The sequence below is a fragment of the Oxyura jamaicensis genome, chromosome 15, assembly GCF_011077185.1.
Source record: "Oxyura jamaicensis isolate SHBP4307 breed ruddy duck chromosome 15, BPBGC_Ojam_1.0, whole genome shotgun sequence".
In the NCBI taxonomy this organism is placed as follows: domain Eukaryota; kingdom Metazoa; phylum Chordata; class Aves; order Anseriformes; family Anatidae; genus Oxyura; species Oxyura jamaicensis.
This window is the reverse complement of record NC_048907.1, coordinates 610,013-681,403: the sequence shown is the minus strand read 5'-3', so window position 1 is coordinate 681,403 and position 71,391 is coordinate 610,013. Positions and strand designations below refer to the sequence as shown.

The window sequence follows — 71,391 nt, the reverse complement described above, 5'->3', positions numbered from 1 at the left end:
TGGGTAAGAGGAAAGAAGAGATGTTCCTCTTCCACCCTGTGTGACATTCAACCACACTCTGGGCTTAGTCTTCATTCATGGTGTAATTCCATTTCCCCTCTGAATTATGTACTCTCAGTAGCCTGCCTTGTGCATAAAAGATCCATGACGGGGAGCCGCATCATTCATTTTTTTTTCCATGAGCAGGTGCAAAATATAATGTCCCTGATTTTCAAGATCTGATTAAACTGTCATAGATATGGAGCAACCTCAATAACTCCTAGCATCTGAGAAGGACTGCTTATTACAACACTGCACCCTCTGATGCTATCGATAAGAATCTCTCAGCATTTCAATTACAATTCCCTGTTTTCAGGGTTTGTTTATTTAAATTGGACAAAGTTGGTGTTCCAGAAAGTCAGTGCCTATAATCAACGGGGTAGAGCCCAGCAGGCACAGCCACATCCCCTTGCCCCGGTCTCCACGCAGATCACAGCTCCAGGACTGGGGTGCCCCAGCCACGCAGGCGTCCAGCTGTGGGGCTCCAGCTGCCCCACTCCGGCAGCAGGTCCCAGCCCCAGCTTGGTCCCGGCTCTCCCGCAGGGCTGCTCCATGCCCAGCCACCCCCTCCCAGCCTCTCCCCACATTCCCCCCTCTTCTGACCCAGGTCTTTCTGGTTTTCACCGTCGCTGAGTCTGCTCAGGGTTTCACCTGTTTCAAAACCCTCTTTTTTTTCCTCTCCCCTGCAGGTTCTTGGGGCACCAGGATAAGAAGGGGAGGACAGGAAACACCTTCAGTTTTTCAGGAACTTGAATCATGAAGAGACCGGTTTGGAAAGCTGCCTTCCAGGGGTGGAAGTGGTGGGAGGCAAGGAGGTGGTTTCCCTGTGGCAGAAATGGCGACAGGAACCACCGCTGGGTCTGGGGGGAAGAAACCCCAGGCAGAGGGCCGTGACAGCAGGGCCCCCGCTAAGCAGCACACAGCAGGGAAGGATGGAAGGGAAGAGACTCCAGAGCGCTGCAGAACCGTGCAAGGCGGCTCTGGTTTTCCGATGCTTTTCTTTCGCAAAGCTGTTTCCAATATTGTAATTGAATGCTTAACTGTTACACTGATGGAATAAATTAGACTGAACCTTTTATCCCAAAATCTTCACTATAAGAAAGAGACATCTGAGGGGTCTGGCACGCTGACAGGTATTCCCTTCCTTCGGGGCTAGCGGGGGGGTCGCAGATGTCCCCAGGCTGACGCCAGCCGGCGCAGGGTGCTGCTGCCCCCGCACACGAGCACGTCCCTCACCCGCTGGAGGAGCGATCTGGCACGGCACGGCACGGCTCCGATGTGGGGAGGGGTCATCCTTGGCCAGGGATCACTTGCTTTCTCTGGCAAGGTTAGGAGCAACACAGGGCAGCCTGCATGGTCTTATGCTGGCCGGCAGCATGATGGCAATCGGCCTGGTCACTTCTGGCCACCATGAGCTCCATCGCGGCCGCACGGGCAGGGCTGTGGCAGGGCAGGACTGCTGGCTGCCACCAGCACCAGGCGGGACAGGGCCCTGACCAGCCACACTGCCCTGCCAGCCCAAGCACAGTGCAGCATGGGCATCCGTATACACAGGCAAGCCAGCGTGCCGTGTCCTCGTTTAATATTCAAAGGTAGATCCTCTGGTGCTGAAGCTAAAAAATAAGCTTATTCAAATTAGCAATCAGCACAAATGATTGCTCTTCCATTCCCTTCCCTGCTCCAAAATAGTAGCTCCAGTCTCCCTGAACATAAACAGCAAATACACACTCGGCATCTGATACCAAAGAAGGCTCCCGACACCGTGAAAAGAACAGGGAGAAGGTACTGCAGAGTGGGAGCTGCCATCTGGGCTTGCATCTGCGAGTGTTTGGCAAGGCACATATGGAGGATCCTTTTCTCTGCCTCGTATTTGGCCCTGGAAATTTAGAAATGGTGGAAAGAAGAAGCATCTCTGCCTGGGGCCTGGCCGCTGCTTGGAACACCCCATTAGCTGCAAGCACGCGGCCACCCCTGCTGCACCAGCACGGCAGGAGCCAGGCAGCTCCACCGCCGTTGTGTCCCGGGGCGCCCGGTGCTGGTGTGCCCCCAGCCCCCTCACCTGCTCGTGCCCCCAGCCAACACGGTGCTGCCGTGCATAATCCCACCGCGCCAGATGAAGCACGCTTTGCTGAGACATCTTGGCATTAGGTAGTTCACCCTTGCTTGGATTTCCCATGTTCACTTGCCCATGAACTGACTTTAAAACGACAAAGAAAACGGGAACACGTCTGACTGGCAAGAAGAGGAATGCTGTAGGAGTATGGAAACTTGATGCCAGTGGCAGGAGGAGCTTCAGCTCTGCAGAAGAAGAAATGAGGGGAGTTCATCCAAGCGGGTCTGGTCCCTGCAAGCAGCAAGGTCTTTTCTCCAGGACAAGAGCTACAGCCAAGCTCCAGGATGAATGCACGTGCTGGGTAACAGGGGGTATGTGCAGGAGCCAAATGTGTCTAAAAACTATGTAGGCAATAACAATGGCACAAAAACTATTGAGAGTCTCCTTTCCTTCCCCAAGGATGACAGTTTTAGCTCTGTTTGCTTAGGACTCAAGTATGCTAAGTTCTTCCTTCTTCTCTTTTCCCGTTCAGCCTTAATGATGTTAGCATTTGGGGTGCTTTTTCACATTTACTCCCTGGCACTGAGGAGAAAAAGTTTTGCAAGTGGCAAAGAAAGAACGACAGGCCGGGGCAGAGTCCAGGCAGTGTGCACAGGAACTCCTGCAGACACCAGCTGTTCCCAGGTCTTCACATCTACCTTTCCACCAAAAGGCCATGGGGGGTGATTCAATGACAGCAGGCTATTAACTAAAGTCTCCACTATCTCCTTCTGCCCTTCTACCACGAGGGAGAGCAGGAACAGCTCTGGAGAGACAGCAGGACAATATTTTCTTTTTTAATCTACAGTACATAGAGGCTACCAGGTGCTCAGGGCTTCCACAGACACACAGCTATTTCCTTGCATTAGGAGGCATGGCTCTGACTCTCTGCCTGAATTTCTCTCTTCTGTTTCAGTGCCTGGGCTCTGGTGGGTGTGCTACCCTCCCCGAGTGAGGAGCTGTTTGCTCCGGCTTTCTGCTGCTGAATTCCCAGGACTTCTGATATCTGCCCAGTTTAAGTGCAGAGGAATGAGGGGAAAAAGCACTAATTCAACTTCTTGCATTTGACCCATTGCATTCAACCTGCAGCATCCTCAGCATCAGAAACTAATTCAAAATGTAAAGCCCTGGGGAGGCAGAAGTCTGAGCAGGTGGAACAGCAGAAGACCAAGAGATAATGGTGACACAGAGAAGGAGTTTGAGCCTTTGTGTGCTGTGGTAGTGTGGGGTTAATTCAGAGAGGAACCAGCCCCTGGACCTTAAACCAGCCTGCTTGCTGGGCCATGCGCAGAGGAGAACCCCTCACTCAGCCAAAGAAACTTGCAGCACCACGATACTTCAGTGTTTTTGCAGAATTTCTGAGTCTAATTGAGTGCTGAAGCAGAAATGGCAGGATGTGGCTGAGGACTTGGAGGCTGCCTGTCCACAAATGCTTCACCAGAGCTGGATTGTTCAGCCCCAGAAATGATCCACGAGCAGATGGGGAGAGTCTTTGCTTGTTCCACGAAATCTGGGCTAGAGCAGGCAGGAGAAAGTGCAGCAGAGAACATGGTCGTGCTGGCGTGTGAGGGGAGGCCACCAACCGACCCAGTGAAGGTGCTGGCAGGGCTCTGCTCCCCACCCACAGAAGCCACTGGCACCAGCAGGCCCCGGCCCAAGGCCATCAGCCCGGCTGCGCACCGTGCGCTCCCATGCAGGGGCGATGCCCTGGTGGTGTCCCCTCAGTGCCGAGCACCAGCAAAGGAGAGCACCACAGGTGCCACCTGCTGAGCCACAGGACATGCTCACAGGGGCTGAGGGACACTGCCTGCACCCAGCAGACAGGGAAGAGGAGGTTTGTATACAGCAAAAGGTTTTTTTTCCTCCTTTTAAATAAGGTTAATTATTTATTCATGCACAAAACACAGGTTATTGTTTGCTAAACAAATCTGTGCACCAGTCTGTGTGCATCTCTCCGTATGTGCCAAGCACCCTGTTTCAAAACAAGTTGTGTCTCTGTCACTTCATAACTCCCTTTCTGCTCCCAGCTCAGCTTGGCCCTCGGAGAGCCCCATCCTACCCCACAGGGTGAGGAGAACCCAACAGGGAAGGGGACAAAACCCACATCCCACGCCAGGGGACATGCAACAGCCTGCCACTGTCATGTCACAGCCACAACCATCCTGCGGTGCCCGGCGGGGCAGGAAACATCCTGCAGGGAGAGCTCTGCCTTCTCTGCTCTCACTGCTTTAATTCATGAAATAATTTCAGAAACGAATTCAGGACTACCGGCATTAGGAGACTCTGCATCTCTGCAGCAGCCCAGGCATAAAACTAAAGCCTCACAGGGTTTTGTTATCACAACACCACACTGTTAAATGTCCTAAGCAATCTTTTTTTAAGGAAAACAAGTCTTTAGAAACAGAGGTGACCCTAGAAGTGATAAGTGAAGAGGTGCACCTGAAAGTCTGTTATCAGCTATTTGTGCCTGGCTCTGCTTCAGATTTCTCATTTCGATGTGACGGCAGCTGAAAATTGGATAGATACTGACTTCACCTCAGACAAGACTTTCTCTTTTTGTCTTCAAGGGCAACTTAAGTGCTTTACCCTCTGAGGTCACAGAGAATCACAGGATGCTAGAGAAGGAGCATTCAGGAGAGGGAACCAGTGCAGAATATTTTGATAATTAATCTACAAAATATAGGAAGTGTGAGGGAAGCTGGAAAAGCCTAAGTTTCAGGAGGCTTTTTCTTAAAATCAGGTATTGATGAGGGTTTTCCCTGCTGACAAAAAGCAGGCTTACTTTCCAGCACTGTATCTCAAAACCACGAGCTGTCCTCACGGCCGCCCCCAGCCCTGGCCACGGGTCTGCCAAAGGATGTGGGCCCAGGGAGACGCTCACATGTGGGAAGCTTGGGAGGTTCCCTCTGGCACTGCGAGGGCTTGTCCCTGGGAGACCCTGCCCAAAACAGGGCGAGAGGAGGAGGCAATGGCCCAGAGATGCAGGGAGCAAGCCCCAGCCTGCGGGGCGAGGAAGGGGCTGGTGGCTGGGAGAGGGCTGCCTCGGAAGGGGAGAGGCTCCAAGGGAGACGCTGGGGAAGAGGCGAGGAGAGAAGCGGGGAGGCATCTGGTGAGACAGGCAGGAGCTGGAGATGAGGTTGACACAACAGCTCAGATGCTGCTGGATTAGCTGCCTCCTGGAGTGGCATTTCAATTCCCCAGAGAAAGCCTTGAAGACGGTGTGCTCAGGGACACGTACTTCTATCAGCTTCATCTCATTTTAGAAGCAGTTCCCAAGAAAAATGGACAAAGGTATGAATGTCCTTCTGACTCCTACAACAGAGCCTTGCAGCATGCCCTGTTAAAATGTGAAAATACCATGTAGGACATATTTGCTGTACCTACTCGTGTGTCTGGTGTATGCCTGCTGGTTCTAGTGGGTCTAGCATGTGTCAGAGCGAGTTGCGTGTGAGCAAACGGATCTGCTCACATGCAGTGCATCTGCCTGCAGAAACACAAAACTCTGGCAAACCCAACTGTCTTGCCAAGTCAGCCAGACAACAGTAAATCCAGCTGAGCTCTCTGAATTAGCAGTTTAATTCTGTAGGAAATAGTACAATAAATACTTCAAAGAGTTCCTAAACATAAGCATCTTTTACTTTGACTCACGTAAGCAATATGATAATTCAGATGAAATCATACAAACACCTACACACATTTATCTGTCTTATTTTTGCTTTACAAATGCTTTCCAAGTGAGCTGTTTCTCTAGCGGACCAGCATCATGAGCCTGCTCGTATTTTCTTCTCTGAAGCACTGAGCTCCTACTTTCCTAGGACAACCTATTCTTTTCCGACTGCTCTGGAGTGTAACAGGGTCTTTTATCAGGGAGCTCCCTGCCCGCCCACGGCCGTGTCTGCAGGTTCTCAGCACCTGGTTTCTCTGCTCAGCACTCTCAGTCCCTGCAGGGATATGTACCTTGCCCTGGACACCAGGCAAAGCAACACCCACACGTGCCAAAGGGGCATTCAGTCTGACAGGAGGAGATGGAGAGAAAGAGTCCCTGACCACAGGCAGAGCTGGCAAGCTGCTTGTCCTCACGCTGCTGCTTCCTCTGGAAAGGAGTCCAGGCAAAAGCCTGAGCCTTCGGAGACTCCTTTAGCTGAGACCTGGAGTGTTCTGCCTCCATGAACGTGGCTTACTTTATTTCTGAGCAGGTTACAAAGCAGGCTGTGCCACACATATCCCAGCACCCAATGACAAAAAAATATGCCCCGAATTCTTCATTCGTGGTATTTTTACTAGCACTGTTTCACCCTTTCATGAACGGTGAGGAGGGGTTAGGCTGTCACAGAGCTTCATCAGTGAGCGCCTGGGAGTGCTGCTGTTAAAAAGGACGACAAATGAGCAAAGGGGCTGTGAGCAGAGAGCTCTCCCAGCCGCCCTGACGGTCCCTCCGCACAGCCAGCGCCGGCCGGAGCCAGCAGAGCGGCCGCAGCTCCTGGTGGGCGCGGGGAGCCAGGAGCGTGCTGCCGGGGAGCCGAGGCCCTCAGTGGCTGTACCAGCCCCAGCCGAGCTGCTCTCAGCCTGCTAGCTTCCCTTGGTTTTCAATATTTCATCAGGGGCCACTGCAGCTCCGTGCCACCCCGCCTCCTCTCCGCAGCCTCGGGGCAAGGAAGCGGCATCGCTGCAGCTGGACTCTCACCCTCCTCTGTTTCCTGGAGTTATTCCTAGCAGACAACTTCCCAGGAGAGGAGCAGCCCTTCCCCAAACCTGTTTACTTTTCAAACTCCGGCTGCCATAGCAACTCGGTACAAGCAGTCAGCTGGAATCTCTCTGCCCCTTCCTCGGTTAAGCTCCGTAGCAGGAGCACAGCTTCTGAATCAACACACATCTCCAGTCTCTGTTTTTGTCTGTTGTTGTTGTGTTTTTTTCCTGTAAACACACATCAAATACAATGTGTGAAACTCAGCTCTGCTAAGTGGGGAAGCTGAGTTTTGTAGACTCATCCTCCGCTGGCAGAAACGGCGCAAGCTTCCCGCGGGACCTGCCGCCGGGACGCCGTGCAGCTACCAGAGCCCTCCAGGAATGGTCCCTGAGCACACACGGAGCTCAGAAGAGCATCAGCTCGGCTCCCCAGCTTCCTGCGAGACTGGTTTCACACCTGACCAGAGCCTCCCTGATCTCACTTCGTTTCATAAGGAGCTGATGCTTTTTTCTGATACTTTGATGGATTTTTTTTCCTTTAATACCCAAAACTGACATGTTACTAATATAAGGAAGGGTTCGCAGAATAAACTTCAGTGCATTAATTATTGAGGGATATAATCCAAATTTATTTAATGAATTAATAATAAGTCATAAGGGTATTTTAATAATGAAATACTTCTAGTTGTGTTTCAATAATTATAGCTGGCTTTCATAATTACACTGCTGCAGTGAAAATAAAATCAAAATCAATTAGGTGGTAGCAATTCTGTCCCAAGAGTGCCCTGTGAAACTGTATCTGTATCAGGTTTAAAGGGACATTATGAAAATCAATGTTGGTTTAAACTAGCACACAGCTGGTACTCTGCTCCACTCCTGGAAAGAAATTAGGGTTCCCCATGGTTAGGGTTGCTTCTGGAGGTGAGACGTTGCTGTCCTTGGAAGAATTTGGAAGCAGACTCACCATCTTACACAATCTCTCAAAGAGCAGCACCCTGCCTCCACCTCAGCACAGCACATAAACAGTTGGGGTCACGTCCCAGGCACACGGGCTCCGTCGTCACCCTGGTCTCCTCCACCTGCCCACCCACGCCTGCAGTGCCACCCCGCTCCTGAGCACACCAAAATAGCACACTGGGGGTTTGGTTAACAATAAGCCTCAGAGATCATGACTTCCAGGATTCTTTTCTGCAAGCAGGGGATTAGAAAGTTCTATTTCGAGGAAGCCTACAGTTTTGCATAGCCACAGGACTCCAGGAGCTACAGCTGGTAGCTTAGGGCAGAGATCCGCAGGGCCGCTGCCCTCCAGCTGCGGTGAGTGCAGACACCCTGGGGGCAGGACCAAGGGAGGGCAGGCAGCACCACGCAGCTCACCCCACGTTGTACTGGTTTAAAGGTAACGCTCCTGCAGTATTTACCCAAAGGGTAGATGAAGGGTTTGCATCTCCCTCCCTTCCTGGGGAACCTCTATCCCACCCCACAGCTCAGCTGCTGAACTCTGAAAGCAGCTGGGTTTCCTTAACCTTTTTCATCTCAAAAAAGAGTGTTTGGAACTGGAAAGAGCTCCCAATTCAGCCTGCTGAGTAAAGTTGTCATTTCTAGCAGCTGGGATCCTTCCCAAAGGCTGCTGAGCACCACAGCTGGGTTGGAGGGAAAACGCAGTCTTTCAGCTGCTCCAACAGCCCCAGCAGCTGAGATCCACAAAGAAGCGCCCGTTTCCTCCCTGCATCTGGCTACCAGGCTCCGCAGGCAGCTGGGACGGTTGGGTCCCCAGTCTGCTTGGTGGCATTGGTGTCCCTACACCGCCCCAATGCCAACCACACTGCAGAGCACCAAACGCAGAAGATTCAGGTCCAGTGCAAAATGCTCCGGGATGCACTTTTCTGTTTAATGCAGTTTATTTTGTCTGCTGCTGCAACAAGTTGATCTGCCTGGCTCCCTCGCCCTGCTCATAGCTGCCTCAGCTCCCTTCACGTAAGGCTGAGGATGCAACCATTTGATCTCCCCATTCTTCGTGACAAGAAAGCTCCCTCAGCAGCTGCCAGTCGTGCTTAGCGTTCCCCCACGTTGGAACACATACCTGCCAGACACCTGGCTGCTCCTCGTTGTGGGGGCTTGGGGAATATTCCCTTCTCCAGACTACATTACACAACACGGCGTTTCCATGCAGTGGGCTCCATAGCATGGAGGCCTGGCACAGAAATAGCTCAGAAGCAGAAAAGTGATAGAGGGATGCCCAAAAGAGGAAAGAACAGAGATGTTCAGCATCAAAGATCAAGAGCCTTAAAATAGGAAGGGGAAAACTCAAGTAAAATATTAGGGCAAAGTATTCATAACCAAGAGGTCAATCGGGCAACAGAATAATTTATCCAGAGGGGTGTCATCACCAGAGCTGGAGCACAAATGAGATTTGACACTTGGAGAAGTAGGGGAGAGGGGCTCTGACACTGGTGTGAAAAATGTCTTGTGCCTCAAGGAACTCTGCAAGCCTGGGACGGGGAGACGTTGGGGAGATGTTGGTGTTGCTGTTCTGGGCTCCCTTCTGTCTGCAACCTCTTCAGCGCTGCCTCAGCATCGCTGCAAACCGTGCTTAGCACAGAAGAGTTGCAGGTGTGTTGTCAGTGAATACAAGTGACTGATATTTGTGCCCTCTGCAGTTTAAGGATAGACCAGTACTACCTGTGACTTAATCATTGCCATGTAATTACACATTTGGCATGCAAATTCCCTTCTCACACAAAAACACAGCCACACTGTGCCGTGATGCCACAGTAATGCTGCTCATGAGTGCTCATATTTTGGATCATAAATGGAATATAATGCACTGTGCTTTATGGCAGAGATCATTACTGAACAAATACCCATAATTCTGTCCTCTAAACTGCAGTGCAGGTCACCGTTGTGCTTTAATTACGGCAGCAGCCAAGAAGTCCTGTCAGTAGGGAGGCTCAATTGTAATCCTGTGAGAAAATGCATAAGAAATCAACCTAAACCAGATTAAATGTGGGGTTTGCTTTACCATAGCTCTTGCAATTATGCTCAGCATATCCTAAATATTCACACTGAATAACTCACATACTTTTGCATCAAAAATAGTGGCTAGTTAAGCACAAATGGGCTTCAACTTCTGAGTCTGTTATTTTAAAACAGTCCCTAGAATTACATTCCAGAGCATTAGTTACTACTTCACCACGTACTGCTTTGAGCATCTGCTAATCAAACCATGTAGCCTCTTCCCTAAATTACCTCGTGCTTCTTCTGACTCCTGACTTCGGACAAAGTCCATAAGAAGATCTGATGCAAGAATACATCATACGCACTGCTGCACAGCCACAGATGTTAACTGAGCCCTTGAACACAGCTGCAACAAGAGATGTTCAGGTGTGAAGGTTCCTATTCTGAGCCAAATTCAGAGATATTCAGCATCCAGAGTCAGCCCAGAAAATGAGCAATTTTGCAACATTTGCACAGTACTTTGGCTGCCCAGTCACACACAAAAAGCTGTAAATATGCATAAGGTACAAGGTAATGTTCATCAATAAAGCCTGCCAACAGGGAGAAACCCACAGAAGGAACAAAGAACAACAGTGACATTGCAAAGGTCCCCTTGCTGCGGAAGGGGGGTGGCAGACCTGCTGCTTCCAGACAGCCCCCAGCCCTCCCTCCAGAAGAGCCCAGGCCATGCCATTTCAGCGGTGGGCAGGAGGCATGGAGGAACTCTGCAAAATCTTTCTGTGCTGAAACGTCGTGAGCCAGTTTGGTGCATGCTCTCTGCCACAGAGTCAAACCAAGCCAGCCCTGCTGTGAATGCCGCTCCCCAAGCTAGCCTTGGAAAAATAAGATGCCAGAACATGGGGACTATGTACCTGTGCCCTCCAGTTATGGTCCCATTCCCGCAGCCCCCAGCTCTGTTTGGGCAGCAGGCACACACTGAACTCACGGCATGCAGCACTGGAGGTCACACTCAGCATTCTCAGTTTTATGCTGCCCTGCAGGTGCACAAGAGAACAAGCATCTCTACTGATAGCAGAGGAATAATACGTAAGATTACAGCTGCTTTCCTCGCAGATTTCTGTGGATGGTGGCAGCACAGGGCAAAGCCTGTAAGGGCCGAGCACAACCCTAGTAGGGCACAAGGAGGAAACCCAGGCTGCCAGATGACAACCACTAACACATGGCTTGGTACACGCTGGCTCTGTTTGCAACTGCACCCCATGCTGGATAATCCAGGTGTAGGAAATGGTACTTTTTAATGCCCATTTTCCCCTCCTTCATCTAGCTCAGCTTTTCTGTTCTTTCTTGCCGCAATTGGTTGTCCTTAAATAGACTGAAGTGCTGTTCAGTAGGTCAATCCATTTCATCAAGTCATTCAGCTTGACCTTTCGCAATGCACAGCAGTGCAATTTATACTGCAAGTTAGAGTGCCACTAAGCATTGCACTCATCCAATTTCTAGCCAGGAGAAAATGAGGGAGGGTAAGAGCAGCGGCAGATTGCTCTAACCGCTGATTAGCGCTTGGGCCCTCGTTACAGGCACAGCGGTGAAGTGCCTTCCGTACCCAGCAACACTACAGGGAGGAAAGAGCGACGGCGAGAGCGTTGTGCGATCCGCAGCTCCCCAAGCCCTCGCACAAGAGGCCCTCACCCAGCGGTGCTGAGAGCACTCGAGGCTCTGGCACACGGCGCAGCGTGCTGCCCCATCCGTGCAGTGCAAGCACTGCGGCACGAGAGCTGCTGCTGGCGCCTTGCCTCGTGCACCCGCAGCCAACTCACACGCGCAATCCGAATGCAGCTGGCAAAGGGTGGGCAGGGGAAAATCCCTCTCATCCTCTTTCCTAAGTGACGCATCAGATAGAATTGCTGCTCAGACAGCGATTGCTTCTCTGTGTGCAGCCTTTGCTAGGGAAGCCAAATTCCAGCTAGATGGAAGGAACGGTCTGTCACTGTGGAGCTGTACACCCCTGATGTTCCAGTTCCTAGATTAGAGCCTGTACGTGGTGCACCTAGATGGCCTCACTCCATTTTTTCCCCCCTTCAAAAAAACGCTTTCCTTCCCCTCATAATCCTACAGAACCTTTTAGGAGCCCAAGGAGAGCAGCAGATGCAGAGAACATGGCACACATTGCCCTGGCTGCAGGTGATGGAGCCTCCTGAGGCCCACGCCACTTCTCTGCGCATCTGTTCCAGTCCCACCAAGACTTTCTGCGGTGTTTGGTCCTGCTGCAGTTCCCAGCTTGCTCCTTTCCACCTCCAGAGCTGGTGCAGCTCAGCCCAGGCTAAAGGATGCCAGCCCGTCACCTGCAAGCCAGCGGAGTCTGCTGGCAGTGCAGCTCCCGAAGCCACCAGCTCTACTCCTCCTTCACCATCACACTGGAAGGGCTCCATGTACAGATAATTGATGCATTTTTAACTTGCAAATGTGACACAAACTTCCCTCAGGAACGTCTAATTCACATTTTAAGTAACAAAAGGGCTCAAATCCCTTTCTTGCCTACTTAGTCATGCTGCATTTAGTATAAGCGAGATGAAATGCTAAGCTCAGGGAAGATCAGAGAGAAATTGTATGATTTCCACATTATAGGATAATTCCATGGCTGACTTACCCAAATGTGTGAGATGAGACACCACACTCAGACAACGCTCACAGAGCAGAGCTGAACTCTGCACCTCGGAGTCAAAGGAGGACAGAGCAGGGAGCAGCAGGAAGAGCAGGAGACAACAGAGGGGGCACGGAGCCCTGGCACAAGTGCCCTCACCTGCCCCAGCACTGCTTGCCACAGTGCAGGCAGCTGCCAGCTGCAGTCCCCTGGGGCTGCCTCTTTGCATGCTGAGCTGCTTGGTGTTAACGCGTGCCCAGCCCTCTGCACTGGGGCAGGTGCTGCCAGTGCCCTGACCACAGCCTCCTCGCTACCCCCGAGGGAGTTCCTGCTCCACAAGGCTTGGATGCAGCTTTTCCTTCTCACCCCTTCCACTTTCTTTTGTTAACCAAACTGAGTTTTATCTCAAATCAGAGCATCTTTCCAAAACAGAAGGCTTAAATACTTCATTTTCACCATGTTAAAATGGAGCCTTTATTTTGCCAAAAATATCCTTTTCAAAATACTTTCAGTATTTTGTTCCACTAGACACCAGATTAAATCCAAATTAACAAATATTGTCACTCATCATGGAGGTATATTTTTTGGAAAGCAAACTATTTGTTAAAAAATCACGCCCCTGCTCTCACCAGTCAGGCACGCACACCAGGGAGGCAGCAGGAGCCTTTCCGAGCCCTCCCAGACTCACCAGCACCCAGAGGGAGCTCTGCCCACCCCCTGTGGCTAGGGAAGCCCCCCAGGTCCTGTAGCTCCTCCTGCACCTCAGTCATTACTGAGCCAGCAGTCGCTGCTATTTGTTACCTCATCACTCCATTACCGGTGAATATAAATGCTTTACAGGTGGGTACCCAGCTATGGCCATCTCTTCAGGAGGGTTTCTGCAGCATTCTCTTCTGGAGCAAGGCTGGTTGCCCTGAGCCTGGTCTCCAGCCTAGCCCCTGCAGGCAGCCCCTTCCACCCCAGGAGGGCCTGGCTGTGCAGGGCAGACCCCTGATGGCAGCTGCTCATGGCCTCATCCAGCACAGAGGGGCTGGCAGGGACCCCAGGAGGGCTGGTGGCCGCCAGGCCATTGGCCTCCAAAGTCTGCATGAGAGACACTCATAGCCACTTATCTTGCAGCCCAGTGCAATTTAATTATCAACTTGGAAGCTATCCAGCAAAGCATAAAAAGTCAACCCATTCCAGTTGTTTAGGTATATCATTGCCCTGCTAATTGAGTTTGATGGGAATTTGAAGTGGATCTTACAATATTTTCCTTAAGTGCTGTTATGTTTAACTCCTTCCTGATTTGGGTGCCCCTGATGACAGAGGGGCAGACGGGATGTGCCTTCAAACTCAGATTGTCATAGCAGGTGGCATCCAAGGAGACAGGCAGAAGGCTGGGCTGCAGCCGCAGGGGTGCCCGCTCAGAACCCTGAGAGCTGGCTCCTGCTGAAGATTCACCAGGCACCAACTCACGCCAAAGCACAGCCACAGCCCCTGGCTTGCGTCTGCTGCAGGGAGGGCTGTGCACGAGGATTTTCCATTACATCAGATACTGACACCAGCTTTGGTAATGTGACACAGCAAGGGGATGCAAGGCATTCATAATCAAACAATTCACAGACAATGCTCTTCTAACTCACCCCAAATCATTCCACCTCCAGAAATTCACCCTGCTATGGTGCTCAGATAACTGAGAGCCCAGGAGCCCCAGCTGTAACCAGAGAGCCCAGATCCTTATCTCCGCAAAGCAGAAGCTGTGGGAAGCAACAGTATAAAGGGTGCTTTGTGGGGGTGGCACCGTTCCCATGCAGCTTCTGCACAGCCACAGATGTGACTCACAGCATCGGCACCCCCAGGAGTTCTGAGGCCCAGCTCTCAGCACAGGAGCAAACAACACAACCTCCTAGCGGGACACGCAGCGGGAGTCTTCCAGGGTTGTGTGTCTTCTGTGAGTAGCGAGAGTCGTGTATTGTCTGCACTGTCGCTGTTATTTAAATTCTTATGATGTGACAAGCCTTAAAAAATAAGAAGAAACAGTGAGTTTGTATTAAAAAAAAAAAAAAAATCTTTGAGGGCTCTGCCCATCCCACATTATACATTATCTGGGAGTCATTTTGCATCAGGTGAAGATGCTTTCATTACCAGTGAAAGTGCATGAAGGAGAGGGTGGAGAAGGCATCTAATGAGATCTCCACAGGCAGCAAGCGTGGCTGAGAAACTACTTTATCTCCTGGGATGCTGGTCAGAGACAGCCGGTACTTGCCCCAGGGAAGCCCCCTTCTCTGCCCACGGGAGCCTGGTCCCATGTTCACCGTTTACCCCATTGCTTCCCCACTTGAAGGCTCACCTATAAATGATACAGCCTCCTGCCAATTCATGCAGTAGCAGAGCAAAAAGCAAGTTTTAAAAGGCACCAAGACATTTCTGGCTGTGGGGCTTCCTCTGAGCTGCGCAGCGGGCCCAGCTGGTCCCTGCGCACACGCCTGGGGACCGGGCCAGGCAGCTGCAGCAGCTGGCCGGGGTCTGTCCTTTCCTGTCCAGTCCCTTACTTGTACTCTTCTTTTTTTTTTTTTTTTTTTATTTTTTATTTTTTATTTTTTATTTTTTTTTTGGCTAAGTACAATGCAGATTCGATTCTCCCAGCGACCAGCCGTGACCTTCGATTCACACTGACTGTTCGCCTCCCCACACAGGGTGCTGGTGGGGGAGCCGGGAGCATCCCCGCCGGGGCAGCAGCACTGGGCCACCTTTTGCCGTGACGTCTGCTCTCCATCCACACAGCTCCCGAGCACAGGAGCAGGAGACTCCTCTCACATCAGGAGTGACTGCAGAGGCACACGTAATCCTTGCTGGCACCATACTCTCCATTTCTTGTTTGAATGATGCTGCCACAAACATTTATCGTCACAAAAGAGGTTATTCAAACACAAGCAATTAGGCAACCATATTAGCATATTTTTCATTGTAATATTACAACAAAGGGTATATTCCTCCCAGTGAATGTATTTATAGGCTTTTGGAGCTAATATTTGTTTAAATGATTAATATGTTTTTCAAATACATGTGACAAGTGTGGCAGAAATATTTTTATCTCTGCAAACAATGTTCTGAAAGGCAAGAGCTCATGAGTCTCCAGGAGGGCTGGTTTCCAGGTTCAACAGCGTTTTTCAAGACACACAAATTAAATTTTTATCATAACGAATTCCAAGAGAAGGGTTTTCTACAAGGAATGTTGAGAATAGATTGAGGCTGCAAGACCTCCACACCAACCCCGACACCTTCCTGGACAGCACATCTCCAACGAGCCTCTGGCTTATCTGCGTGGCTAGATGGCTGTCTTCACATGCGTACAACGCTCTTACACTGATAACAGAATCCCGATATATTGATAGCTAAAAAGCAAGGGTCATGACGGACCTGTGTGCCACGATTTCTTAACCAACACTTTGCTTGTACTGAACACCCTTTGTGCTACGGGACACGGGTCTTTAATCAAAACTCTGCTGCTCGCAGCGGTTGTCTTCGCACACCCACATTACACGCTGCTTTTGCTGTTCATTGCCTTAAACAAGCACACTCCCCAAAACAGGGTGAGCTGCAGACTCCCTCCCTCTGTCCTTGCTTTTAAAACAAAAACAAAAGCACAGAGAGAAGCAAATTCAAGAAGCTTGATTTGGATGTGTCTGAAATTGAGAAGCCTCTGCTAGAGTAAGCAGAGCTGCGGGGTTATGGCACCGAGCACTGAGCCCCAATAAAGCCGGGACCGGGACCCAGTGCCGGGCCAGAGGCCCCTGGCTGCCCTCCTGGCCAGCTTACTGCTGGCCCAACTGCCTGGCACGGCTAGTGCTTTCCCCCTGACCCTCCCTAACCACCCAGTGCTAAAACTGGTCAGACTGGGGCAGGAGAGATGGGGTGGGACCTGAGCGGGGGCATTGTGAAATGCTGCTGTTTGTTTCATATCCTCTACAAAAGTTCGGAAAAGTTATGAATAAGCCTCTTAATTCCAGCTGCTCCCCCGGGCCAGCTCTCTGACAGTGCTGTTTATTGACTCGCATGTCTGCCCCATTACCTAGCGTCCCACTTCTCAGAAGCACACTGTTTTCTGGGACTGCCTGGCTGCAGCATACCCGGGCAGCAGCCTCTTGTCCCTGCAGTGTCTTTCCAGACATTCTGAGCCTCATTTTTTTTTTTCCACTGACAAGCCCCATGTCCTCAGCAACTTGCTAGAGCTGGAGGAATAAGGCTGATATTAACAGAAGAGTATAATATGTCTATGATCAATACTGCAAGTGAAATCGCAGCCTGTGATTTTTCTGCCAATTCTAGTCATCTCACTCCTTTCCTCTTAAATGACAACTGAGATGTTATTTACATTGTACTCAGCTGTACAAGGAAGTGGAGTCTAAAGAGGAATATATTAACACCACCTGTGGAACCAAAATAGCAATCATCTGTAGAGGAAGCTGGGGTGTTGGACTGCAGTCTGAAGTCTCTGTTTAGGAACTGTGAACGTAAACTCTGCCGAGGTTTCAGGACTGGGTCCCACGTTAATGGGATAAATCCTCCTTCACAGGGAGAAGTATCCAGGGAGGTTTTCCATTGGCAAGGGGAAATCCAGGCTGCCAGCCCTGCACGGCCGGACACTGGAGGTGACACGGTCTGTGACCCGCTCTCAGCACGCCGTGGCATGGGCATTTTCCCTGCTTTGAAGCACAGTTCTAACCCACAGGGCTTCAGCTCAGACCCCTGAACCAGGAGCTCTGTAGAGCTGCTGCTTTCCAGGACTGAACGGAGTGGACAGGCTCATTAGTGCCATTTCCAGAGATTCCCCGTGCTTTTCCAGTAACTTCCCTCCCAGTAACTGCCCAGGTGGCACCTGAAGCAGGCTGGGGCAGGCAGCGCATCCCGCACACCGCCAGGCACTGGTGTCACCCACCTTGCTGGGGGAATCAGAAGGCTGCCCACGCTCCGGGAGCAGAGGGAAATAAGGCAGGCTCCCGCACCCCACAGACCTCGGGGCCTGGCGGTGGGGACACAGCGCCCAAACCTCAGCAGCATCGGGGGCACGGCCAGCCCCCGCACCGGGCTGCGCTCCCGCCGCAGGCAGGCATTGCCTGCAGGCAGGAGGACACCGGCAAATCAGGCGGCACCAGGGCTGGGAGAGCACACGGGCAGCGCCCACAGGATGTGGGGAGGAGGCGTGAAGCGAGGCGGTGCAACCGTCCGCATCGGACCCCGACACCCATTGGCCTCTTTCTGCATTCTTCCTTGCAAAGACTAACTGTAAACTCTGATAAAACCCTTACAACAACCGCCACCTTGCAGCCACGCTGGAAATGTGGTTTTCCACCATTTCTGCTGTCTGCAGCAAGAATAAACTCACAGATAAATTCATGACCCTGGATTCTTTTGAAAATTCTCTAAATAAAGACTTAAAAATGCATGGCTTTGCTCAAGATCACCCTGTTTGTGTTGGTATGAGGCCAAAATCCATGAAAAATAGCATGTATGCCAAAAAAATCAATTTTATATAATAAATACAGATCATTTGGATGTTTCTTGCCAAAAACAATGCAAACATATACATCCTTCATGATTCTTATCACAGCACTGCTGAATCTTTAATACACTCTACTGAGAAGCTACTAAAAGGCAAGAACATGCTGTTTAACTACCACAGATCAATGCTTAAAGTTTCTTCATTTTCATCAACTACAATGACTTTTAACAGACAAAACTGTGAAATTCGGGTTATTGCAAAAATTAATAAACCAAAAACCAAAGACTCAATCTAAGAGAAAACCAACTTCTAATGAGTATAGAATCTGTTAGTAAAAACGTATGTTTCTGGCAGCACTCAAATTGCTTGATGTCACTGAAAAAAATGCTTGCCACGGAGTAGCTTGTCTGAGCTCTACATTCCCAGCAATCTTGTGTATTTAAAGCACACAAATACTTCAGGACACGTTGTAACATCCTGCACCATTTTTTGGAACACAAACATGTTGCTGCAAATAGTTTAAATTCTCTATTACAGCCTAGGTGGAATAAATAAAATATTCCATCTGCCTAATGTGACATGCAGATCAGACCCCTGTGGGTAATACTGGAGTTTGCAAAGGTGCATATGGGATGCCACAGCAAATTTAATAAATGTAAAGAAGGTTGGCTTATTTTTTAAAATAACCTTTATGTTATCCATGCTATAAATTATGTAAGAAGGCACTATTGAGAATGTGACATACATGCTCACACACATACACTGGGGAAAGCCAGCATGCTCAACCCTACAGCGTTGTGCCAGGCACTGCCGAGGATCCTTCTGTTTGCAGGCAGCCCAGATTTGGCTGCAGCAGAAACAAGACGAGTGATTCAGAGACCCGTCTCTGCGAGGACCTCGTGTTCCCACGTCTGCCCACGCTCTGCTAGGCTGTGCAAGGAGCCCGCTTTATTTAAGGTATGAAACGCGCTGTTTCATTTCATGACTGGCATTTGTAGACTGTGACAGGGACACGGTCTCGGAGGGCCACATCGCTGCTCGCGGAGCCTCATGTAGGAGCAATTCCTATTTATAGCTCACGCAGTGCAACATCCCCTGGGCTGCGGCTCACGGTGAGCCTGCTGCATGCCTCCTGCACGCACCCGCTGCTCACATCCACCAGGGCCGGCCCCGGCCCAGGCTGCTGGCACCCCACGGCACCTCAGCCCCCAGGAGACCCAGGCTGCTGCTGGGCACGGGTGGGCACCAGGAGGGCTCCTCTTGGTGTCAATCCGTGGGCACAATGGGGCTCCCTATGTGGCGCCTTGTGAGCCTCAGAAACATGCACACCCAGCTTAAGGGCTGTGTAGAAGCTGAGGATGCTCCGCTCCTTTTAAAATGCCCAAATGATGACCTCTAATACTGATACTAATAATTTCTGCTTGGCTTGCCTGAAAAAGCATGTTTAAAAATATATTTATGCCTCTCTTTTTATTATTTCTCCATGTATCTTTGCAGGGCTTTTTGCTGATAGAATTCACACACGCATATTTACACATGCAAATAGTAAAAGGTGAAGGTAAATGAGCTGAAGTCTTTAATTTGAGGCATAGGCCAGAAGCAGAGGCTGGTTTCTCACACCTTCCACAGCCACCCCTTAAGCCAGAAAATCCCCCGATGCCCAGAGCTCCCCACTCCTGGCAGTGGAGGCTCCCTGCCTGTCCCTCACCTGGGCAGTGCTGCTGACCCCTGGGCAGGACAGGCCTTGCCCTTGGTGGTCTGAGGCTTTTTTTTTTTTTTTTCCCTTCTTTTTTAAAGCTCCACTAATAGTTGGAGAGGTTGCATTTCATAGCAAAGTTTGCAAAGAACTATAAGACAGCATGTAACTGCTGGCGGTGGTGCCTAATGAAGTGTGTTTGAAATATTGAAGTATATGATAAACCATTATGTAAATTAAATTCATTGATAGCTCTGCTATGAAATCGCTCTGGTAGCAGAATAGTAGATAAACATGGAGCTTAGAAAGTGTCATTTATTCATCCTTAAAATGGTTCCAAGTTTCTAGTGATTCATTATCATTCAGCAGAAAACAAAGAGAACATTAGTTTCACAACTAAACTTGAAAGAACAGATCTCTGATTCTGAAAACATCCGTGCCACACTGAGGTTTTCAGATGCTTTGAGTCTTGCCAAGCCAGGTCTTTCTCTTGTCCTTTGCAGGTGCCACACTTTCCAGCTGCAACTGAAAATTCTTCCTAGTGCTAGCAGAGCCCAGGAGCCACCAGAGTCTGTGTGGGAAGAGGATGAAAGCACGAGTCCAGAGGTTCCTGTTGCTGCCTGTTGCTGACATTTGCTTCTTGGCAGCCAGCACAGTAAGCACTTAGCCATGGAAATGGCACTTGCTATGATCTCCGCACCTCCCTGTGCTTCCAGGGCAGCTTCTCCCAGCACAGGCCGTGCAGCAGGCTCGCTGGCCAGCATTCTGCTCCTCATGCACAGACATGAAGGAACCTCAGGGAGGTTAGCAGATATGTGCATGGAAAACAAAAATCAATGCCTTATTGGATCTGTTTTCTAACAGGCATTGCGAATGCTCACTTTGTTCAGCCCCTCAGGTGTCCCAAGCAAGAGGCCAGGTGCCGCTGCCCGGAGAGCCCCTCACGCCTCAGGCCAGCAGGTGAGAGCCGTGTGCTGGGCTGGGGCTGCCTCTTCTGCTCCGACAGCGCTAGCTCATTCAGGGAGCACTTCTAACATCACCTGGATCCTTTGAGTTAATTGTGGGTGCAGATGTTCCCACTGTGCTCTGCTGCAGAGCAACAGGGGAGCAGCTCCGGAGATGTGCTGCTGAGAGCAGACTAGAGAACGCAGGGCTCCAGAGGTCACAAACATTGTCCACACTGTTGCTGCAGCCCAGTTCCTAGTCCACTCTGCCTCGGTGAATCTACACTGCTAGAGACTGTATTTTGGAAATTTCCAGCTCTCTGATTAAAACAACATTGCCTGGTAAAGCAGTTGCCCACCATGAAACACAAACAATCAGCCATGGTCACCTTCACGAAGCATCGTCAGAGCCTCCCTGAAGCCCTCACCTGTGTGCCACCGGGTTTGGCAGCCGCGTGCCCTGCCCCAGTCCCCAGGCACCACAATGCCATCGGGTGGCCGCGGGTGCAAGCCGCGACGGTGTGTGAGGGCAGAGCAGCAGGGAGAGGCTGCCAGCAGAGCGGGTCTGCAGAAGGGGGGCTGGCAGGGCACGGAGTGTCCCTGTGGAGGGGAGCTGGGGACGAGCTGCAGGGGACAGGCAGGAGGATGGCAGCAGCTCCCTGCAGCCCTGAGCCCCACAGGGCAGCGCAGCCAGGCAGAGCGGGGCCCCAAGGGTGCGAGCAGGGCGGGCGTGAGGGGTTAACGCTGCCGCCGCCACCACCAGCCAAGCGTGCTGGGAAGGAGACAACCCGCTGCTCTGAAACTAATTTTACAGCTTACCTCCTATCAAATGTCCTGGGCCCCCCTCAAAAACCCTCTTTGAGAGGAGCGCTCCCAACCCGCTGGAAAACCCGTGGCGTGTTTTGGTTGGCACGGCTGCTGCCAGACGTTAGGAGTTATAAATAAACATCTCAGCAGGGCCTGGAAAAGTCCGGCTCATTCTGCCGGCCCCGAGACAGTGCGAGTGCCTCTCCGCGGGGTCGGTCCCTCGCTGGAGCCCCTCCATCGCATTACATAAGCGCCGAACAGGACATTACTGCATGTGTGCGAACAACTCGTGTTACAGGAACAGCAACTCCCATTCAGCGAGCAAATTGCTGTAAGCTCTCAAAAGGCCCCTTTTCTCTCAGCCTCTCCGCCCAAAAAGCTGAGGGCCAGGGAACTGCAATTGGCATCACCAGGTACAAAAGGCAGCATAAACTCTTGCACCCCTTGCTCCTCGCTAGGAATTGTGTGCAGGCACAGGGTGTGGACCAGGGCACCTCACACGGCACCAGGAAGACCGTGGGGAGAGGGGACAAACTGATGTCTCAGTCTCATTTCTTCTTCCAGGACTTGGTGCCCCGGTGCATGGGGATGGCCAGCTGGCCCACAGGGCATTCCCCCATCCCAGGCAGGGACACACCGGGTGCAGCAAGCAGCTCTGGGACAGGGCTGCTCCCAGGGCATTCCCCTGCATCGCAACATGCCTGCAGCGCCTCAGTGCCAGCCCTGCTCCCCAGCCCACGCCGCACAGCACCCAGAGACGGGCAGGCCCAGTCCTGCAGTGCCAGCGCCTGCTGCTGCTCCTGGAGCCTGGCTGATGTATGGCGCGAGCCACGCTGGTCCAGTGATCTATTGCAGCCATACTTCACCAAACGCCGCTGCTCCTGTGATGTGTTATTGCAATACATCACTGGCAGGACGGGCGGCAGGACCACGAATCCGACAGGTGCCCTTCATCAGGACATTTAATTCTCCGGCTCTCAACTTTCCTTCCTTCCCCAGAAAATAAAGGCTGTATGTACTGTGTGGGCTGGGAGATTCCCGAGTCACTCCATCAGTGCCAGGCAATGGGAGCAGCAAGTTTTGCAGGAGCAGTGTGAACTCTTCTGCATGATGAGTGGATCAGATCATTTCTCTGGCTGTGACCTCTCCCCATGTTTTAAAAGTCACCATTGGTTTATTGATCTTACTTTATCTTCCTTGCACAGAAGGGGAAGGTATGCCTTAAAGAGGCCATTTATTTTCATAGACAAGTTTTCCTGAAGTCCCACATGAACAGTCCCCGTGCCACATCATCCCACACCACCTCCTAGCCATGGGTGGGCTGTGCGTGACAGCCACGCCATGCCTACCTGGCCATGGCCCATCTGTACCAGCAGCGTGCTTGCTGCTGTTGCTTCAGCGTCCACACCACTGGACTAAAGCCGCTTTCCCAACCCCTTACAGCAGGGCAGATCATTTCTGAGCACCCTGCAAAGCAGAGCCTAGCACTAACTTTGCTCACTTGCACAGAAATAATCTTGTGATTGTCTGCTGCAGCCACCTTTTCATCGTTCCTGTGATCATTTCAGCCAAACGCTCTGTGCAGGCACTTTCCCGCAAGCACCTCTCCCCTGCGCTCACTGCTGCCTGCCTACCCCTGTTGTGACAGCTGCCAAAACACAAACACCTCCGTGGCAAAACTACCCTGCTGCTCTGGGGCACGCTGGGCTACCTTGCAACAGTTTTAGAGGGAAGCTGAACGTATATTTTTCCACCTAAATTTCAGGTGGAATTCAGGTTTTATGTCTCACTGCTAAGGATGCCTGGCTCCTTGTGACAATGCTGAGTAAAATGTAAGGGACTGGTGCCACATGATAACAATTCAATTACTTTCTGTGGATGCTAGTGAGAGTTGTTCTCATTTTAATGCTGTGGAGTAACTCATTTCATGCTGGAATTGCAAAGCACTCAGTAGCCCCACACACACATAGCCCCTGGAGAGCCTTTTACAATTAATAATCATTAACATTCACTGCTCCAACAAGTAAAATGATTTCTGCATCACCAAAGAGGACTGGCTTTATTTCACAAGTCAGGCAGTGTATTTCAGGCACTGGCATTCCCAGCCACGCAGCTCCGTAAGGCACACTCAGAAAGATGCAGTCTCCCCCAGCAGAAGCTGGAACCTACAGATGTTCATCTACCAGAACTCAACGTGTTCCTGTATGAGTCTGTTGCTTACTCAGTATCATTCCCACAACGAAGAAATTTCGGCCAAGTAGGTTATCTTGCTATGGATAGATGGCTTGGGAAATTAATGCTGTGACGAGAGTGGCAGATTTGGAAACTGCAACTTCTCTGGTAAGAGGATTTGCTACTCTGTAATTTTAACCGCAGTTAGCTTACTTTTGGAATATGCAGCAGAAACTGAAAATTGGCACATAAACAATCTTTGTATGTTTACTTTGTGGGAGAATTTTATCATGGATCTGTTGGCATCCAGTTTCTAGAAGTTCATCCAGTATTAGTCATGTGCCCATTTATTTTTGTGCATGACCTGTTGTTCATCCATTGTCAGCTTTTAGACATAAAATTGCACTTCTAATTTTAAGCCGTGGAGTTTGCCAGGTGTATTTCTGCAGATGAAGTTTAGGCCTATTTTTTGGAGGATGGAAGTGTCAAGTGCTCACACTGCTGCTGCACGAGTCTTCAGGCAACACGGGCGATGTACGTGGTGGTACCACCAGCAAATCCAGCCTGGCTGCTCCCAAGCGCCCAGGCTGTCAAGGGACCTGGAGTGTAGATTCACTGACAGCCAAAGGAAATAGACATCCAAAGGCACTGCCAGATCTGTGTGGTGCTTATTTGAAATGAACTTCTGAGATTTACCTATTGCCATCACATTCCTGCCAAAGCCCATTGTCCCATGGCCTTGTCTGCATGTGGCATCCACATAGTTTGGGATATCCTGGATACAAGAGTGGTAAAAGCATAGCTGGGAGGAACAGAGCACAACCACCAAGAGACTGCTCTGCCAATCTAGGGCCCAGAGCATCAGCTACGAACCTGCCAAACCCAAACTTGCCTCTGTCCCTTCAAGCATTTTTTTTTCCCCACTGAAATCAGTGTTACCTTTGAAGCTGCGAAGAAAATCAGCACAGTCTGAATGCCTCTTCCCGGTCTCTCAGTCCAGGAGGAGCTGACGGCTGCTGCAGCACTCCAGCCTGAATCAGTGGCATCCAGAGTTTCATCAGGTAGAAGACCTCCCCCAGGTCAGATCCCTCCAGGCGGCAGAAAGAAGTGAGTGCGTGCACACCTGGGACATGTGCCCATCTCCTTGGCAAACCTCCCCGAGCTGCCAGGCTGCTGCTCTTCAGTCCCGTCACCAGGGCCCCAGGCACTGCTGTGCTGCAGCAGAGCAGTCCGGCTGCTCCCCTGGGGACGGCCCAGGGTTGTGGTGTTGCACGGCACTCGTGGGACCGGGCACAGGCCAGCAGAGGCATGCACGAAAGCCTCCTCGGAGGCTCACGGGGTCCTGGCCACTGGCCCCAGCAGGGAAGCAAAACAAAGCTCATCTTCACAAACTCTTCCTGGTCCCTGCAGTCAGCAAACCAGTGCCAGCCTGGACACTGGAGGGCAAGCAGGAATCTCATGCTCAGTGCTCATAGCATCAGGAGCACAGGAACAAGAGACACAGCAACAAATAGCTCGCGAGGTCAGGCTCTGTGCCAGCTGGTTGGGCTATAGACACGGAGCAGCAGGGGATGCCTCCCAGCATGCATTGTCCGCGAGCAGCACTCATGCCAAGTGCCATGACTAGCTGGGAATAGGTCATTCACGCTTGAGCTGAAATCCCAGTCACATTATATCACTTACAGCTAATTAGCAGGCTCCAGGCACAATGCAGCGAGACACTGTTTCTTGCAGAAATGGATCACTCAGGACAACCCCGCGCACAATGTTTGTTAAATCCTACAGGAGCAGAGACCACATTCATCTCCCTTCCTCCCATCTCAGCACTTAACCACAACCAGGGCTTGGATGTGAACCACCTAATGCAGACTTAATCCAACAAGTGATAGGTTATGCTAGAAGACTGCAGGAAACCATTCCCAGAAGAAAGGTGGCATTGACGGGCAGGGGCAGGGTACCTTTTTCACCCACATTCACGACGTTGGGTTCCTGAGATGTCCAGGTAGCAACATGGCCTTCCGCTATCTCGTGCAGATGAGCCATGAGTTATCTGACCCTTGCTTACAAGAAAATTAACGAAGGTGCAGTGAGAAAGGACCCAAGCCCTTGGAGAAGAACATACATTTTCACTTCTATTCCAAAATGTTTTCTTTCTGAAAGTGCTAAGGAGGGTGAAGATGAGAATGAAAATGGTGGTGGTGGTGGTAAGGGTGGAGTCCCCTTCTGCTTGGTCGCCCTGCCTCCTTCCAGGCAGCCCACACCAGCAGCAGAACGAGCTGTTTGTGCTGGAGAACAGATAAAAAGGTCAGTCTCCCTACAACTTGTAAACACTTTAACATTTCCACAGGTTTCCTGACTGCGTTTTCCTGCTGAGGAGCCACAGAACAAACACGCCTTGTTAGGCTTCATTTAATGCAGGTAGTATTGATCAAAACCTTTTTTTAAAACTTTTGATTATAACCTGTATATGTAACATATAATGTAAGAATATCAACTCCTATTATTAATATTATTATTAAAGTCAGTCTGAATTATTTGGCAGAACCAAATGATTTAATTATTTTAGTCAAAGGTAGAACTTCTGTAGATAGTTCTGTTCTATCAGAGCTTCATGGAGGATATTTTAACACAGATTTAGCTTGCTTTAACATGCATTAGTGACCAGCCGCATCTCAGTATGTAATAAATTTTTTCTGTATGTTTAAGAGGGTATTTCCTCGGAGAGGTGCTGTGCTGAGCAATTTACCCAATTACTTGCAAAATCATTCTTTTACTTGACAATAAGAGCTACCACCTGTTCCTTGGGCCGGCCGGTGCTTTGGTCACACAGTTCACTCATCTGTTCACTTTGCTGCCTCTGAAAGTAAGAAATGCTCTATTTTTATGTTATTTCTACACGGCCGTTTTTAAACATGAATGAAAGACAGCGCTCCTGCAGAATCCAGGCAAGTCAGTCGCTCTTTGCAGCACAAATTGTGTTGGACTTGCATAGAAGAAAGCGCAGGGCTGAAGACCCGAGCCCGAGGAGGGCGCCCAGCGGGTCCCAGGGCAGACGCCCACCTGTGCTGTCCCAGCGGGGCTTTCTGGTCACACGAACCTCAGACGGCCGTGGCGTCTCCCACAGCAGTGTCACACCACTCCCTAAAATATCACGAGGAAATGTCAGCAGCCAGCACCAGCACCGCCAGCTCCACCGGCATCCGACCCCCCGAGCTGAATACTGGCACAGCTGGGCAGAGCCCGGAGCCCCTCTGCCACCAGCTACCAGTGATCACAGACACTGGCAGAGGGGGAGGCCAAGCCGCAGGCGCAGCAGGCGTCCACGGGCAGGGCTGTGAGCAGCTGCCCGCTGCTCTGAGGCCTCTGGCTGGTAAGGGAGGTTCCTGAGGGCTGGACCCCGCTGGGGACGCAGGCTCTCGTGTCCGTCTAACCCAGACGTTTCCCAGGTCTCTCTCCGCAGAGCTCCCTGTCCTAACACAGCGCTCTGGGAAAAGCCAGAAAAATGAGAAAAAAATCCGTTTTGAGGCTGAGGCTATTTTGAGTGCTAGTGGATTATATTGTAATGCAGAGCGAGTGCCAAAATACACTATGCTTGGGGGTATGTAAACTAATTCCAAAAAAAATCTTGGGACTTTATTCCACTGTCCTGTCCCTCCATCTGACACGGAGCCAAGCCCTGCACAGCCCAAGCACCACAGCCTATTAGAGATTTTGCTCTAAGCAGCTTGAGAGTGTTTATTTGGTGTGCAAAGAAGATTGGAGCTGGGAAAGGCACAAAAAGGATTATTCTGTTTATCACTCAGCTTTCCCTGGCCAATCTCTATTCATGGAAAAAGTCATTTACTCGGGTTATCCACAGGCTTTGCTCACCAGAAAGTGTTGAAAGCCCTGAAAATTAGAGAGATGCAGAATGGATTGGCAAAATGTAAGGCACTTAGGAGCATCTGACACCCCGGAATACACAAGCTCAATGCAAGGCTTTTTCAATCCCAACTTTCCCCCGCTGCTAATAAGAAACTGTCCAAGTCCCAGCACGCGCCAGTTAAACCCCTCCATAGGCCAAGCAATAATTAGATGGATTGTCACATCTGGGAGGTTGTTTTTTGAGAGGAAAATTAGAAACCAAAACATCAGATTGAGATAATGAGTCCTTCATTAATTCTTTTCTTTAGCTTTTTGCTTTTTGTATAGTTTACAAATGCCATTTGATTTTATTTCTATTGTAGCAAGAATAAACCAGAAATCCACTGGGCTTGTGCAAGAATTACAGCCAGGGAAAAAAGGATCAGAGAGCAGCAGCCACTCAAACCGAGGGGCTGCAGCTCTCACCCTCAGCCCTGAGCCCATGGTGCCCCTTCAAGGGCACAGCCTGCCCCCAGCAGCGTGCAGATAAAGCACCGTATGAGAAATGCCCCATAGGGAAGCACTGTAATATGCAGAGAAGACAGACCGTTAGGCATGGGTTTAAAATCAGCGTTGAAACAAAACTCTGAAATTAAATCTCCTTTCCACCTTCTCCCCCCAAGAGAACAAAATTCATCCCCAGACTTTGTGGATAAACGCAGACACCCTGAGGCACTGGCTGCACGCACCGCAGCACCCATGGGCGCTCTGGGCCGTCTCTGTGCCCAGCTGCAGCCACTTCCAATCCCGAGCAGTTCCCAGAGCAACGCTTCCTCAGAGCCACTGCTCTGCTGAGTGCCAAGGATGCACAACAGCAAGAACATATGTTTGCTTGGATCTGTTACTCCACATCTGGAGTAACAGCTAGGTCATGCTGAGAGCACTCAGCCCAGTCCCCAGTGCTCACCTGAGAGCAGAGCTTGATGTCCTTTGCAGACTGCTTTGCACTGTTTTTGTTAAGAACACTAATTCAGGGAGTCTTGTACTGAGCCAGATTGCAGAGGGCCCAAGGGTTTTCTTTGCTCTGATGGTCTGTATGAAGGAGGAGAAAACCAGGGCAGCAATGTGCATGCAGCTGCTGCCAAGGGAGCATTGCTCCTCCCTGCATCCCAGGGTGGGAGCTGCAGTGCTGGGAAGATCTGCAAGGCTGGCAGCAAGCATTTCCTCATCCCTTGCCCCACCACATCCCTCCACTCTGCTGGAGCGCATTTGAAAAATTAAGATTTTTAAACACTGGTGCTGAAAAGCAGCTACCACAACAAAGCCACGTCCGGGCACCACCACAGGCAAATGGAGTGCTGCGGGCCTCAGAGAGCAGGGGAGCAATGCCCCTGCTGCAGCTCTGCAGCTGGATCCCAAAGACCACGCATCTCTGCAATCCCCCGGGGACCCCTTCCTGGGCTGCTGGGGGCTGCAGCGGGGAGCAGCCCCCCCGTGCCCCCAGCTCTGCCTCACCAGTGCCTCCCGCGCCTGCTGGAGCTGGAGCTGGCCGGGCTGCTGGTCCGGCACCACCAGGCCTGCCTGAAAGAGAGATTGTTTCTCAAAAATAAATATTAAATAACTCTAAAATTTCAAATAATTCAGAGCTCTGCTATTTTCCATGCATTATGAAAATAAAATTGAGGGGAAAAGGTATGTAATACGTTTCCTATTTCCTGTTTCTGCAGCCCTGCATGTGCCCCGGGGGATCGGCACAAGTGGAATTATCTATCCGCTGGCTGGGAGTGTTCATTTCAAGCCAAAAACACCAAAAAAGTATGAACTAATCTGTACATAGAGCTAGGGAAGTGTGGGATTGCAGGCCAAATGCTGAAAAATGAGGCAATTTTCCCCATTTCAGAAAGTGACTAAAATCCCTCTGCTGTTCTCAGCACAAATGCATTCTGTTCCACCTCAAACCACTTCAAGAGCAGGATCGCCAGCCCTGAGAACAGACGCCGGGGAGAAGCCAGGGCACAATGCAAATATTGTCTCTCTCACCAGAGCTTCTGGACGGAGAAGGGGGGACTTCTCAGATATTGTTTCCTTTTCTCTGTGATGTTTGGAACAGCTGGAAGAGCTGCATTAAGTAAACTAAAAAGCATGGAATACCAGAGCAAGATATTCTGGAAACCGATAAACTCATCACTGAAAGTGGGATTAGCACAGCACAGCAGCACCCCTTCCTCGGGGCGGGGTGGGGGGCAGCAGATGCAGGGCTTGACCCCTCCCAGATGCCACAGGCAAGAGCAGCTTTCCATCAGGTACAGGGTGGGAAGGAGCACCCAGCGTCTGCGAGCAGGATGGCTGGGCAATCTGTCGGTGCAGGGCATGGCCAGGATGGACAGCCTGGGAAGGTCGCCGGCAGTCCCACATCCCTGAAACGGGACAAGCAGCACCCAGCCCTCACGGCCACTGCACCTGCAGCGAGGCAGCACAGCACATGTGGCTGCTGCAGAAGAGGGCTGTGGGGAAGGCAGAAATCACACGTCCTTCAAGAAAATACCTGCCAGCCAAAGGCAGGGGCCTGCAAAAATCACAGGAATGCAGTGCTCTGGTTGCATAACTTCAAAAAAAGTCAGGGAACACAGAAGTCAGTGCTCACGCTTCGTATCCAGCAATAGCTCATGAATATTGTGCAATGAGTATTTTCACAATTTGTGCTGGATATTTAAGGATGAATCCAAACCTTCGGACACAGGCCTTTACACCCACTGACTAGCACACGAGTGCGTAGTGTGTACATGCTCTGCTGTAGGCATATACCTGCAGCCTGGATGGCCACGTGTGCAGCAGAACTGTCCTTCACGAATGCATCTTTCAGATTTCCAAAAACTAAAAATGCATACAAGAACGTGCACATTAAGACATGATTTACTGTCTGGTCCAGTGTACTGACCTGCACATCTAACCAGAAAAATATAACTGTTCTTTTGACTTTATGAGCACCACAGAGGAGAAAGTCAGTGTAAGAATCCACCTCTTTCCATATTTCTGTCAACACCAACTTCAGTACTGCACCAACTGAGATCCTGGCTGTAACTTGCTTAATTTAAAACTTTAAAAAAAGTCACCCATTTCCCTTAACTTGAAAATTTGCAGAGTGCTCATTAGAATTAGAGCTCTTCCTCCTATGAACTCTACATTCTAGAGAAGAGGGAAGTACCACTGGTTTTATCATTCTAGCTGATGACTTTTAATACAGTTTACAGCAGGAAAGCTGGTTACAGAAGTGGACCCTCAGTTTGCTGAGCGTGGAACAAAACATGCAGCTCTCTCCACCCAGAGTTTCTCCCCAGGTCTCAGACAGCAAGCCCTCCTGCCCAGCAGCCCACGAGCACCGCTCTCGTCGCTGCACCCTGAGTCACACAGGATGCAATTTCAGAGCTCATGAAGGTTTATTAGGGGAGAGAGAGAAAAAAAAAAAAAAATCATGGAAATATAGAACATGCTCAAACAGATTTACTCCCTCCCCCAGCCCCTTTTGCCCAGTCTCTCATTTTCTTATCCCCTTTTCTGTCCTTCACTTTAATCTTTCAACTGAGGTACTTGGCTTGGATAAAAGCTTGGCCCAGGCCAAGTTTCAAGGCTTTTCAGACTCCAGACTTTTTTCTGTAGTCTTGTCTGAAGAAGAAGGGAAAAAAAAAAAAAAAAAAAAAAAAAAAAACTAACTAAAGATTTTCCAGTGGGAAGAGAGTATTTTCTCTTCTCCCATAACTCAGACACAGCCAAAGGAATTTTTCTCAAGCTTGAAAACAATTCACCTTCAGGCAACAACAAGCATGGAAAATTTAAACTCAGCAGGTGAATGTTTGGGAAAATTTTTAGCCTATAGAAATTCTCATGTAACCTTAACTATAGGGGTCGCTATATGGCATTTAACCATTATGCAGCACCCTCCTCCATGCTGCTGGCTGTCATCAGCTTTCCCAAAGAGAGCTACAAGTATTGGCATGAGAGAATATGATCTTGACAAAAAATGCACACCCAAGCCCTTGCAAGAACTGCGTGCTGGCTCAGAACCCCCTCGGAGCTCAGATGCCTCGGAGGGCAGCCCCCTGCTTGCTGCCACCCTGCCCACGCCGTGCCCACACTCTGCCCATGTCCGTGCCCGTGCCATGTGCAGTTGGGGATGCCAGCCAGCGGTGATGGCTCTTGGCAGCCTCTGAGCCCAGGACCACCCAGGAATTTCCACACACAGGCCACAAATTCAGTTGTGCTTAGCAGCTTGGACTCAGTGTATATATTTAAGTTAATCAGAAACAACTGAGCCACCAAGAGACTAATTCCATCTTAGCTAACTAGCCACGCTGGGACCATTCCCGGGAAGGCTGAAGCGCTTCCTTTCAGCCTGGTGGATGTGAGCTACCGTCTAAGCAAACATCCCTTGAAAAAGCAAGCCAGCTAAATATCTCCTTGGCAGAGCAGTAACTCTGTTCCCACACGGCAGATCCACCATGTCCCCCTTGCAGCTGAACAGCACCATCACTCAGCCGATCCTGAAAATTTAACCTAAGAAAGATAAAGCTGCTTTCTTCTCCTCACACCTTTCTCTCAACATTCCTCTAAAAGAATCATCATTTTTATCAGAGAGCATCCAACTCCTGCTTAGTTGACAGTTTATCAGGACAAAAAAGCCAGCTTCACGTGGAGATGTTCTGGTGCAGCAACCAAGAGAAAGACCATGCACCCTTGGACCACAGACCTCGCCCAAAAGGCCGAGGCTGGAGAACCACTGACTGAGCCCTGTGGCATTTCTGAGTCCTTCAACCACTCGCCTCTTCCCCCGTGCAGGAGCAGCGGCGGTGAATGACAGTGCTTGGCTAAATGGAGGGAGATTCACCACTGCCCAGAACTGACAATAGCAAGCTCTCGTAGCCCCGCTCGGGTGCCTTGGAGGGGCAGAGGTACCCGTGCCGATGGCAGTACGTGTGCTGAGGTCCCAGCTGGAGCACCCAAGGAGAAGGGGCAGCTGCGGCGCGCTCCCTGCCCTGCCGGTGGGGACGAGGCAGCCTGGCCAGAGGCCCCGGCCCTGCTCACGGGCAGCTGGCAGGGGCAGGGCCACCGCACCCGAGCATCGCGCGGCACAGCCCAGGACCCACCAGCCGAGCCCTGTCACAGGGGCACGGAGCCCTGAGGGGGTGGCAGTGGGCAGCGAGGTGCTGCCTGGCACATGCAGGCCACGGACCCATGCCCACCAAGCAGCTGGAGAGCAAACAAGCACCAGAGGTGATCGATGGCTCCCTTTGGAAAACACTAATCACCAAGCTGTAGCGCAGTTAGCAAGGCAGGGTGTACATCAATCCCAGCAGCTGCCTTCAATCACGGCAGAGTTTAACTCAACCGGTTTAAGGGACTGCTATTAACCATCATCTGGTAGACAACTTGCCCTTATTGTAGTAAACATTCATTTACAGCTGAAGGACAGCAGCACTCCTCATTGTCTCCACGTATCTGTGGTGCTCCAGCTGGCCTGGGGACAGCTCGTGGCGCAGCCCTGGAAGCGGAGGCTGAAGCTGTGGCTGTGTGTGGTCAGCGCTGTGAAGGGAGATATTATGGCTGGTGTTTTTGTGCAATAGTGACATCATGTATGTAGGAGGCCTTTCTACATTATAAAACATAAACCAAAACACCAAAGATAGAAGATAAACAAACCTATCAGCACATGAGTGCTTAGGACCTCACCGGTTTTTCCCTCCTCGGTGCTCCCTCCGGTGAGTGACCGGACAGTGTTCCCAGGCAGGGCATCGCACACAGGGATGGCAGCACGAGGAAGTTAGCCGCTCGCTCCTGCCCTCCTCTTTCCCTTGTGCTCGCCCTCATGCAGTGGCACCACAGCAGCTTCAAGCATGATGAGAGGATTGTCCAGAGGGAGCCAGAACATTGAGAATTATCATCTGGATCTGGCAGCACATCGTGCTAGTCAACCTGCGAGCTCCCAGAGCAAGGATGGACACAAGCAGGGTGGAAAGAGCACATCTGCTCCTGAGGGAGAGCACCCAGCAGGCTGTAAACCAGCCCGAGAGAGGCAGCAGGAGCTGCCCCACGGATGCCCACATCCATCACCGGCCACAAGAGATGCTTGGCCAAGCACAGAAGAGGCTGTGTTCGGAGAGGCAAATAAATGAGAACCAAATGGAGGGATGGCTACTTGGAGCGGGTCGGACTAGTGCTGCAAGAGTTTGAAATGTGCTGCACTTTAATTACAGCTCTTACCAATCAGGCGGTAATTACTGGTATCCTTCCTGTAGCCTACAATTGCCTAATCTTGTTATTTGAGAGCCATCAAGATTTAAACAGCTGGAGAGCTGTGCCTCCTTCTCCAAAAGGCTTCACTTGGCTGTGACACTGATTGTTTAATCTGGAAACGGTGTGTGACAATATGCATTAGCTCTGCCTCCACAGCTCCTCTGCCCCTTCGGAGCTCAGCGCCCCTCACTGCAGCTCCACTGCCCTTCCCAGGCACCTCGTAGCTGGGTACCCCTGCTCTTAGCTGCTCGGCTGCAGCCTGCAGCCTTCCCCTTGTGCCAGCCCATCACACAGCCCTGCCACAGCCCATCACAAGCTTCACCGGGCCCCCCAGTGCCCGCAGCACCGCCAAGTCTGGGTGCCGGCACTGGGGGCCAGCAGGGGCCAGGAGCTGCCGCACAGGAGCACAGCAGTGCCCGGTGTGAGGGCAGCCCGGGAGAGGAGGCTTCTTTCTGGGTTCCGCCAGAGGTGGGAAGGGTTTGTACACCTTTTAGAGGTTTAGGCAGAAGATCAGATAAGTCAAAAATCCACCTCTAGGCCTCCTAAGAACAGATCAAGCCTTCACATCTAACAATTTACTTTGGTTTCTTAGTACTGGAGACTCCTGTTACTAAAATAATGCCTGCTAAGCTAAGTTACCCTCAGGATAGCAGAGAAAGAGGTGCTGAGAAGTACTCACCTCTTTTCATACCTGCAGAGTTTTAGTAAAACGGCCTTAAGAATAAATTATTCTGAGATTTTTCACGTGTAGGATTCACTTTACAGGAACAAGGGAGTAAGAAGTCCAAATATTTTACTGGATAAGCGTTGGTTTCCTCAGGTGAGTGCAGGTACGCCTGCTCTCCTTTGGTTTCTCCCCGAGGCCCCACTCGCAGACAGTCCTGACCTTTCACACCTCTTGGTGGTGCCTGGTAGCGGGTCTCCAGGAATGAGCTTCGGCTCCCAATGGGAAACTAATTTCTGGACACTCTCAGACCAAAAAAAATCTTCTTATGTGTGTGACAGTAGTGGTGAAAATATATTAATTCTCTTTTTCATGTAGAGATTTTGGAAATAAACCCTAAAATCCTTTATTTCAGAACTTTTGGGGGTTGGAAAAGTATTTATTTTTTCTAGTGCTTTAGAAAGTTAAGTGGAGAGCAAAAGCTTCTGTTTGTTAAAGTACAACACTGAAAAGTTTCCTTCAGAACAAAACAAATAAAACTTTTTCATGTCTCCCCACCTGGCACCCCTCTCCCAAAGCAGATTTCACCTGATGGCAAGCAGGAGCACAGTTTCTTTGCAGGCTCTTTCTTCATCCATGGTTTTAGGAGCCACTCAGACATGCAAACTGTTCACACGTGTACAAGTCATTTATAAGAACTTTAAGTTAATTTGGTCATTTTGAAATTATCAGTCTGATGATGGAATAATTTAAGCTCCTAGAGTAGTGCTTGCAGAGTCAAAATAATCAGAATAACAAAATCTGGCATGGATGAGGCTGAATGTTAATGGATCCTTATGAGCCCACAAAGTGAACATAAATACAAACTGTCCTAGCAGCTGCTGGTGTTATTCTGCCCAAAGCCGCAGCAAGTGGGAGCTCTGGAAATGGTCCTCTCACTTGGGCTGTATTTGAAAATTAATGTATGGTGGAAATGCTGATTGTATGTCCTTACCATCCTTCCCTGCATACTTGTGTGACATATCAGCCTGGGAAGCAGCTAAGGAGATGTTGTCAGCAGCATCCATCTCCAAAGAAAGTTTGAAATGAGCGTGATAATACTGCAGATACGTAGGGCTTTCCTTTTCTGAGCATTACTAACTATATGGGGACGCAGAAGTCTCTGGACTGGAAACCTCTGTGTGCAAGGAGATGTGCAGGTCTGGCTGGGGAAGGAGAGGAGCTGATGGCTGCCAGCGTTAGGTTTGCCCCGATGTGGTCTGAGGTGGCCCTTCACCAGGGACCCCCTGGTGGCTCAGCCCATGGTTGGAGCAGAATCTCCACGCATGCTTTTAAACGGTGCGGGACCTACCAGCAGCCCTCCCTCGCTCCGAAGGCAGGCGGCCAGAAACCCCAGCTTTCATCTCTGCCTGGCCAGAGGGTGATGGCAGCAGAGCCCAGGGCTCTTTCATTTCATGCCATCTCCCTGGCCTTGTAAAAGGGCACGGTGCATTCGGGGCAAGCCCGGCCACAAAGGGGATGGCTCTGGAGTGCTGAGTGCCAGCTCCGTCCTGCCCTGCCCCAGAGGGGATGGGGCTTGTGCCTGGGCTGTGGGGAGCAGGGACTGGACACGGCACGTATCTTGTTCCACCATCCCCATGAAGGGGACAGCAACCTCTGACAGCTGAGCACAGTAACCCTTTAATCCATTGCAGAGCTCGTCTGTCAGAGCTCTAAACCCATGGGGAGGTATCAGTAACAAAACGCAGGAAAGAGAAATGAGAGTGGAAAATGCTTGGCTTTTTGTCTCCTCACTTGCTAGAAACACAACGGTTCTTGTTTTGCTCTCGTTTCACTAGCAGGAGCACCTCCCCGCCGCCACAGCCCTGGGTGCAGGTGGGGGCCTCCCGGCCCCCCGGCCCCCGCACGGCGCCCACCCCTCTGAGCCAGGCCCCCACCGCTGGCACAGCGTTGGCAGCGGCCGCTCTCCGGCCTCAGCCCTGCTCTGTGGCATGGGGCAGCCGCTCAGGGCCAGCGCCGTGACGCAGCACAGCGCCGTGACCCCATGCACCGTGGCGGGTGCCACAAACCCCCCGAGGCCCTGGCCCGTGGCTGCCTCACCAAGGCACAGGAACGGGAGAGGAAGGAAGTGTAAAGCCGAGGAGCAGCGAGGGGAGGGAACCTGGTTTCTGAGCGATTTAAAAGAGCGATAGATGTTTGCAGGAGGTCAGCAAGTTCCTCTGCCCGGTTCCCTGCCTAAAACCACACAAACTGTGTGCGTGTGAGCAGGCAGAGGCTGTGCGCTTCCCCCGCTTGTAATCTGCGGATTATAGCTTGTATAACTGGATTACTTAAGGCTGAGGAACAGCGGAGAGCAGGATCCAAATCACATGGTGAAACAGGAGAGAAACCTGGAGGAATGTCTTGCACAGTAAGAGTGCAAACACGTCTTCATAAGATCACATTTATTTTAATATCAAATTTTCTGTAATGCAGAACATACTTATGGCCCAACTCCCTTGCTGGGCAGCTGCTGGTTTTCAGTGTGGAGGAATTGGCAAGATCTTTTCACCAGGTGAAATAAATAGAGTGCTGGGCCCCAGATAGGATTACGGTTTGTTTTCTTTAGGTGTATAGAATCCGCGGGAAAGCTGAGCCCAAACGGAAACTCAACTCCTAAAGAATTTGGCCTATACTGGCCAGCTTCTGTCTGCCTGCCAGGCATGCTCTCCTTGCCTTGCATTTTGCTCTTTATCTTTTAAGAGGCTTTGTTAGCAACATATCAAGCTATTCTTTGTGTGCCTTGGGGACAGGGGTCGTCTTTTCAAATTATGTGAAGATGATAAAGTTACAGGTTTTTACCTTGAGAACAGCGCTCAGAAAGTTCTCCTGGGCATTTCCAGGAACATCGCCCTCCCCCAGCAAAACGCACACAAAATCCAATTCCCAGCATTTTCAGAGCCAGCAGCGGGGGCCTGAGCTCAGCTGGGGCGAGAAGCACGACCTGGCAGACCCTCACCCGTGTCTGAATCCTATTTTCTGTTGCTAACATGTTTTCCTCCTTGTTGACTTTATCTTTTGTCCCAAAAGGCTTGTGAAAATCCTGCAATATCTCACACAGGGAGAAAATGTACGAGGTGCGTATTACACGGCAGCTTAAATCAGTGCTACATTCTGCCCCTTCCCCAAAAAAGGTGTGATGGAGGGGATCTGGACTTGGATGCTGACTCAAATTAGCACTAGAGACAGAGACAAGCATAACCCCAATAAGCTGAACACTTGCATTTAGGCGTTTGCTGCACGTCTGTGGTCTCTTGCTTCCCTTTGTTTCTCTGGTGAGCAGCATTTGCAGAAAAAAAACCTTGGCAGGCGTATGCTGGAGCCCACGGGCAGCTGCCTGTGCAGGGCCCAGTGCTGCAGGGACAGCCCCATGCAGCTCCAGAGGCTGGGAGGGGGCGAGCAGCCAGCGGCAGAAGCAGCACCCGCTCCCTGTACCACGGATGGGTGCTCTCAGAGCCAGGCAGCTGCGGCCACGTTGCACCAACAGCATGTAGGACCATCCCCATCCCAACATCCTTCCCCATCCCCATTCCTGCCCAGCTCGGGGAGGGCCCTGCTCATCCATTCCAGGTGCTTGGCTGTGACCGGGTACCAGCCCTGTGTCCCAGTACCTCCCAGTACACCCAACCCAGAGCCAAGGCTGGAGGGGGTCACCACGAGGCCCTTCCATCCGTTCTGAGCAGTAAGTGGGAAGCCCTGCTGGAATTACTCTTATTGCAATTAGCCTCACAGTCAGTGTAATTGGGAAGGCCCAGAGCTGAGAGGACAGCTGGGTGTGCCCTGAAGGTGGGCATGGGCGGGCTCCGTCGGTGCCCTGCACAACATGTAACATCCAAGGACGCCGAAGCAGAGGCACCGCCTGGCGTCCTGACCACGCTGCCTCCCAGGCTGGGCAGCCAGCATCACCCCTCCAGCACTGCTGGCAGGTCTAGGACAAGAAAGCTGGATTTGACCCTCAAGATCAGCATGCATGAAAAATTCTGGGCTGTGGGACTTCTAATTCTGTTGCTCAAATGGGACTGCAACATACATTTCAAAACACAAAAAGCTGTTTAGTCATGCATTTCTTTCAACTGCATGAAAGACCTCATGCCTGTGCCTCAGTCCAAGGGGCACTACCACAGTGCTGCATACCTCAGACTACAGCGGGCTCCTCCATTCTCGCAACTGGGGAGCAGACTTCGTTCTTCTTGATTTAAAATACATTCTTTAAAATTCTTTGGGGAATATCAAGGGGAATCTTGCACTGAAAATGTATACAGCTCACTGCAAAGTGCTTGCATTCTGGTAGTTAAGGAACAGTTTGTTTATTTTTTTATCTTGTGCATAATGTTCTTTGCCCAGATACCTTTTATTTGGTTGTGGAAGACAGCATCTTAAACAGCTCAAGAAAACAGGGGAGGTAGTGTGATTTAACAAATATCTGGTCAAAAATACATCTCCAAGAGCAAAGTACACCACAGTGGTCTGAGTTTTCCTCTGATGTCAGCTACAGAAGTAGTAACATGTGTCAGCCCCCACCGAAAATATCCAGTGGGAGTTGCCTTTCTTTTCAGACACTGCACAACAGCAGCTGAAAAATGGGTCTGCAGCTCCAGCCACCTAGCTCTCTGCTACAGCCAAGCTCCTTTTAGGTGGGTTTGCAAGGAGGCTCTGAAGAGTAATTCAGGGCTTATTTTACATCCTTCTGTACCTTATTTTGTCCAACACCAGAACCGAGACAGCTCCGCGTGCTGCTCCGACGTGCAAGGCGGCCAGCACACAGCCGGGCTGAGCAGCAGGCACTGCTGACGGCGAGGAGCAGCCCGGAGGGAGGGGAGCTCATCCTGCTGCACCAGCCCTCCTCAGCTTCACCACCTGGACAAAAAATTTGGAGAGCTGCAGAGACGTGATCAGAGCTGCCCTGGGGAGGTTGTGCCTTGCCTGCTGCTAATTACACATCCCCAGAGCAGCAGGACTCCTCCAGCGAGCACTGTGGTGGCTCCCAGCAACAAAGAATCCCTCACAAGGAGCCTCCTCAGCACGGGGCCCTCCGATGCACACGCTGGGTACCAGGTCTTCACCTTGGGCTCCCCCCTCCTGCCCTGAGCATGAGGCAGGCTGTGGTGCACAGAGCCCTGGTGCTGCCTCCAAGGAACAGACTCCAGCACTCGGCCTGCAGGGCTGAGCCAGTCAGAAGGGTCGTGTTTGTACCGGGAAAGCAAATTGTCCTTTTGCTCTTGTCCTCTTGTCCTCGTGCTCATGAATTGCTATGTTGCTTTTGCTAAAAAATTCATAGAAACCTGACTGTGACCTAGCCAAAAAACTATCATCTCCACCGTTGTTGATTCACACCTTCCTGAACATCTGAAAGCAGCAGATAAGGATGGGAACTGGCTGGGCACCACCAGGCACCGGCTGCAGAGCAGAGCCAAGGAGGCAGCTGTCCCCAGCAGAGTGGGGCAGGGCACTTTGCCACACGTTACCTGTGGGCAGGTGGAGCAGCGTTATTTACAAAACTAAAAGATCAATATTTGTTTGACAGTCAGAAAAATTATTCTGGCCTCTTCCTGCTGCAGGTATAAATCAGAGCAATTGCTTATACGAACACTCTAAATGCACCTCTCTATGCTAGATTTTTATTCTTTTTTTTAAGTAAGCCTACCCACCTTCTGCCTTACAGAGACTCTTTGCAGACCTTAAAGTGCTGGTCACACACGTGCAATTGCAGGGAAAGCACCTAGTCAGGGCACATAGCTGTCCCCCTGTGGTCAAACAAGCATGGCTCTGCAACAATGCCTACAGAAAACAGCGCTCCCAAAGGGAAATGCCGGTGGATGCCCAGCAGAAAGCTGCTCTCCAGCTGCTTGCAGCAGCCTGCAGAAGGCCTGGCTGGCACATCGCTCTACCCATGTCCATCGCCCTGCACCCAGCCGGCGTGCACCTGCAAGTGCAGCCTGCGGTGCTGTGCAGAGCAGAGCCATGAGAGCTGCAAGCCTTCCAGGGCTTAGCACAGCAAGTCCATGAAGAAATGATCAGATCATGATATCACAGGAAACTCTCGCCAAACCAGCTGAAATCATTCAAACATTCAGAGTGTACTTATGGGGGGGAAGCCCTCCATTCTAAATATATTCCTTTGGAGGCAGCTTGTTATTTAAACAACTATTGCAAAACAGGGTTTACATGGAGCTGTTCTAAACTGAAGAGGGAGGGGACTGGTTGTGGGCACACAGTCACCACCCAGGTATTTTAATTGCAAATCCCAGCATGTTTTATAGATGTCTAGAGAGTATCTTTTTACGTAGGCTCCAAGGATTACAATAAGATCCATCATGTTTAATATGAACCCCGTGACAGCGCCTTAGTCCCACCCTGACGATGCCGAAGATGGGAGGACACCATAAAACATCCCATCCACAGAGTCGGGAATCATTCAAGGCATCTTCACGCTGCCTAAGGCTCCCAAGAGAGTTCTGCCAAGCCAAGCAGCTGCGGGTGGTGCCTGCGTCCTTGGCAGCGTGGGGGACTTGTCCCTGCAGCACTTCCCCTGCCAGCTCCTGCAGCCTCCAGGGAGGAAGAGGAGGAGAAGAGGAGGAGGAAGAGGAGAAGGAGCACAGCACAGCCTCCAGACCCAACAGTGAAAGGGCAAATTCCACCTCCATTCCCAGGGGCTCGAATGCCTGCAGCAGCATGGTGTGGGGAGGTGGGATTTCTGTGGCTATCCTGATGGATGCACCATTCTGCATCATGGCAGCAGCATGAGCTGGCAGAGAACTGGACCACGCAGAGCAACCAAAACTCCAGTATAGGCTGATGTAAATGCAAGGGAAGCCTGCAACAGGGCAAGACTAAGACACGGTTTGTGCCAGGGTGCACAGGCAGGTTGTCCCCGTGCGCCTGCCTGCATTTGCCAGCGTGCACAGTGGGAAGAGTTGCTGCAAGCCTTTGGCCATTCCCATTCTAGCCCTGCAAGGCTTCTTTCTGTTTGTGCACATGGCTAGGCTTTAGCTCAGCTTTCATTTCTTTGTCAGTACAAATAGGGGAGTCCCAAGTGTGCCTGCAACCCAAATGCGAGATTCCCAGTGGCAAGGAGCCCAGCAGTCAGCAGGGGCAGCATGTCCCATTTGGCCTGACATGACCGGAGCGTAAACGCTGCAACCTGCTACAGCACTTATTCCAGGAATCCCAGGGGTGCAATCTTTTCTGAAAGTGTGTCAGTCGGCACTTAGACTCAGGTTCTGCTTCCTGCCTTGGAAAGCTTAAACAGAGAAGAGGGCAGGTCTGCTGTGCCTTTGCTAGCCGAGGCAGTCGTGCACGGCATTATTCTTCGTGCACCCCTGTGGGCTCGTGCATCCATAAATTCTCACTTGAGGGGGCCGCACTGCGTTTTTAAGCACCACCACCACCACGGTGCCCCTCCACAGCATGCAGGACAGGAGCTGTGGCATTAGTGATCGCTCTGATGTTCAGCAGCGTGGGCATGGGGACACAAAGGCACTCGACTGCCAGCAACAGCATGATGGCTGTGTACGTGACAGGAGTGTTAAGGGAAGAAGTCTCTGTTGTTCTTATGAAAACACTGGCCTGAAAGTCCTCCCTTCCTGATGACCTCCGTCCTGACACAAGGGGAAACATTTGGGCATATTCGACACTGAATTCAGTTCACCAAGTTCCTTCCCATGTGTTCAGTCCTCGTGAATCCTAGCGGGCAGGGCTCAGCTCCTAATGAGGCAGCATCTGCTTTGGTGGCAGCAGCAAACTGCCCCCTTGGCCAGCCAGCAGGTGTAAATGAATGCCTCAGTGGGCGACCAAATGCAACAGGGAAGGGGCAGAGTGCGCCAGCTCTGCCCAGCTGTCTCCAGCAGGCAGCAGGACCCGGGCACACCGTGGGATCCGGCCCTGGAAGCAGGATTCAGCGGTGCTCCCACAACACCAGAGCGATGAGCTGCAGGTACCAGGGAGGCGGCAAGGCAGAGCTTGCACCACCGGGACAGATCTCGCAGCCAGGCCGGGCACTCCAAACTGGTGCTTTTCCTAACGGCCACCTTTGTGGTAAGTGCCTAACAGCAGGAGCACGGTAAAGCCCCAAACCTCCCTGGCACCTGTGTACATAAAGGAGTAATAAACAAGGACACAGCCTCCGGGGCAGCCACAAACACAGGCACAACAAGAAAGCGTTCGTGTACTAGTACAAAAGCATCATAAATACTCTCCCACTGCCAAAGGACCTCTTCAGTCTTTTACTAAATCTCATCACAGGAACAATTTACAAGCCAATAATGCTGAACAACTCCATTCCAAACTCTGTGTTAAGCTTTATTTCAGGCTTTCACACTTTATCATGTTAGCACCTCCCGGGCTGGCACTGGACTAATGCATGCCAAGTTTAGAAAGGGGTGTAATGGAGTGAGGCTTGTCTCTAAATCTGAAGGTCTTCCAGTCAGGAAGAACAGCACGTTCATAGGCACCCAACCTGCAGAGCATGCTTTGCATCCCCTTCCCAAATGAATGCCTTGCACTGGAGAATTTTTGTCAAATAAAACATGCTCCTTCAATTTTTAGTAAAACACGTTATTTTTCCGTATCAATAAAGTGATACCAGGAATGTGCTGGTGGAGAGGAGAAGCCCTGCAGCACAGGCTCTGTGCTGTGTCCACTCCAGCAGTGGCAGAGCAGAAATGAGCATGGTCTGGTGGGGAAGCAGAGACCGAGCGCAGTGTGCTGGGGCTGGAGCTTCGCCCTTGGCCTTGCAGTGTTCCAGGAGCAGTCCCAGATGAGGGGTCAGAATGGGGTCAGGGTCGCCTTTGTGGCAAATTCAGTAAGTGCTCTATGCCGGATAGCCTCTCCTTAGAGGTGCCTGACGCCTTGTAGGCCCACAACAAGCTGAGCATGCGGGGCTCTGTGCACTGGCGATCACTGCACCGAGCAGAGCCCGTGTGCTTCAGCCAGCCTCCCTGGAGCCCCACACCTCCCCCTGCAGAGGGGGGTAACCTACGTGTGTGTAGCAAAAGTGGGCATCTAAAAATCTTACAGGGGAACTGACATGCTGTAGGCCATGGAAAAACACTCTCATAGACTGAGTTTGAGAAGGGAACTTAATGTAATTATCTTAAATTAATAAGAAGAGAACATTCCTCGTTGGAGGTCATCTCCATTAACTAATGCAATCCTATTCTGTTGTAATGTAATTGTGTAAGCATTGCGTCTTCCATCCAAGAGCTGGGACTCATTACAAGAACAATACAACTCTGTAACATTCAGTGTCAAGTCATCAGTGTGCTTCTTAGCTTGCACACTGATACCTAGGAGCTGGAAGACCCAGCTTGCAAATGTTCAGCAAACAATAGAGATGTAAAAGGAGATGACTCCTGGAGGATGGCTTGGAGGGACTGGAAGGGTCTTTCTGTGCATGTAGCAGAGTGGTGTACACATTTCCCAAGCCCAATCTCTCACTGCTTTGCCTTGACATCAAAATGCAGCAATATCCTGCCACCCTTCCTTACTGCCAAGTTTGCTATTAGCTTTCACAATTGCTAGCACACAGCAAATATATACAGCAATCTTCAGTGGCTTGCCTTGAGAGAACGTGTTACCAATGGCTGCTTAATTCAAATTGCAGCTTCTTTAGAAAATACTTCTACAAACATTGACACTAAAAAAAAAAAAAAAAAAAAAAAAAAAAGCTCTCAAGCTCTCTTTAGCCTTTACAAGCTAGGAGTTTATTTTGTTAATATTTTTCTGCATGGAGTGTTTTAAATGAGAACATTCTGAAAATAAATTGGCAGAGTATTTATTGCTGTTTATTTCTAAGCAGCTATAAGCCAATAATAATAGAGAATCCTCTTCAAGTGAAAACTGAATTCCTTTCAGTTAAAATGCTCAGCGCAAAGTCTGAAGCTGCGTTTTGTCAAGCAGATGCAGAGTGTCACCTTATAACGCCCATGCTAATGGAGTAATAGGATTGGAGCTGCAGCTAGCTACCCAGATCATTACGATAATCCTGGCCTAGAGAAAACAATTCTGCGTAAAGCATTACTGCTCTGGAGAGCGTCCATTCCTGGGCTGGCCCAGCTGCGCCTGCCGCAGGCACACGCACACGCAGGAGCACGCTGGGGTTAGCGCTTAATCCTCTAACTGCCCACGAATGCCACAAGTATTCAGCAAAGCAGAGGTCTGCATCCTCCCTGCGGAGCCCTGACTGGCTCCCAAACCCCAGCATGGTGCTGCCCCATTGCTCCTGTCCGCAGGGGATTCGCCTCTGCCCGTAGGTGCCCCGGAGCCACCTCACCTTGCACGGGGCACGGGGACCGCCTGCCCCGGGGCTCTGCATGGGCTGCAGGTGGGCTCCGTGCCACCACCGCGCTGCACCAAGCCCCTGCTGCCTCTGTGGGGCAGGGGTGCTCTGAGCTGGCATGGAAGGGGTTACCCAGGTGCAGTCGGGACCAGCGGAATGGGCCCGGCTGCAGGTGATAAAAGCAAAGCAGGAGGGGGCTGTGGCTTCCTTTGTTCTCTCTCTTTCTGGGAAGAAGCATCTGAGAGCATGGCTGTGTGTCTCGGCTCTGCAGGTGAGGTCTGGGGAGGGACCCTCTGGGTGTGCCCTTGGGGCTGGAGTTGGGTTGGGCACCGGCAGAGGTGAGGGCGGTACTCACAGATGTGTCCTGGAAGCTGCTGTAGGTGATGGGACCTCTTGGGTACAAATCACCTCCTTTGGGGCTGTTGTCATATGGCAGCACTCCTAAATGTGAAGAATGGTGAGAAGAAACTGGTGGGGATTTTGCTTTTTCTTCCTTAAAAGTTACTTGTTCCTGAGATTTGGGGCAAACAGTGGTGAGTCTGGAGCCAAAGCTGTAGAACCCCTCAATTGCTCTTCAGGAGGTTTTTCTGTGCCTTTGCGTGGAACAGCAACTTCCACTGAGACATCAAACTCTGAAATAACATGCATCCAGCTCTGATAATGTGTGACTTTGTGGCTTATGAAGGATCTTCCCTTGAGCTGGGTGGCCCTGTGTGCACTGGTGGCATCTCGGCATCAATACGCTGCCACAAGCCACGTGCCCAGGCAGGGGAGGTGCTGGGTGCACGGGCCCATCACAGGGCTGCAGGAGCTGCCGTGGCTCCTCGGCAGCAGCGAGCTGGCTGGCTGTCAGACCAGAGCCTGCAGGGCTGGGGAGCTCTGCCCAAGCCTGCAAGCGACAGTGACCCCTTCCCAGCCACACAGAGTTAAACAAACAGGCAGCCAAACCACAGGCTGCAGCTCGGTTTGACCTGAGATGATTAAGAACAGGGCTGGTAATAGTGGTTTGAAAGCAGGCGAAGGAGCAAAACAATTCATGAGCGTTGTGGAGTCTGGCAGCTGCTGGCACCAGCCGGTCAGACGCAAAGTGCTGCTCCGTGCTTCCTCAGTCACGCACCCAGCAAGGCTGCTTCTGCAAAACATGAAGGTTAAGAAAGGAAGGATGCCAAACCGCTAAAAAAAAAAAAACCCTGCTGGTGTGAGGAATCCCAGAAGCGTCTGGAATCTGCTTGTGAAGCTGGGCAGCTCACGCTGCCCATCTGCTCTGCTGGGTCTCTCCATTCACACACTCCTTTTTCCATTATTTTACAAATCAAGAATTGCAACAGTTTCTTTCCATGTTCAAAAGGAATGAGCTCAGTTGGTTGCTCGGTGAGCAGGCTGACCGGAGTGACTTCCCCTGGTCCAATAGTGCGGTGCTTGTGCCTCCCACACCTCTCGCCTGGCCCTTAGAGGACTGTCCTCCAGGGCATGATTGAACCTGCTGGGCGAAACCTCACCGGGTGTCTGCTTTGAGGCTGGTTACAGACCACTCCTCAGAATCCCTTGTATTAGGCTCCCAGGGCCAAATCAAGTTAGACTCCTCCCCGAAGGAAGGGGCTGCTCCAGGGGCTGCATAGGTGATGCTGGGGGCCATGAGTGCTGCCCCCATGGCAGGCGCTACCTGTGTCCCCCAGCACACACCGAGGCTGGGGGAAGCACCGTGCTCCCAGCCTGGAGTTCTGATCCCATTTCCTAAATTGTAGGCTTTTTACTTTGTGCATGCCACAGGGCAATTACTAAAGGAAAAATCCTTTTATCCAGAATACAGTACTTTGTTAATCTGATTACTTGTTAATTGCTCCAATTTAACTGAAACATGTGGCTAAGCTTTAAATTTTAACCATTGATGCACTGAGTCAGTGAATTGCTTTGGTACGAGGTTCGCTCAGCTTTCAGGAAAGCTACCCCATCACGCACAGCCGAATGCTCTGCCAGCACCAACAGACCCTGGGAAAGCCCCCCTTCCCCCAGCAGCCCGGGGTGCTGGGGCTGCTGGAACTCACTGGTCTCCAGACCCAGGCTCTGAATGAGCTTTTACCACATGGTACCCATGGACTAGCTCTGGGGACGCAGACCTTGGGGGCAGTTTTATGCTGGGCTGTTTATGCAAGCCCCTATTGAATAAAAATGTTAAGTTTCTATGAAGAATGCACTCCAGCTGTTGACACACGATGTTATTACTAAAGCTGGTAAATGCAGTGTTTGTATGACCACTCCTTATCTTTATTGCTTCCTCCAAGTGTGGAGAAACTTGGTTAAATTCAGTTTTAACAATGCCGCTCAAGGCAGTGGGAGGCTTCCCCACTCGTGATGGACCTGGCTAATTGCTCATTGAAATCAGCTGAAGTTTTCCTCATGTCCAGAGGGAAGAAGGCTTCAAGGCCAGATTTCCTTGGTGGTGGCCTGCAGATCTGTTCCAGTGCTCTGCCTGGCCCAGACCTCCAGCTGCTGAGCTGGAGGAAGCCAGCTCTGCCAGGCTTGTCCTGGTGCCACCGAAAGCCCAGGCACCCAGCCCCGCTCTGGCCCCACGTTCCCCATCTCCTGGAGGCGATGCCAGCAGATGCCCCGGTTTAAGTGGGGCTGCAGAGCTGTTGTGCACTTAGCAAGGGCAGGCGAGCACATATCCTCCCCTGGAGCAGTTGTGTGGCCCAAAGCCTCCTCCTGGCACAGCACGAGGGACCCGTCCTCGCCACGCGCGTGCCGCAGGAAGGCTCTGGGGCACTCTGAGCGCAGGGCGCTGAGCCCCGAGCAGGGGGGTGATCAGCAGCGCCAGGGGGACCCTGGGCCTGTGGAACATCAAACCCAGCAAAACACTTCCATGTGCGCCTTCCTGCTCTGAACATGTCAGTCATGCTGTATTAATCCATTGGCCGGCATGAATGTTGCTGTCCCCACAAGTGTTCTTTCATGTTTGCCTACAATCTCAATGTCATCGCACAAAATCAAGAGTAATTATGAACAGATACCAGCCCCGCGCTCCCCCCTCATTTCTGCTCCTCAACATCTGGTTTCCACAACATCTCTGGGGGTGCTGGGAGCCGCAGCCTGGGCGTGCAGACCCTCAGCGCAGCTCTGCTGAGAGTTAACCCTGCTCCCTCCTCCCCTTCCCCCCACTGATTTTTCATGTTGATCAGTGATCAGCAGTGAACAGGTTTTAATTCCTTGGCCCCCGATTCCTCCCAGGCTTATGTTGGATATTCTGGCAACGCAAAGAGAAAATGCATCAGCCCCTCAGGGAGACAGCTCTGCCCAGCCCAGCAGCAAACCCCGTCCGAACCAGCAAGGGAAGGAAGAACAAACCTTCACTGGACTGAGGGGCACAGCTCAGTGCCAGCTGGTGTCTGCCGTGGCTTCCACTCCCAGCCGTGCCTGAGGTCCCCAGGGAGGATCCCTGCACTCACAACAGCCCCAGAAAGGGAACATTTCACATTTCAGCTGGGTCAGGGCCAGGGGGTGGCAGCAGGACACGCGCTTGTCTGAGGGCTGAGAGGGACGCCCATGTCTGAGCTGAGCAGTTCATCATGAGCTGCTGCTGGCGACCAAGCTGCGGATCCAGTCCATCACAGAAACGATGCCTTGCTGTGTAATGACAATGCCCCAAATGGCCATCACTCCTGGACAGCGTGTCATGCAAAATTCATATCTGAAATGACTGATGCTCTGCTTTGATATTTCACCTGAAATCACATCTCATGGGATGTGGTCTGCTGGTGGACAAAACAGGGATGGTCTCAGACAGGAGATCAAGGAATCAAGAGGGCTCAGGTTGCTGAAATAAGTGCCCAGCTGTATGAGCATGAGATGTGACCAGGGATGTGTCTGGACACGAGGTGGGGAGGGACCAAGGGAGGTGGCGGAGCAGCATCCTGCAGAGCCCATGAGAGCACACGGAAGGGGCTGGTGCGGCTGTGCATGGGGTGCAGCCTTAGTGCTGAGCCCTTCCAGCAGCCAAAGCACAGCCCTGGGTGAGTCAGCTCCACGCCCGGTGCCTGGCCTGCCCTTGGACTGAGAGCACTCGAGAGCAAAGCTTGAGCGGTGCCACCACAGCGCTGGGGAGTGCCGGCATCGTGGCACTGCCAGCGGGGACACGCTGTGCCAGCCGTGCCAACAGCAACACCGCCAAGAGCGGAGGTGCCATCCCCTCCTGAGGCCGAGCCACGCCACCGCCCTGCTGACTGGCACAGTGCCGAGGTTTTTGGCCTGCTGGGTCCTCTTGCTTGAAGGCTGGCCATGCCCAGTCTGCTCGTGGTGTCACAGGAACTCGCCCTTTGCCCTGCTGGGCCAGCCTCGCAGGCACGGGGACCAGGCAGGCTGCCTGCGTGCTCCCCAGCTCCAGTTGTGCCCCGTCAGGATGCCGCCCTGCTGAAGGGTGTGAAACAGCCTCAGGTGAGAGCCCAGCTCTCACGTGATGGAGACCAGGCCCCCTCCTCCGTGGCACTTGGCAGGAGCCCAGCAGGATACTCACCCCCTGCAAAAAGCTCTGCTCTTTTGTGCTCTCATGGAAGTGTCCTGCAACTCGGTGCAAGCTGGTTTTCACTGAAGTTTGTCAGACACCTCTGCTGTTTGCCAGCTGCGTGGTTCTGCAGGAGATAAGCATTGCCATGACCATACGCAGAGAATTTATCCAATGCCCTCCACCACGGCTTTGAGTTTGGCTTTACTGACTTTTGCATGGAAGCAGGAACAGATTGATGATTAGGCCATCTCGTCCACTTGTCCCTGCCACCTTTTTCTAAAGAAAGTCCCATGAAGTTTGTGTGTGGTCAGGCACAATACCTCTCCTTGGTTTCTTCAGGAGTGAAACAAGCCCAGGCCAGAGGTTTGCCCACGTTCACCCAGCACAGCATTGTGCTCTCTTACTACCAGAGGTTATCAACCCCGAACTGGAAAATGCTGGATGCATCAAACACTTCTTGAGTTGTTTGAAACTGTTCATGTTTATGTTTGCAATAAAAAGTGAACAGGTGCTGGCAATTTAACTAATCAGGTACCATCTAAATCTCCTCTGAACTGATTCCTTTGCAATACGCTCCAATGGCTGCTTGGCCATCCAACAGCCTGCAATTATGCAAACATCCCGATTCACATGGTACTTATTACTGGCACAAGATGTGCTGTAATCCTGTAATTTTTACTGAGGCCTGGAACTTGCTGCATCAGCTTTTTGGGTCCCTTGTGCAGATGATTTTCCTTTGCTGTCCTCTCAGCCACGAGGTGGGCAGGAACTCCGGAGAGGGCCCTGCAGCAGTGAGGTGGAGGTGGCACTGAGAACACCGGGAGAGCCAAGTGTTTTCCGAAGGGTGCTCACCTCCTATGCCCTGAGCCCACGTGTGTTCCCGTGACTTGCTGCTGCTGGTGCCATTTGCTACCAGCAGTGGGGATGCTGAAGTTTAACTGAGGGACACCCCAGGTGCCTGCATCCCCCTGCCTGCACGGCCATGCTGGGCCGCGTGGGTCGGAGCCGTGTACACCACAACCCCGCTGCAGGTGTGGCGCTGCCAGGTTTGCCCTCTCCAAAAGAATGAAAAAATAAATCAGATGATTACAACTTCTGTAAACGAAGCAACTGCTCCACCTCTTAGCAGCCATGACCCAGAAGACAAGGTTACTATTGCACTAGTACCTTAATTTATCTTGCCAAACAAAGCTCACTGCTCTCACTAGAAAAGCTCACTGCTCTCACTACCTGCTGCTCTCACTAGAAAGGGCTTTGGGGCACCCTGCGCACACAGCTTAGGGGGATGCAGCAGTGACCAGCGAAGTGCCCCCACTTGGTTTTCTCCATGGGCACTGCTGTTTTTCACTGGACCTGGGAAGTACAGGTTGTGTTTAAAATGAAGGGAGAGAAGCAGAAAAATCTATTAGACATCATACATTTAACCAATTCCGACTTGACCGGAATCCAATAAAATGCAGTTCATACAACATTTTTATTGCTAATTGGTTTGACTGTTAAAATTTAAATGCATGAAGTTACTTTAATGACAGACAGAGTGGACCTTGTTAACCTTTAAAAGGGTCTTAATTCATTTATATACCTCCTAACATGCGTTGCACTTCTCCCTCTCCGCGTGGCCCTTGCTGCCTGGGCCAGTCTCTGGCTGAGGCTCCCGGCACGTGCCGGTGGGCGCAGCAGGAGCGCCGCACGAGGCTGCCCAGCACGTGGTGGGGCAGGCACCGGGGCCAGCGGCGGTGGGGGGCACTCGGGGCGCTGCTGAGGCTGAGCACCCAGCCGTGGGCAGCCCGGAACGCTGACACCATGCGTGCTCATACAGAAGGGCTATTGAAACCATAGTTTTACAGGTTAGGTCCATGTTGCAAATACGGAGAGGGGCAGGAGAGGGCCCAGAGCGGTGTGCGCAGCCTGCGGGGCACCTCTGACTCCCCAGCCAGGCAAGTGGCTCCCAGAAGCCCCGGCCAGAGCCCGCGTGGCCAGCGGCTCGGGTGCCCTCTTCAGGGTGCGCAGGAGGAGACAAGGGACAGCAGAGCCCCAGCTCCCGCGTGCCAGCCTGCCCTGGAAACCCAGTTTGACTCCACTGGGCTTCTGTCCAAGTCCCGCTTCCCACCATAAAAACCATGTAAAGCAGAAACTATGCCAACAACAGCAGCTTTTATCCACTCTGAAACCCCAGAAAGTGCCTTAGCCTGTCTTGCATGCATCAAAAACTTCTGAGTCATTTGCAGTGATTTCAGAGCTAGGGGTCCCGCTCTGGACTAGCATCCTGATGCATCACTGAGCGTGCATGGCCAGAGCCCAAGGCCGAGCAGAGATCTGCTCACATGGAGCTCAGCTGCAGGAACCAGGGCTGCAGCTGGAGGAGCAGCAGTGTCAGCCCCATGCCCTCACATCCAGTGGCAGCCACACATCCCCAGCTGGCCCCGTGCGGCACAACGCACCGAATGCCACCCCCGGCCACGCTCAAGGGGGTACAGCCAAAGTGTGAGCAGGGACCCGGGGAGAGCTGCGGGCTGCTGGAGCCCGTCTCAGCAGCACCTGCACCTGCAGCTCTCTGCTCTGCTGCCTGGGACAGTGCTGCTACCGCCCGTGGTGTTCTCGCCATGTCCCAGGGACCCCTGCAGCACAGGTCCCTGCATGTTACATGCTGACGAACGTTTTCTATTTAAATGCAAATTTTGACTTTTCACTCAGCAGCTAGAGAAAGTTTTTCACACCAGAATGAGGGTCACGATAATAATTTATCCACAGGCCTCTTTCTACAATTACTATTTGTACAAGAAAAGTGTTTATACTTCTGTGGCTGAGAGAGGCTTCCTTCAGCGGTGTCAGAGGGAAGGATCACAGTCCTGTCAGCGTCGGGGCTGCAGCCGTCTCCTTGGAACAGCCCAAACGCACAGACGTCGCTGGGAAAAGGGCAGCAGGAGCTGTCGGACTCACGCTGTGCTGTTCACACGCTGACGGGGCCCGCCGGCTGCATCGCTGGTTTGGCAGAGCTGCCAGGCAGGGCAAAACCACACCGCAGCCCTCAGGCAAGCTCTGCAGACCAAAGGCACTCGGGGGAAAATTCTCCTTGGTGGGGTTGGCGAGGAACCCGTCCTCCTGCCTGTGCATGGACTGGTGCACGGCAGAGCACTATGCTTCTCAGCCTCCTGGAGTCTGTGTAATGTCCCTTATAATTAATTAATTAATCCCAGGCACAACTGGGCATCTTATGTTACTCAGTACCATAATGAGAAGTCAGAGTTGAGAAGAGACTAGATGGAGAAAATGCCCTAGGGAGGGTTAAGCTGACAGGAGACCCAGGCAAATTACCTCCCTGCAACCTGAGCCCCCCTGCGCCCTCCAGCCCAGGACACATCAGGGTGTCCCAGCTGCCATCGTCAGTGCAGCTTGCTGAAGCCAAGGGGGGATCCCAAACACACACCACCCTCAGCACAGCAGGGACGTGCCAGGAGGTGCAGTGTGTGTGCCAGCCCCGGCACCTCCAGCTCAGCCCCTGGGAGACCCGTCCAGCAGCCACAGATCCCCTGCATCCCACGGCCCCGTGCCTCCCAGCACCCCATTCAAGCCCTGCTTGGCCAGAGCCATTCAGCAACGAGGTGTCTAAATCTCAGGGTGCTTTGTGGACATGGGATCATGCCCGCATGCAGAGATCTGGGTAAATGGTGCACAGCTCTGTCTCCTCGTGGGAAGAGCCGCAGCGGACGCGGCAGCCTGTCCATGCCGTGTACAATACCTTTCGGAAGCAGCATCCGCTGCCCCGCCTAGGGCTTGATTCATGTCTCCCTGGTGCTGAAATGCAGGGATCAATCAAAGCTTTTCTGAAAGAGGGCAGGGAGCCAGCTTTGATTACAGCACAGGGCTGTGCCGAGCAATTGTTTGCCTGCCATAGACACCCCCTTGCACAGGCTTGTGCCGGGCTCCCTTCCAACTTGTCCAGTGATCCTCTCTGGTCAGTGTCCCAGGGCCAGCAGCACTCAGCCGAAAATCTTTCTACGCTTGTCTCCCCTTGCTGCACACGGGTGAAGTCTGCACAGCCTGAGAACCAGCTGTCACTTGGAAAGGTACAAAGTGCTGCACTGCTAAAATCAGACAAAAGTTGTATAATAAAATAATGTTACTGTTTCAAAGCCAAGCACTCCAAGTTAGGGAGTGTTACAATTGAGGCAGCTATTGCAATCTTAATTCTGATTGTTTTGTTCAGATGTACTAAGCCAGAGCTCCTGTGTGATGCATGCTCAACTTTTTACAGTGGAACTCTTCTTCAATATTTATCTTATTCTCATTCTCCAATACACGGCACCTGCCTTTGTTACCATGTTTTAAAACTGTGCTTAGAAGGCAGAGAGTTTATTTGGTGCACCAGGGAGGCTCTTCCGCAAGGCACATCATCTCAGTGTTTACTATATACACAAAGATATCTTCATTTATCTCACCTTCTTACAAGGTAGAGGGGATGATAATTTCCTGACTTCATAGGAAGGGCAGAGATGCAAGAAGATTAAATTCAGTGGTTTCCACTAATTGTGGGCATCCATTAACAAAAAGGAAAAAATGAAAAGCCCATCGCTCGGCACCATCTCACCACCCCCTCGGTTCACCAGCAGGACAGGGAGTATGGTGACGCCGTGCCCACGTGCAGCCTCTGCCAGAGCGCTGCCGCTCGCCTGCCCTGGATCCGGCAGCAGATGTAAGGCTGTCCTCTGCAGACTTCCAGGTGCCTGCGGAGAGCAAAAGGGACAGAAGCTGAGTTTGTTGGGTACTCCCCTTCTCAGAGTCTGTTCACCCGGCCTAATCCTCTGTTTTCCCAAGCACACCTGCCCCACTCCACCTGCCCCTTCCCACTTGCCCCACTGCTGTTGTTTCTGCTCCCCACACCTGCTCTACCCTGAATGACTTCTGGGCCTGCCTCCGCAGGCTCCTTTGCCCCGGAGCACTCTGCCAGACTCCCAAGACCAAAACTGTCTGCGCTGAGCTCAGGACACCTCAAGCACTCGTCCGGGGCTGCGCACCACCAGCACAGGCTCGCAGCAGATGCCCGTGCTGCCTCCGCACCCCACAGCCTGAAACCTGCCACCCAATGTAAAGTAAGAGCCACAGAAAAGGGATCTGGAGCTGGGGTCACATCCCTTTTCTAATGTGAATTAGTCTGAGCACTAAATGAGTTCAGACTTAATTGTAAGCATTTTCTGTTAACTAAGCAAGAAATCTTATAATAACACAATAAGGTGCCATTTCACAGCATCCAAATGGAGCAATAAGCTAGTGCCTCATTTGTATGTATTTTTTTTCACAGTGATTGCTGACGCTGCTGCTTTTAATATATTCACATTGGCACAGCCATTTGCATTCAGATGCAATTATGAGTTAGAAACTCCCTCCTTTCTGCAAGCTCCAGAAAGGGAGAATTTCAGCCCAGAGACACGTTACTGTTCATTTTGTGGGGTCTAATTAAGGAGTCTGCTCTGGCAGGAATCGAATTCCTATTGTTACCAAAGGGAGCGTCCTGCAAAGAAACAGATTAAATTAAACCAAGCCTTTAAAATTCTTCCTTTTTTTCACAATTCTTATTGATCTTGAACAGAAATAGTTATTTCCTATGGAAATAATGACCCTGTTAGGGCACTGTCCAAAAGGATGTGCGAACCACGGCCGCTTTTAAGGTGCGTTATGGAGTTAGAGCCGTGCCACACAGCCTGCTGCTGGGCAGCCTCCTGCCTCCTGCGGGGCTCCCGGTCCTGCCAGCCACCGAGGGTGCCAAGGAGAGGGCAGATGCCTTCCTGGGTGCCCCTGCCAGCGCAGCCAGCACAAGAGGCCTCCCGGCTCTGTGCTGCAGTCAGAATGAGCCCAGATCAGAGGAAATAGTGCTTGGGAGGAGGCGGCATCTGCAGACCTCTGTAATTCACGGGCCACAGCGCAGGGCTCCATGGTCAGGCTGCTCCAGGACTGGTTGTTTCCCCCACTTTCATTTGTAAAGATGCTGCAGGCAGGCCAGCTGTATGAAAAACTGCAAATACAAATCCTGGCGCTCTGCCTGGAACACGGGCCCTCCCTTATCCCACAAGTTGCAGCTGTCCCCTGACCCCTTTTGCTCAGAACTTCTCCTTCCCTCAGTTCACAAACCCAGTGAGATTCCCACAGCTCCAAGGAAAGTCTGTGGCCTCCTGGATGTTCCCAGCTGAGACAAAGCCCCCCGCCCAGGCTCGGAGCAGTGAGACGCAGAGGTGCAGCACCCTCAGATGTCACGTATGTGTCCCCATCGTGCCGGTTCTCTTTGCCATGGGCTCTATTGACAACATGCCATAAAAGAGCGATGGGAAGGCAGCACATCCCTTCAAAGCCCCTGCTTTTTGTCGGAGGGAGCCAGGCAACAAATGAGACAGAGAAGAGAAAATAAAGAAACAAAGAGAGGTTTGAGCTCCAGCAAGCAATTCAGCCCCTGTCCGTCCAGAACACCAGGGTGGCCTTTGATGGCTTGGCCGTGGGGCCTGAAGCAGAGGCAGCAGGGAGCGAGGCAGGGCTGGGCAGGGCATTTCTCCCCCTGCTCGAGGCTTAACCAGGGGGTCAGGGCAGATGAAGCCGCACAATGTGCCTCTTGCTTGGGCGTAGGCACGGGTGTGATCTCACCGTAAGTCAGCATCATCCACAGCTCTGCCTGTGGGTGAGAGGAGCAGAGTGCCAGGAGAACACAGGGCTCAGAAACGGCAGCAAAGCTGTGGTGGGAGATCCCTGCCCTGCCTGACCTGCTTAGCCTTGCAGACCTCCAGCTCCTCAAAAGGATCGTGCTGAGAAAGGAGCTCACTGTCCCACCACTTCCCATTGATTTCCAGGATTGGCATTAGGTGCTGAGGCCAAAATACACCCCAGAGCAAGACAAGCTCAGCCACACCAAAAGCCCACATGAGCTGAGGAGCTCCTAACACTAATGTAGGAGCCTCAGGTGGTGTCCAGAGCAGGGCATGCGCCTCTGCTCACACACCCGGGCAGAGCTGGGCGCTGAGTGCTGAGTGCTGAGACCATCCAGCAGTGAGCCAGGAAACCTCCTCCTCTCGCCAGGAGGGAAGAAGGGGCAAAGGGAGGAGGAGACAGTGTAATTACTGCAGCACCTGAAATCTCATAAAGAGTGCCATGTAGATTACCTCCTCCCGACAGGCTGGAGCTTTGGTTTATAGTTTACACCAGCATATATCGAATTAACCTCAGAGAAAAAGGTTAAACTATCAATCACGAGCTGCAGTTTAAAGAACTGCATTCCTTTTGATATATGGCACTGGCAGGCACGTCAGAACTAAGCAAAAGACTGCTTAAAAGTAACTGGGGATAATGGGCCTGGCTCCTTATGGAGATAGATGTGCAGTGTGTTGACTTTAATATGCTGCATAAATGAGACCCCAGTGTGGAAATATTGCATCACAATGTAAAACAATTTCCTCTATTCAAACAACCGCTAAGTAGACTTCTTCTCTTTAATATTCGGTGGGCAGCTCGGCCAGCGCTTGCTGCCCTTGGTGAGGGGAGAGGAGCTGGGGGGCATGGGGGGGATGGGGACCCTGGGGCAGCAAGCACTGGGCAGGCGCTGGCGCTCGCCTGGACCCAGGCCCTGTGCTAGCAGAGTGCTTCTATTAGCTGCACATGTGTAGAGCAGCGGGGCTGTAATTTGAAGACATGTAACACAGACTGTTTACATTTTTGCAATCCTGGATAGTTATGTGCTGAATTTCCCTACTGGAAAGAAAAACTGCATGAGCGGGGAATGCGGAGAAGGAGGAGGCTTCTCCCCTCCGGAGCAGGGGGATGCAGCGCATCTGGGAGCGGGCTCAGAATGACACACACCCCGGCTGGCCGGGCAGAGGGGCCCCTCGCCTCCGGGCTGGGTCGAGGCAGTCTGCAGCCCAGGCCATGGGACTGCACCGGGCGTCTGGCTCTGCATTGCCTGCCAAAGGGGCCGGGGGGCTACTGCTGTGCTGGCAGGGGTGCAGAGGTGGGTGCAGGGCTGGGTCCCTGCTTGCTGCCCTGTGGCACGGCCATACCATGCGGCCCCAGCCACTCCGGCCACGCAGCTGCGGTGCCCACACGTCTCCAGCAGCTCCTCGCGGCCCTGCGGGCTCGCCCTGGCTGGTGGCTGTGCCACCCACGCTCCTAGCCCAGCGGTGACGGCCAGTACCAGGCCGTCGTGGTGATGCACTGTGCTCTGCCAGCAGTGCTGGCAGTGGACAAAGGGCAGCAGCCCCCATGAGAACGGGAATGCCTCTGCGATCAGGGACGTGCTACAAAGTTGATTTTGAATTGTAATAAAAATAATTGCTAGGTTTTGCAACACTACTCATTGTTACTGGAAAGTTGGAAGAAGTATCATTTGATATGCTTAGCCAAAAACGCCACCTTTCGGGTTTTCACTTTACATTTCCTAATTGCAATAACTGCATGAGCGTCATGGCTTTGGTCAAGGTATGGCAGCGCGTTTGGCCAAGCGGTTGCAAAGCCTTTGCCTGCCCAGGAAGAGCTGCCCCAGCTGGTCACAGGGCAGCTGTGCTGCTGGGAGCTCTGGAGGGCAGCGGGGTTGGGGCCCCTGCAGGCACCCTGGGCCCCCTGCCTGCTCCCCAGAACACCAGCAGCACCCCGCGCTGTCCTGCCCACAGCATCGTGCACTCAGGGCAGATGCCTCTTGCTGCCACCTCCTCCGTTGTCTTGTCACCTCCCAGGCCCCACGAGCTGCAGCGTGCCAAGGAACCTCCCTGTCCACCCGCTCGCCTCCAGATGGGTTGAGACCAGATCCACTCATTGTACTCTCTGAGCCTAAAAAAAGCCTTGTCTGAGTCTGGTGCTTTACCTAACGTGCTGTCTTGGGGAGAAGAAAAGGTCAGTGAGACTTTTGAAATAAAAATGTTTCCATCTCAGTTGAGAAAAAGCCCAGATGGGTGAGCAAAGTTTAGAAAAGGGAAAGAATTGAGCAAGCAAGCAATACTGTGAGAAGCTGATAAGAGGAGCTCTAGCAGGAGAATAGGGGAGCCTTGTCTATCAGCCTATTAAAGGCTATTCTTACAAGTTTTTTTTCTTTTCATTAATACGCAGGGTGAATAGAACATTGAATAAAAATCAGTACTTACTGCACAATTGTAGGATTGAAAGGTAACTGTCAACAGAAGGATTGGGGTGACAAAAGGGGCCATTTCAGTGCTTAGCAAATGATTTTCGGCTTGTCATTTCAATAGGCCGTGTTTTTCAGAGATTGTGTTTTTTTTGAATAGCGTTTATTACCATGCTTTTTAAAAATTTCATGTTGTCTCTTTGCAGGCACCATTCATTTGCAGATGCAGTATTCCTTTTTGGTTGTCAGAGGGATACTGCTTTAGAAAAATAAAGTACAGTCGTCCAGTGAGAAAAAGGATTCTCTTGTGAAGCTAATGGCTGAGAGAACAACAATCGGGGCAGCTCCTACCTTCTTGCCAGACTGACCCACTTTCTCCCACTGTTCTTTATTCATGATCGCATGGGCCATGGGCTCTCGATTTCAAATTACAAGTAGATGCTGAGTAAGATAAAACTTTTTTAACAGAAAGTCTCTCTTCCTTAACGCTCCGGTTTTGCAGCAGGAGATCCCAAAGCACAAATAGGTCTCCTATCTCTTTCCTACAGACAAGAGGTCCAATTTTGCAGCCTTTATTCAGACAAAATCCCATTTACCTCAATGGGGGCTTTGCTTGAATAAGCAGTGAGCAATTAATGCTCAGACTTTACAAAAGAGATACGTGGGGTGTTTAATGCATTGTGCGTATGCCCAAGAGGAGAAGCTAAGTGACAAAGTTTTACGGTTATCTAGTTTAAATAAAATCTTTGAAAACATGTGTTGGTTTAATCAAAATGATCATGTTCATTGCTACATAATTGCTCACATAGGTCCAGAATTTGCATGACATTGTATACTAGGCAACAGTGGTTAAAAAGACTTGCATTAGGATTTCATATCATTTTAACAAAAACCACCATTTTTGGCACCCTGGGCTCCTAAGTAGAGAGTAATCTAGAATTAGTGAGAAATAGATTTCATGGCTTTAAGTCACTTTATAGTGTGCAGGTCTTGAACCCTGATCTTTTGTAAATTGAACCACTTGTGAAAAAACAAAGGCCTCTAATCCTTTTAAACTGCCACTGCACATCCCTGGCCCAGTGCCCTTGAGAAGTGATTTAAATGGCATTGAGTATGGCAGTTCAAAACATACTCAAAGAGCCTGATATCTACGAAGGAAATGGAAGCAGGGTTAAAAAAAAAAAAAAAAAAAAAAAAAAAAAAAAGCTAATTAAAAGTATTGATGAGTCTGCCAGAGAGAATAATATCCTTCAGCCCTCTGAAAATCACCCCGAGCATGACCAGGGTCCTCCTGAAACAGCCGCTGCAGCAGGGAGCAGCGGGATAGCTGCTTGCCTTTTGCCACAGAGCTGAGCCAAGTGCCAGCACGCACGGCAGGGCACGGCCGAGCTCACACCGCCTGCCCTTCGGGGGCACGCTCCCTCCGTGCCCTGCTACCTCTCCCCATGGGGATCCCAGCCTCTGTGCCACCCCGTCCCCGCACAGTGCCTCAGCCAGGTTGCTTCTGGCGAGCCCAGTGAGTTTTTGCAAGGCTCCCTGGCACAGGCAGCTCCTAATTCGTTGTGCTATGTTACCAGCTGCTAATGCTTTGCTCCATAAATGCAGAGCTGCAGTTGATTAGGCACAAAGACTTCCAAACCTGTTGGGGGGAGAAAAGAAATGCAGCACCCACAGTCTGAGCCAAAAAAAACTTGCCTGACTATCTGTGTCTGGTCAGTGTCTCCTCACGGCACGCAGGAATTAGTAAAATCAGGTGTAAATATGCACATGCCAGTAGGATGTGTCCTGCTTTAGTCTCTGCAGGGGGAAAATGCTCTCTCTGATCTGCAGGCTCCAGATGAAGTACAGATTTCAGAGCAAGTGGTGATCTCTAATTACAGGTTTAAACAAGTGCTTTGAGACTGTTTTCCTTTGGGTTTGAGCTGTCCAGGAGCTGGGTTCACCCTTCACCTTTCTCCCTCTAAGCTGGCTGCAAAGCCCCGTGCAGAGCTGGTGCTCAGGGGGGCACCCAGCCCCAGCCCCAGCAAGGCATCGGGGCTGGCTCCTACTAAATCTTCCACCAAAACCCAAAGATCATCCCCATGTGTGTGGTCGCCAGTTGCCAGTACGGAGAAGCATGATGCATACGGGCAGCACCGCGGAAGCCCAGCCTGGTGGGGCGGGCAGGAGCTGCCCCCACGCACCCCCGGGCTGCGGTGGGACCTCTCCCTCTGCAAGAGCCTGCTCCTGCCACACAAACAGCTTACGGGGTCAGGAGAATCCATGCTTGCTGCGTTAGTACACTGCTTGCAAGATCACTGCCCAGCCCGCAGCTTTGGAGCCTGTGCAGTCCTGTAGCCTCCAACCCAGCTTGGGAAGATTTTTTCTTTTGGGGAGATTAAAACCATTTTTCCCCTTTCCCCCAAACACAAGACACTGCTTATGAACTATCTCAGGTGACCTGGAGTTTTCCACATTAGATAAATATTACTAATTCAAAAGCACTTTTCAACAGCTAGAATTAAACCAGAACTCCTTCCCAAGTATCCACAGCAATAACAGGTGTGTTAATGGGGATTATCCTTCCTGCCAGCCCCAAGGAACAGCTGATAAATCAATACAGGCCCATCATATTGCACCAGTGCTCCTCCCCGCATCCCCATCGCAGGCTGGGCAGAGGCATGCGATGGGGAGCAGCACGGCCGGGGCCCCCTCTGGGCAGCCGTGCTCCAGAGGCTGGCTGGGACGGGGGCCATGGTCCTGCCCTGCGGGGACCCTGCCACCACCGGGCGTTGCTCGGCCAGGTTCCCCACCCCGTCGGCACAGCTCCACAGAGCAAAGCCCGCTGGGCTGGCAAGGCATCGCCCGTCTCTGCGCACCGGGGGAGGGACATTTTGCCTGTGCACCAGTCTGCATTGCATGCCTCACCAGCTCTCCCACCCAGGACCCTCGTGGAAACTCTCAGAGCCACAGGTGTCTGCAGGGCCACCCTGATGGCTCTGCTGCCTACTGTGAGCTGCTCTCTGGAGCCCGCGTGTCCACGTCCCTGACCTCCCGACTGCTGCCGGGCCACATGCAGCCTTCCCACTGCAGCAGTGAGAGCTGGAGCTCAGGGCCAGCAAGGACAAAATGTTCAGTTTCCTCAGCAATAGCAGGAAAAAATAAGTTAAAAAAATAAGTTAAAAAAAAAAAAAAAAAAAAAAAAAAAACTTTTCTTTAACAAACCTGCTGTCTGCTTTTCTCCCAGGGGAAAGTCTGAGACAAGGATCTCTGCAGTAGAAATGCCTGACTCGGTGTTTAAAGTGCCCTTGTTAGCCCTGCCTTGATGGCTGTCTTGAGAATCACAGATCCCACAGATATTTAAGGCCATATAATTTGCTTATCTCCTTGTACAGTCATAAGCAGCCCCTGAAGAAGGAGGCAGGTTATTTCTTTGCCCACACTTCTGTTTCAGGCTGTGTGGGTCACAGCAAAGGGACCAGCTGGCAACGCAGGGCTGCTCCCAGAGCACTCCCCATGCACCAGGCCCTGTCCCCCACCAACCCCACAGCACCGTGCGGTGGGAGCCCAGCCACTGCCAGGCACCAGCCGGGACCACCAGTGGCTGCTGGTGGCCACGGTGCCTCCAGGTGCAGCCCCACCAACGCTGGGGCACGGGGGCTGTCAGGGGCTGCTCCTGCAGGATGCAGCCTCGTGTCCCGGCTGCCCCAGCTGGATGAGGGCTTCCAGCATCACTGCCCCCCTCCAGGCCTGAGCCCGTCTGCCAGCACCCAGCAGCCTTTTCCTGAAGCCATGGCCTGACCTGCTGCTATCCACAAGCCGCCGGTGGTAGCTTCCCAAAGCCTTCCAGTGTAGGTATTTATGGAGAGCCAGAATGAAAGGCCAAAGAGTCCATGTCAGAGTACTCGCTGGACATTAGTTAGACAGAAGACTTTAAAACAAAGTTCAATTAGGTGTGAAAGAAATCACAGGCTGTGGCAAATAAAAGCACCACTGTATGAATTAGAGAGATGTTAGAGCAGGAGACAATGTGCAGCCCAACACAAACGCATTTGTCTTTGCTCTGCACCAGCCTTCACTGCCAGCTTATGCTTCAAGCAGTGCAAACAGAAACCTCCTGGCATATTTGGAAGATAGTCAACATTTCCAGCTATAATATTTTAATTACAAAGCATGCTGTTGAGCCAGTTACATGAAGCGACCGGCTGAGGAAGGGGCCCAGTGCCGCCAGGTGTGAGCTCTAAATGGGATAATGTTTCTCAGAAAAGCAAGCCGTCTCCTCTCGCCACCCGAGCCTGGAGACTCAGCGCCACTGGCCGCTGTGCCGGCGCCAGACGAGGCTGCCACCACTGCTGCCCAGGAACAAAGCTTTCCACAGCAGATGCAGCCACTTTACGTCTCCTGGAAAGCGCCGTGAGTCACAGCAGGTGAGGATCTGCACATTTCCAGCACAGACGGCATCTCTTGGGCAAAGGGAAACTCTGGCATCCGCAACTCTTTGGAGGCAGAAGCTGTTCCTGCTTCACTGCTGCAAACCAGTATTTGGCTAGAATTTTCTGAGGACTTTTCCAGCTGTCGGGATGTCTTGCTGCGTCCCTGATTCCTCCTGCCATCCATCCTTCTTTCCCAAGGATCCTCGTGTGTGCCTCTCTGACACCGCTCCACTAGCACCAGTGGCTGCTCTGGTTGCAGAGCTGTGCTGCCTCGGACAAGAAGGGCTCCACAGCACTGGCAGGCTGCTGCTGTGTCCCTCTGTATCGCTGCTGGGAAACAATACTTGGCAACACATATTCGACAAGGAAATAATAACAAAAATTTCATCACTAAATGCAAGAGACGCTGACTGCCCAGGGATAACATAAAAGGGAATCTGAGATCTAGAGACATGAAGTCCCAAAGTCCTAGGAGATTAGATAGGAATGCCATGTTGCAGCCTAGGGATTTTGCTTGGGGACTGCCTTGACACTAAATCAAACTTTGAGGTGTTCTCATCTGAATTTGTACGTGAGCCCTGGCAGAGGCACCAGCAGCAAGCATGCAGTGTTAAAACACTGATGCCTTGAATGTTGTTTGGGCACGTATAGGAATCTGGGCTGCACAACTGTTATCCAGGAGCTGGACAGGGACAACTGATTGTATTTTAATTGCAGGCTCAGTATGAAGCAAGGTGTGGGCCAAAGTGCAGCTACAATAGGTGCGGCGCCAAGAAGGATTTGGTGCCAGCAACAGATACTCTGGCAAACTAACCCCCTACAGTTCCAATTATGAGACTTCTCTTATACCACTGTCTCTAAACATTGGCTTCTGACTGCAGTACCTTATGCCAAATTGTAATCACCCTCATTCTACTAATGGTCAAAATGCTTGGACTCCAAACGTGATACAATAATCGCTGAGGAGGAGAAAGTGCACTTCAGAGATTATGCTCGCCATAGCGCGTTGCAGTATATGGGGAATTGCAACATATGTCATCGTACTGTGATTACCTCACAGGATCTGGAAAAACACACTTTTCCTGTTCAGGCTCCAAAATGATCATAAATTCAAATGCGTTTTGCAGCTTTCTGTGAGGAGGACTCTCCAACAAACGCCACCAGCCAGTGAATCGTCGGAGCCGCCTGCAGAGAGGTGCTGGCAGGGAGCACCATTCCTCTGGGCGCAGAGCGGGCCCATCGACACTGCTCACACCATCGTAATAAGCACTGATTTACAGCTGATTAAAATAGAGTGAGTTGAGATAAAATGCCAGGAATAAAAATAAAAATTAAAAAAAAAAAAAAAAAGGACTGGATCGAGTGTGACTTGGCTTATTGAGTTTGTTTCCTATCTTTTTATAAGGGCTATAAAAACAAACAGCTCTCGCTTGACTAAAGAAATCATTCATTAAGTCCCTCGCCTGCTCCGCGTACCCAGCCGCGAACGCTGCATGTCCCTGGCCCAGGGGCACGAGGCTGGGGGGCGGCAGGGCTGGGCACCCACCCAGCAGCGCCCGTCCCGCCGAGAAGTGGCTCTGAGTGTAATTGAATCAAGGAACAGACAGGAGAGCCTGAGCAGCTGTGGGAGAGGAGGAGGAGCCTGAGGCAAAATTTATTTCTGTCAACTGGTGGTCTATTTCCCTGATACCATTTCCTTGTATACAGATAAGGAGTTATCTTAAATGACCATGTCTTTTTCAATTTGTACTTAACAGTCAGTCCCATTTTCCTTATATGATACTATCACAGCAGGATGAAAAATGCATTACAATAATCCCTGAGGATCTTCATATATCAATATCAAATGGTCTGAAATTGGCCTGTTATAAAAACCAGCCTTTCAAGTCAGAAAAAAAAACTTAAATAAAAAAAGCAAATTTCCAAGCTTGCAGTACGCTCCATAACCCAAATACTCAGGCACAAAGAGCAACATTTCCAGAATACTTAATGAAAACAAACCTTCAACGTCTATGAAAAAAATGTTCTGACTATTGATACATCTGCTTAATGTTTGCCGCACCTTGCAGGAATGTTAATCCGCGGGGCTGGATCGACGCATAAGCAGCCAAATTAGGCTGATCCAGCAATTCCAGGACTGGTGCTTTAGCCGGTAAGTTTCTCCCCCGTGCACACAGGACGAGAAGAGGAAGAGGAAGAGGCCGGCAGCCCCACAGCCCCTGCCCCAACCCACACTGTGGGTGCCCCTTTGCTGCGAGCCAGGGGGGCTCAGGAGCGGGGCTGTTGGACCCCTGCTCTGCAGGCTCCCCTGCCAGGCTGCAGGAGCCCAGAGGATGCAGCTTCACACCCAGAACATCTTTCCTGCAACTTTTTAAAACAAAAACACGCCTCCTGGCTTTTCCTGAAATGACGGAGGGACAGGACTGGCACTTCTCTGGGTAACACCCCCAGCTGCAGCACGGGCGCCAGCCAGGATTCCCTCGCTTTCTTGCAGATACTCCCACAAAGAGTGTAAGAGCCTCTCTCCATTCAGTGCATATTTGCAATAAGCACAAATACCACATTATCACAGCACTTTATTCTGCCTTAACTATCAGTACGCATTTCCTTCTCACTATCACAGCTACTGGGGGTTTGTCATCCAAATTAGAGCTACAGATACAAAAATACCTGAAGAGATCTTAATCAGAAGAAGCTGCTTCTGTTGTGAGTTATTGGCCCACCATAAGGTAGGAGGAGAAAAGAAAAAGGAAGCAAAGGCTGTAAATGAGACATGTACCAGCAGAGCAGCCTGCGCCTAGGATGAGTGTTAGGTGAATTCCAACGAAAGCCAACGTTACATGGGAGACGTTTGCTGCTGAAAGTGATACCGAGAGGTGCCAGTCTCCGTCAGGGTGGACTCAAAACTCCAAGCCCCCACACCAGAAGCTCTGGGAAGGCTGGAACCAAGACGTGCCTGTGGTGTGAGGTGCAGGACAATCCTCCGGCAGGGGCTGCCTCCCGGCCCCAGCCCTTGCAGCCGCGTTCCTCCATCCTGCGCCAGCCGGAGGAGCCAGGCTGAGAGGGCCCTGAAGGAGACTGCTGGGGAGGAGACGGCAGCACAAACCTGGTGTGCTTGTGAAAGGGAGATCGCCAGCTGTAAGCAAATTTCACGAGAAGTGCATTGGGCTACTTATCATTTTAAATGAGACCAGCATCTAAAATGAGAGACAGAGGAGGACGTAAGTAATGTTAGAGCAGGGCCCTTTATTAATTAATAAACAGGAGTGCAAGCTAAAAGCTTTACATCTACCACTGCTAAATGCACAGTTAAAAGCCCTATAATAACCTGTGTTCATAATATATTCCAAGTGCTCTGCCTCGCTCTGAAGTGCATGTGATATGACACCATCTACCTGCTGCAGCATGCAATTAAAATTAAGCAGCAGTTCAGCCCGTGATGAATACGACGTGAAACACTGCACAGCAATATCACCTGGCAGATCAACCTAATTGTCACAGCATCTGCAAAGCCAGAGTTCAGCTGGAATGTATGTGTTCATTACAAATCCTGGCTTTGCTGGGATTTCTGACGGGGTGTCGTGCTCTCGCGCACTCTAAGGGAAGCTCACTGGTGCAGTATATGGCTCTCTGCTAATCTCTTCTTTAAATAATACCTAGGGCTTCCTAAACCATTTTGAAATCAAGACACATTTTGATTTACTTGGTTTTCTTCTGCCGTCATAAAGAGTGTGCCATGGACCTCACACACAAATCTACACGATCTTGTTCACCAAGCAAAATTACCATAAGTGAACATGCAAAGTAGACATTAGGAAGCACACATGACCACTTAGATGCCTATTCATTTGCATACGCAAATATTCATTTTGTATGCAGAATATGATTTACAGAAAACGGACATCTAAATCGAAGTCACCACGCGTCTGCTATCACTGGCCATGGTAATGGCTTTGCCTCTGCTGCAGACAATATTGACATATATGCTAAATTATTATCAGTACTGTTGATGAAAAGTGCTGCAAAATAGCCAGGCATTATTATTTTTACAGCTAAGGGCATTCATTAGCATTCATTAATTTTTAAAAGACCCCCTTGGAGTGGGTTAGCATTATTAGCTCCTCTGCCCCAGCTTCCCCCTACAAAGCAGGAGTAAGCAGCCAGGCTGAGTCCACGGAGCAGGAAAGGCTGTGAAGCCTCAGAGATGCCCAGCTCCTTTCCACCTTGCAGAAAAGCAGATTTCGTACACTTGTAATGTGCTCATAGCAGTGCCAAGGATTCCATTTAAGAGGATTGTGAGGACAGCATCTCTAACACTGGCTTTGTGAGAGATCCTGGAGCTTCGAAAAGCTGGCGTGTCTGGCAAAGCCTCTCCGTCCTTGAGCCCCCAGGCTCGGCACCACCTGCAGCCCCCTGGCCGCATGCGCTCCATCGAAGCTGCCAAAGGACCATAGCACTGCGGTGGCTGTGCATCCTTGTTGATCAGGTGGATGGAAGCAGAAGTTGCTCTTCGCAAAGACAGCAGATAGAGGACAGATGAGCCCTCTGAGCCAAGGGTGAGGATCTCTTGCCTGGGCAGCTGCAGGTAGAGACCACCAGAGCAGCGGGAACCCTGCGAGGCCAGCCACCGCTCCAGTTCCTGGCCAGCTTCTGCACCTGGATCCTGCACGTCTAACACGATGCTCTTCTGCCTTCCCCAGCTCCTCTTCTGCTTAATTCTTTGGGCTGCCCACTGAACACACACTTGTGTGCTCTGCTGCGCACTAAGAAGTCATTCTCAGAAATCCTGGAATGACTGAAGTTTATAGCAAAAAGTGATCCCTTTTTTGGGCAGATTTCCACTAACTAGTAAAGACTTGATGACCATATGCTCTCCACAGCCTTTCTTCTACTTATTGCTAGTTCTTTCCACTTTCTTCCCCATAAGAGGGAAGAGACATGATAAATTTCTATGGTGTTTCAGTATTATATTAGAACTGTTAAGCTTACTCATGTTAAATCAAATAAATTAAAAATAACAGCAGGATATCAAACTTAATTACTTCTTTAAGGCTATGCTCTAGAGCTGTGCGGGCCAGCCTCCCGCACGCTGGAGACCAGAGATCCCTGTGCTCTGAGCACACAGAACTAATAAAGTGCATGTGATGCAGGTGTGGGTAGAATGCAAGACCTTTTAAACACAATTATTTTCCAATATATGTAAACACAAATACGACACGTTATTTCTACACATCTATATGCAACAAAATACATATATACTCACAAAACTTCTGAGATACTGTGGATCTTTGCACAGTATAAGAAAACACAGAACCACTAGCTCCTTTAGTACATCTGATTGCTTCTCATATCTCAGGACAAGTGATCCTTAAAACTATACAAAGCTGGAAAAGCTTCTTTATCCTTGGCAACCTCATAAGCAATGTATTGCAGAGGTCTTTTGCCTTACCTCATGGATATAACACCAGAGGTACAATTTGCATTCCTCCTTCTTTGGCTAAGTATTATCATTCCTTTTTTAGATTATATTTAGAAAATATGTGTTGGCAGCTAGACTTGGAATGCTTGTTTAAAAGGTTTAATAACAAGGTAATGGGAAATATTTATTTGAAAAGGAACCAGGGTGTTTGTGTGAAATTCTGAAATTGACAAAATGCAGCAGTCACAACCGGTCAGGTTACACTTAAGCACAAAATTGCAGCAGTGCTGTTGACTTGCATACTGAAGTTGCTCCAGGCAGCAATAGCAACCCGCGGGTGAGGGAAGCCAGCCGCACTTGGGTTGCTGCTTGCAGGCCAGCTTGCTCGGCTGCCCACTCTCGGCGGGTCATGCTGACATACTCAGCTGGCGCGTAACACCGTGTTTGTGCTCACATTTTTCTGCATCTCCAGCTGAGCTGAGCACCTGAGCGTTCACAGTGATAAAGCCCCCTTTGACTAAGCTAGATAAGGACAGGAGACTTACAAACAGAGCCTCCAGATCCCAGACCCAGGGGACACTCTGAGCCTGCTCCCCACAACTCGAGCTGGCTCAGACCGACAGCGACGGCTTTATAGTGAGAAACGGAACAGATTCAGAACAAAGTCTGAAATAGTTCTTACATTTTGCACCACTGCTAAAGGCAAACAAAATTCAGAGAAATGATTTGACATTAATTCTCCACTTTTTGTGGAAAATCCCTGCACAGAGCTTCTTAGTCACTAGCCTGGTTTTGTGCAGAACAGGCAGAACACAGAAAGGGTTAAAAGAAAATGTTATACTAAAAGAAATCTTTCTACAAGTATAAAAAAGCAAAATGATTGTAAATTCCACCAGGGGAATTCTGCCATGAATATGCTTCACCTTTCGCAGAATCTCCCGCCCTGCCTCAGAGGATAACTGACCTTTGGAGAAAAATAATGAAAAGAAGAAATTCCTTGGAGAAAATAATGTGGCCAGGCCTCAGTAATGAGATCTGCTCCCTTTATGTTGCTATGACAACCACAGTCATTTTATAATACAAAATACATGAATGGGAAAGAGGGCCATCTCCTCTAACCAGAGCCGGCTGCTCGGCACCTCCAGCCCCTCGCACACTTCTGGCAGGATGGCAAGGTGTTTGGTTTGAATTGTGTTTGCCTTCGCTTCCCTTTAGTGCATACATGATCAAGAAAACCTACTCCTCCGGATGTTCTAATTACTGCTCATTAACTTATTGCTGGGGTTGCAGGCACTGGGGAGGGTGCAGCACTCGGACCAGGCTGGGCTGTGCCCCAGCTCATCCTGGCAACCAGGGAGCTTCATGGTGCAACCTCTTCTTGGCAGGAGTCTCCTGTTCTGGGTTTAAACACAGCTGTCCCACCCCAGTGACACCGTGGCTGAGCTGTGACACCCTGTCCTCCTCGCAGCAGGACAGCTGGGCACCAGCACAAGGGCAACGGGGGACCAGGCCTCCATGTGAAGGTGCTTTTCCCCATCACCAGCCGTGAGGATGTCTGGAGTCCAGCATCTGAGTCCCACGTTCATGATTTTGCCTTCTGGTCCCACCATCTCCTTGCCTGCCTTCCTGCAGATCTCCCAGATCTCCCCCCACCAAGGCAAAAACCCTGCACTTCCACTGCAGAGACACCTGTACACGGCCCATGCAGCCCACCAGGTCCCTCACTTGGTTTAAAATACACTTCATTTTGGATGCTTGCTGCAGGCTGGAGTTCCCCTTTCCAGCCGCTGCTGCAGGAGGGTAGTAAGGAGGGTAGTATTTCAAAGGCAGTGCAGCCAGCCTCGCGTTGCAGATGCAAGGGCAATTCCCCAACACCTCTCAGCCATGCAGAGGAAGGAGTTTCACTCTTGTGGCTCCGGCAGCAGTGACAGGGATGCACACACATGCTGTGGATGGGGACTGGGGAAGCGGCCGAGGACCCTGCTCCAGCCAGGGGAGCAGCAGCTGCAGGGAGACCCCACAGACAGCCCCTGGCTACACTCAAGGGGCAGGCTCAAGGCCACCAAGGAGCTGCCTCGGGAGCACTACCCCTGCACTGCACGGCCTCAGAAAGCCGAGCTTTTGTCAAATCAGACCTCAGTGAAGTGAGACCTGTAAAACACATGAATGTACGTCCCAAGCTTTTCCAGAGAAAGATACACTTACTCTTCGGTGTGTGAGGCTCTCCAGCTCTCCTCAAGCCACTTTCAAGTGTGAGCAGGATTCCAACTGCTAGGACTAAAGGCCCCAAATCAGACCAGGAGATGGAAATGGAGAAGTCAAGGGGGAACTAAGTACAATCTCAGTTAATCCAGAGCTTCAGACTGTTTCCTGTTTCCCAGGTGGTCTGCAGGGGGACCTGAACTCGCCTGCACAGTCAGCAGAACTGTGGGGCGAACTGGAAGAGTGCAGGGAAAAACTGCAAAACAGAGGTTTGCAAATGAAGAAAACAGCCAGAAAAGTGAGAGAAACCAACAGGGTGGAGAAAAAGGAGGCCAAGAAACCAGGAAAACGGAAGGCTCCAGCCCTTGCTTTTAAATAGCTCAGTCAAGGAGCAGCACAGAGAGTACCTGGGCTGCTTGGGGGGACCAGGCCTCCAGAAGGAGGAGCAGGGCAGGGCTGTGTTCATCTCCGTCTCTGCTGTCCTTTCATGGTGACATTTCCCAGAGAAGCAGAGTCATGGGCAAAATCTAGACTGTGCTAAAATCAGTTGGAATTTTCCAGCTATTGCCAGTATGGTAGTAGATGTTTGCAGGACACAGGTTTTTGGGTCAGCACTTCTGAGGAGGTAAGTCAGTGGAGTCTGCCCCTTCTCTGGCAGCTGAGGCAGGCAGCACCAACAGCCAGATCTCTACATTTCCTTAAAAATTTCCACAGTTCTTTTCCACTACAAAACACTTTTGCTTGCCTCTGGGGACCACAGAAGGATTTCTGCAGACATCTAACTACCCAAGCAAGCCAGAAAGAAGTCAGCAGTAACCAGTGTATCAGGACAACTCTGAACTGTCTGTATGCAGGGAGCCAAGGTATTTCCAAAACCGGAGGAAAATTTAAGTTGCCCTCTGACTGGTGCCTTCTTTGCATGTGGAATTTGCATGTGGCAGAAAGATCTGCATTATATCAAATACCAATGTAAAGGCTAATTTAAACTCTTTTTATGCAAATGTTCAGTAGTATGGAACAGTAATAAATCCGGGAAACCACTGGAAAGATGTTTAAGAGGACATACAAATTCTGGTCATACATCAACAATTAGGAATCCCAAGAAGAAGAAAGCACCTGTCTTGGCCTTTATTGAATATTAT

General features: G+C 51.1%; 1 long non-coding RNA gene across 1 annotated transcript; it reads left to right on the top strand.

Annotated features, from left to right (window-relative positions):
- The first annotated feature begins 18,684 nt into the window (after positions 1-18,684).
- LOC118174686 lies at positions 18,685-28,017 on the top strand. The gene is made up of 3 exons (XR_004754737.1): positions 18,685-18,855; positions 25,865-25,935; positions 27,744-28,017. It is a non-coding gene; the product is annotated as an uncharacterized LOC118174686 (long non-coding RNA).
- Positions 28,018-71,391: the final 43,374 nt, after the last annotated feature.